This window comes from Pan troglodytes, chromosome 16 (assembly GCF_028858775.2).
Source record: "Pan troglodytes isolate AG18354 chromosome 16, NHGRI_mPanTro3-v2.0_pri, whole genome shotgun sequence".
In the NCBI taxonomy this organism is placed as follows: Eukaryota; Metazoa; Chordata; class Mammalia; order Primates; family Hominidae; genus Pan; species Pan troglodytes.
In genome coordinates this window covers 37,448,327-37,520,082 of record NC_072414.2, presented here as the reverse complement: position 1 = coordinate 37,520,082, position 71,756 = coordinate 37,448,327, and the positions used below count along the sequence as shown (strand labels likewise).

Genomic DNA, 71,756 nt, shown 5'->3' with positions numbered 1-71,756 from the left:
ACAGAATGGACCTCAATAATAAGAAGGGAGAAGGAGACTAATGTTAATCTAGTAGTGACTAGATCAGGCCATGTGCCAGGCACATTATCTCATTTAAGTCACCATAACCCGACACTAGTTATGTTATTACCTCCATTTTACACAGAAAGACACTGAGGCTCAAAGAGATCTTATAATTCATCTAAGTTCACTCTGCTAGTAAAGGGAGGGAACTCTCATAGGCATCAATGCCCCAGGCAGCAGGCTGTGGCCTACTGGGTTGCTTGCTGACCACCTAACTCTGTGCCAGGCACAGTGCCAGGTGCAGAAGATACAGTGGTGTGCAAAGATACAGTCCCTCACTCTCTTGGAGCTTAGAGTCTAATGAGAGTTAGTAGCAGCCATTAGTCAAATAATGCCACTAATGAAGATAACATTACAAAGTGAAACATGTAACAAATTGACTCATCTAGACTTGGGGCATGATGGGTGCCATGCAGGAGAGTGGCTCTAGAGAGCTTACCTAATTAACTAGCTAAAAGAATGATGAAGAAAGGTATTCCAAGTGAGGAAGCTGCACATGAAAAGGCCTGTGCTCAGAACCCCAGAAAACACAAGTTTACTGCAGCTACACTACAGCTCAGAGGAAAGAGGCAAGTGCCTGAGCTAAGCGTGGAGGCATGGAAGAGGTTGGAGCCACAGTCAGATTTCCATTTTGAAAGGTCCAGTGTATTTTCACAGGAGCCACTAAGATGCTTGAACAGCCACAAGCAAGCATTCTGGTGGGTTCCGGGGCCCCAGCTATACCCGGCCCAAATGAAGGCAGTTGGGTGGTATAAATACTGCTGCCTTAATAGTACATTTGAGGGCCGGGCACCGTGGCTTATGCCTGTAATCCCAGCACTTTGACAGGCTGAGGCGGGTCGATCACTTGAGGTTAGGAGTTCGAGACCAGCCTGGCCAACATGGTGAAACCTGTCTCTACTGAAAATACAAAAATTAGCCAAGGATGGTGGTGGGTGCCTGTAGTCCCAGCTACTTGGGAGGCTACTTGTGAGGGCAATAGGGTGAGAGTCTGTCTCAAAAAAATAAAAAATAAAAAATAAATAAAAGAAAATAGGCCAGGTGCTGTGGCTCACGCCTGTAATCCCAGCACTTTGGGAGGCTGAGGTGGGTGGATCACGAGGTCAGGAGTTCAAGATGAGTCTGGCCAATATAGTGAAACCCCGTCTCTACTAAAAATACAAAAATTAGCCAGGCATGATGGCTGTAATCCCATACCATGGGTGCCTGTAATCCCAGCTACTTGGGAGGCTGAGGTAGAAAACTGCTTGAACCCAGGAGGCGGAGGTTGCAGTGAGCCGAGGTAGCGCTACCTCGGCTCACTGCACTCCAGCCTGGGCAACAGAGTGAGACTCCGTCTCAAAATAAGTAAATAAATACATAAATAAATTTGTAAAAACAGTACATTGGGAAGTGAGGATTGATGAAACCAAGAGCCTAAGTCTCAGGCATCTATGCTAGGAAAGGACATACTAACATGTGTAAATGATCTGGAGGCCAGCCTATGCGATAAAACCTCTAACAACACTTCTACGCAGATAGGTCTAGATCAGGGGTCAGCAAGTGCTGGGCCAAATCGCGCCAGTGCCTGTTTTTGTACAGCCTGCAAACTAAGAGTGGTTTTTACATTTTTAAGTGGTTGAAAAAAATGCAAAGAAAACTAATATTTTGTGACACATTAAAATTATATGAAAGTCACATCCCAGTTTCCATAAATAAAGTTTTATTGGAACACGGCCATGCTCATTTGTTTATTCTCTTTGGCTGCTGCTACAACAGCAGAGTGACTGACTGACACCTGAGGATTGCTGCAAAGCTAAAATTATTATTATTATTATTATTATTTTTGAGACGGAGTCTTGCTCTGTCGCCCAGGCTGGAGTGCAGTGGAGCGACCTCAGCTCACTGCAAGCTCCGTCTCCCGGGTTCACGCCATTCTCCTGCCTCAGCCTCCCAAGTAGCTGGGACTACAGGCACCTGCCACCACGCCCGGCTAATTTTTTGTATTTTTAGTAGAGATAGGGTTTCACCGTGTTAGCCAGGATGGTCTCGATCTCCTGACCTCGAGATCTGCCCACCTCGGCCTCCCAAAGTGCTGGGATTACAGGCGTGAGCCACCGCGCCTGGCCTAAAATTATTATTTTTTAAAAAGAACAAGAAGCAGCATTATTCAAATACTGAATTATATTTTTTCCAAGTCTTCTTAATTTGTTTTGAAATGGATCATCTCCTGCCAAACAAAACTACAGAATACATCTTGTGTCTGTCACACATATGCCTACTCTCTGTTTTGCTAAGAAAGAGGTGTTTAATCCTCTTTTCTTTCCCACAGAGAAATGCAACAACTGCTACCATAAGAAGAGCTGCAGACCAATAGTGGTGGAAGTGAAATTATTTATTATCTGGCCTTTACAGAAAACGTTTGCCAATTCCTGAGCTAGATAATCAGAATAGCCTATAAATCTGACCATGTGATCTGACAATTGACAAATGAGCTCTCATGGGAGCAAGTGCAAAATAATGCACTTTGAGATAAAAATATCCAAACTATTTACAAAAGGAAGACAGGCCTATGAGCTTTGAGGTCACAACTCAGGACTAAACACAACTGGGAGCATTAAAGGCAGCTAGAGTAGTAGTACGTGAATGTCCTCCCCTAAATTATAACAATCAGTACACAGTAGAGGGGGTTGGTTATCTGTGGGCCTCACCTGATGTGGGCCTGGGGGAAAATTTCCAGGAAAACTAAACTAGGATTTTCCACTTTCACTTAAAAATTACACATAGGAAGAGGCAGAGGTTGCAGTGACCCCAAATGATGCCACTGCACTCCAGCCTGGGCAGCAGAGCAAGACCCTGTCTCCAACCAACCAAACTTTTTCTCCTTTCAAAACTTTTGTTCTAGGCTGGGTGCGGTGGCTCACGTCTGTAATCCCAGCACTTTGCAAGGCCGAGGCAGGCGGATCGCCTGAGGTCAGGAGTTCAAGACCAGCCTGGCCAACATGGTGAAACCCCGTCTCTACAAAAATACAAGAATTAGCCAGGCATGATGGTGAGTGCCTGTAATCCCAGCTACTTGGGAGCCTGGAGTGGAAGAATCACTTGAACCCGGGAGGCGGAAGTTGCAGTGAGCCAAGATCGTGCCATTGCACTCCAGCCTAGGTGACAGAGGGAGACTCTGTCTCAACAAACAAACAAACACACAAAAACCTTTGTTCTAGCTTTAAGGCAACTTGGCTTCTCATATCACTGGTCCTGTGAAGGGGGCCATGCAGGGAAATGGCAAAGGTATATCCCCCAGGATTATGAAGATAACCACAACAGTGATCTGCTGAGTCTCTTAACGGCAGTTGTTTAGCATGCATTAGCTTCCCCAGCCTGACCCACAGGTGTCATTTCCACACCTGCAAAGCTGCAGAACTGACCTGGGACCTTGATGGCTCTAGCAGGGTTCTGACCATGGGGGCCCTGCCTGGATGTGGCTGGCCTCCCTCTTGGACAACTCTGACCTCTTCCATTTTCATGTAACAGGAGTCACATCCGGAGTTCCCTGAGAAGACATAACCCAGACCAGTGTGCTGCAGGGCCCAAAAGGAACAAGGTGTCTTTCCCAAATAAGATTCTCTCCCCACCCAGAAAAGACTCCACCAATATCAGGGTCCCAGAACCTAGTCTAATGCCCAGGTAAATTAGTCCCAGTAAACTGAAAGTCCCATGTCCTGGGAACCCCCCTCACTCCCAAGCAAACCAAGTTGGTCACCTGCCAGACAGGTTCCTCATTTACAATAGGCCTCTTATCCTACTGTTCCCCAGGGCTCACCTGGGGCTGCTCCACAGTTTCTGCTGCCCCAAGCCCAGCACTCAGAATATTCAGAGCTGCTCCTTCTTGGGAAGGGTAGAGGACAGCATGGGCTGAGGGGGTCACTGGGGACAAGATTGGGATCAGAGAAGATCAGGAGACTAAGGAGAAGGGGTTCCCAAGGAGCCCCAGCTGTTAGAGAGTTGGATCTAAGACTCTGTCTTTAATGCCTGCTTGTGCTTCTGTTCATACAATGCGGATTAAACAGTTACCGGAATCAGGAAAGTTTTTCAGTATTTACATTGTTTAGGGATAAGGAAGAACTACTAAAGGGAAGGCTGCCTTAAATCCTATTGCAAATGAGCAGAATGTAAATTATTCAAATATAAATAACAAAAAGGAGGGTAAAACTGTTGGTCACTATAAAATAGCTGTAATAACTGCAGTAATTTATATTTAATTACCATGTGGCATAGGGATTATGAGACACTGCATCATGCATATCATACACCAAGCTCTTTGTGATAAGGGCAACAAATTCTGCTCCATTGTGTGTGCTCTTGGGGTCAGCTTAAAATCACTAAAGATAAAATTTGGCTTAGTCTTGGGATTTGCTTCAGGGAACACAGGCAGTTCAACAGCAGGTGAACTTGTTACATTTGATTCTGGGAGGACCAACATAAAGATACCTCAAAAAAAATTAATGTCATCTTTATTTGTAAGGGAATTCTGGAAAAAGTTCAAAGTACTTTGCAGATTTTAATCTAATTAATTCTCACAATGACCCCTCAAAGGAGTTTATACAATGGCCCTCATTGTTTGAAGCCACAAGTTACTAGAGGCCACAAAAGAGTCACTTTGTCTGCAGTTGCTTCTTTGTCCTGGCTTGATTCGTAAATGTTATAATGTTCTTTGAAATAGATATAGTATAAATATGAACTAAGAGTGTATTAATAATCACTGATCTTATAAGACACATTGATATCACCACTTAAAAAAATTCCTTAGAAATGGCCTTACACTCCAGCTTAAAGAAATAGAAATGTTTATGTTAAAGGAGAATTTAAGGTTATGGATAAACTCTCTATGATTAAAATATTTGCATATATTTGTCCATGAGTATTTACTGGGTTCCTGCTGCAAGTATGAGATCAGGTGCTATGGCTGCAAAAACAGCTTAGGATAGGAATGAAGTAAGAATGTGTGGTGGAGTTCTAAATAAGTTCGAAATAAGTCAGAATGCATCATTAATAAACCAAGGACTGGGTTTAGCAATCCTAAGAAGAGATGAATGTAAGTGGAAAATTCTTTCTTTTTTGAGACAGAGTCTTGTTCTATCGCCCAGGCTGGAGTGCAGTGGCATGATCTCGGCTCACTGCAACCTATGCCTTCCAGGTTCAAGTGATTCTCATGCCTCAGCCTTCCGAGTAGCTGGAATTACAGGCGTGCACCACCACACCCGGCTAATTTTTTTGTATTTTTAGTAGAGATGGGGTTTCACCACATTGGCCAGGCTGATCTTGAATTCCTGGCCTCAGGTGATCTGTCTGCCTTGGCCTCCCAAAGTGCTGGGATTACAGGGGTAAGCCACCACCCCCGACTGAGAATTCTTGATGATTAGCGTTTGTCCATACCCTTGCTTTGTAGTTTAGTTCAGGTGGCATGGTCTTTAATGTCTCTTTCTGGTAAAGCGGTAAAGGAAGATGCTTTCACATACGAAATCTCATTTGATTCTTACGGTGTCCCAATGAAATAGGTAAGACAAACATTATTTTCCACTTTTTACAGACAAGAAAATAAGCTGAACAATTATTAATATTACACTGCTAAGGGTCACAGTGAACGGATTACAAAATTAGATGCTGAATCAGTTTCTTTGAGTTCTCTTGTGGTGCTCCTGTCTATGATGAAACTCCCAATGTATTTCCAAGTTCAGCCTTCCACCCTCAACTTTAAGCTCCTCTAGCCCAGCCACCGCCTCAGACTCTGGGGCTGGTATCCTAACTCCCAAAACCCCTTCTCATCTTGGACCTCCTATTCCTGCTAATTTCAGCCAGATATGCTTAGAGAAATCCATAGGAACATTTACTTTAAAACTAAGGGTCTCAGTTTGGCCGGGCGCAGTGGATCATGCCTATAGTCCCAGCGCTTTGGGAGGCCAAGACGGGCAGATCACCTGAGGTCAGGCATTCGAGACCAGCCTAGCCAACATGGTGAAACCCCATCTCTACTAAAAATACAGAAATTAGCCAGCATGATGGCACATGCCTGTAGTCTCAGCTACTTGGGAGGCTGAGGCAGGAGAATCGCTTGAACCCGGAAGGTGGAGGTTGCAGTGAGCCGAGATTGCACCAATGCACTCCAGCCCAGGCAACAAGAGCAAAACTCCGTCTCAAAACAAAACAAAACAAAAAAAAGCTAAGGGAAAGCAAAAAACAAAGCTATGAAAACAATGAACTTGACTAAATTTCGGTTTTGGCTGGCAGGTTGGTTTGCCTTACGGGGTAGATGGGCTCTTGACCCTCTCCTTTATCTCCTCCCTGTCCAAAAGGGGGCCTTTGCCATCCTTGGGCAATTCTCGTATCTATTTTGGGTCCTTCTCCTTCTCTTTCTCCTCCCTGAGAGGAGGTATTAAATTGAAACTCCAGCCACTCTGTCAGAGGCATTTAAACCAGAGCAACTCCATCTTGAATAGGGGCTGGGTAAAATAAGGCTGAGACATACCGGGTTTCATTCCCAGACAGTTAAGGCATTCTGAGTCACAGAATGACATAGGAGGTCGGCACAAGATACAGGTCATAAAAGACCTTGCTGATAAAACAGGTTGCAGTAAAGAAGCCGGCCAAAACCCACCCAAAACCAATATGGGGATGACAGTGACCTCTGGTTGTCCTCACTGCTACTCTCCCACCAGCATCATGACAGTTTACAAATGCCATGGCAACATCAGGAAGTTACCCTATATGGTCTAAAATGGAGAGGCATTGCCCGACACGGCAGCTCATGCCTGTAATCCCAGCTCTTTGGGCGGCTGAGGCAGGTGGATCAAATGAGGCCAGGTGTTTGAGACCAGCCTGGCCAACATGGTGAAACCCCATCTCTACTAAAAATACAAAAATTAGCCATCCTGAATGACAGAATGAGACTCTGTCTAAAAAATAATCAATAATAAAAAGGGGAGGCATGAATAATCCACCCCTTGTTTAGCATATAATCAATAAATAACCATAAAAATGGGCAACCAGCAGCCCTCAGGGCTGCTCTGCCTATGGAGTCGCCATTCTTTATTCCTTTACTTTCTTAATAAACTTGCTTTCACTTTACTGTATGAACTCGTCTCAAATTCTTTCTTGTATGAGATCCAAGAACCCTCTCTTGGGGTCTGGATCAGGACTCCTTCCTGGTAACAACTCATAGAAGGAATAAACTATTACACTCACTGTAGTTGTGTATCACATCACTAACCCTTGTTCGACGCATTCAACAACTTTCATCCCCTCCTGAAGAAGATAAGGGGACACATTCTAAAACATCCTATAGGAATCTCCTACGGCCACATACTCCAATAGAGATGCATTCTTGGGATGGGGAATATGCAGAATTTGAACCTCAACCAAGTAGCATCTTCTTCCATATTTCACTTTTAAAAAACTTTTCCACTTTCTTTTTGTTCATTTTCAATGGGGATTTCACAGGATGATGCTGAAGTCTCAAGGTTCTGGCAAATCATTGATATATGAAACAGGGATCTCTCCTGACATGCTTCAGAGTCTAGATGCTTTTCTATAGAGCATTCCATTTTGGGGCAGAAAGAAACTGAGCCGATAGTGTGGGGTAATGGTTAAGAGATTGAGCTCAGAAACAAAGCTGATCCAAATTGAGTTCTTGCTCTGTTTGCTAACTGCATGATCCTGACCAAGATACTTAACCTCCCTGAGACTCTATGTCTTCACCTACATAAAAAATAACAGCTTGGGGCACATGTCCTCAGGACCTCCTGAGGCTGTGTCAAAAGTAAAAAAAAAAAAGGAAAATAAAAATAAAAATAATAATAGCTGGCATTGATTGAACGCATACTGTGTGCTAGGAATTATGTGTGCTAAGTTTTACATGCTTTACTGGCATTATCTTATTTAATCCTTAGTACAACCCTTGTGAAGTGGGTACTATTATTATATCCATTTTATATGTAAGAAAATTGAAGCATAAAGAGATTAAATAGTTTGCCAGAGACCATACAACTATAAGTGGTGAGGCCAGGACTCAAACACAATCTGTCTGACTCCAAGACCCATGCTTTCAATCACTACCTTCATCACAGTGATGTGGTAATGATTAAATGAGCTAATGTAAGTCAGGTGCCCTCATAGTGCCTGGCACACAAGCCTTAAGTATCCTAGCTATGATATTATTTTCAGTAGGTTTTTTGTTTGTTTTTTTTAATGAGATGGAGTCTTGCTCTGTCGCCTAGGCTGGAGTGCAATGGCACAATCTCTGCTCACTGCAACCTCCGCCTCCCAGGTTCAAGAGATTCTCCTGCCTCAGCCTCCCAAGCAGCTGGGATTACAGGCACCTGCCACCACAGCCAGCTAATTTTTGTTGTTGTTGTTTGAGACAGAGTCTCACTCTGTTGTCCAGGCCAGAATGTAGTGGCACGATCTTGGCTCACTGCAACCTCTGCCTTCCGGATTCAAGCGATTCTCCTGCCTCAGCCTCCTGAGTAGCTGGGATTACAGGCGCGCACCACCAAGACCTGATAATTTTTGTATTTTTAGTAGAGACGGCGTTTCACCATGTTGGTCAGGCTGTTCTCGAACTCCTGACCTCGTGATCCACCTGCCTCAGCTTTCCAAAGTGTTGGGATTACAGGCGTGAGCCACGAAACCCAGCCCTAATTTTTGTATTTTTAGTACAGACGGGGGTTTCGCTATGTTGGCCAGGCTGGTCTCAAACTCCTGACCTCAGGTGGTCTGCCCACCTCAGCCTCCCAAAGTGCTGGGATTACAGGCATAAGCCACAACACCCAGCCATTTTTTTCAAGAGATATCTGGACCAGAAAACAAATTTTGACGGGAAATTTTATGCTCATCCCTTTCAACTGCCCCAAGGTATGTGTCTTGCAATTCAGTTGACAGGCTTCTGCTATTGCCTAAATCTGCATATTACCAGTTGCCTGGTTGAGAGACTAGCTAAATGGTTGGCAGCCTTTTCCATCTGCCATGCAAGAAGTTATTCAGGCTGGGCTTGGTGGCTCCTGCCTGTAATCCCAGCACTTGGGAGGCTGAGACAGGAGGATCACTTCAGCCCAGGAGTTCAAGACCAGCCTGGGCAACATAGTGAGACCTGCCCCTCCACCCTGTCTCACTAAAATAAAAAATAAATAAATTCTTCAGACTAGAAAAACGTATGAAATCCTTAAAAAAGAATGGCATACTGAGCAATAGCTAGCAAACAGAATTGCAGGCAGTGTGCACTGTTTCAAAAGTTCATTTGTCTATTATTATAAACTCCGAGTGCGTAGAAATAAGGTTGCAAATTGTAGTTACATTCCAAGCCTATTTGCAGAAGTCTATGTATTTAGCCCATTTTGAAGCTCAATGATAGAAATCATGCCACTAGTCTGAGGGCAGGCTGAGGAATAAGAGCCCATGTGATAAAGGAATAAGAAAAGTGTCTTTCCTGGTACGCAGGAAAACTGATACATATTAGTTATCTATTGCTGTGTAACGAAGTATCCCAAAACTTGCCATGTTAAAACAAACATTTCTTATCTCATGTAGTCTCTGTGGGTCATCTGAGAATGGCTCAGCTGGGTGATTCTGGCTCTGGATTTCTCCAGGTTTTAGTTAGCACTGCCCAGTCTATAGTTATCTGAAGGCTTAGCTGGGACTAGAGGGTCCACTTCCAAAATCGTTCACTCACATGGCTGTTGGCAAGAGGCCTCAGTTCCTCATCACACACGCCTTTCCACAGGGCCACTTGAGTTCCTCATGACACAGTAGCTGGCTCCTCCTAGTGCAAGTGATCCAAGTGTGAGGATGAGGAGGCAGCTGCAATACCTTTTATGACCTAGTCTTATAAGTCACAGAGTCACTTCTGCCATATTCATTATAGGCCACATGCAACTCATTTAGTGCAGTCCACGCTCAATAGGAAGGAAATTAAGCTCCACCTCTTGATGAGTAGAGTATCACAGAACTTGTGGATATACTTTAAAATCACCATATAGAGTTTTTGTTGTCCTCCCATCACTTTCTCCAGGTACCCAGTGAGAAAAATAATAAAAACAAACTGGGATGCAGAACTGCAGCCCTATTCAACAAAGCTTGCTGTAAGTACCCAAAACAATTCACGCTCTTGCCTTAACTTTTCTTAAAAACATTTATCCAATTTCTTTAAATGGAATCTTGTTTGAAGGATTTATACTAAAGAGAAAATGATCACACTCCTAAAATATTTTCTTTATCCATTTGTATCTCTCATTAGTAGAATTTCAGACAGTATAACAAAGTGAAATTCAAAACAACTACAAAAAAACCTACTCCCAAACCCGGTGGATTAAAATATTTGGAGTTAGGAAAGCAACCCCCAGTAAGATCTCTCCTTTCAGCTGATCATTACCAGAGTGCCCTGGTTAACTAGGAAATAGTTTTCCCTTCCTGGTGTAGGGAACATGGAATCTCTGATCTAGGTTTCCTACCTTGATTCCCGTGGCTGCAGCTCTGTAGAAATATGATGGGCATTTAAATCCGAGGAGTCATATTTAAAGGAGTTGATTTCTTGCATCTGAGGCATACAAGATTCTAAAGTGCCATTTCAATCTTCAGAGGAAAATGATGTTTCATGTGACTTTTTATTGTATTTTTTGTAACTTGAAATTTGGTAATACATGGGGACTGTTATAAAAATACAACATTCATAAACGCTGGATAGGCCGGGCGCGGTGGCTCACGCCTGTAATCCCAGCACTTTGGGAGGCCGAGGTGGGCGGATCACGAGGTCAGGAAATCGAGACCATCCTGGCTAACACCGTGAAACCGCGTCTCTACTAAAAATACAAAAAATTAGCTGGGTGTGGCGGCGTGCGCCTGTAGTCCCAGCTGCTGGGGAGGCTGAGGCAGGAGAATGGCGTGAACCCAGGAGGTGGAGCTTGCAGTGAGCCGAGATCGCGCCACTGCACTCCAGCCTGGGCAACAGAGTGAGACTCGGTCTCAAAAAAAAAAAACGCTGGATAAATAGGAGTTTGCCCTACAATTCAACTCAAGTAGAAGCTAGGGGCTGGACCTTTAAGATGAGCTCTCCTGACAATGTTGTTGTTTTTAACCTAATTTGACTCAATCCAATTTGAGAATACGATGAAAGCTAAAAGACTTATCCCAGAAAATATACATGTCCTCAAAATTTTGCACATAAGTTTAAGGCCTCCCAAACTCCCTAAAACCCACTCAGAAAATCTAGATTAAGAATCTCTAAAACAGCCAGGTGTGGTAGCTCATGCCTGTAATCCCAGCACTTTGGGAGGCTGAAGTAGGTGGATCACTTGAGGCCAGGAGTTTGTGATCCGCCTGGCCAACATAGTGAAACCTCGTCTCTACTAAAAATAGAACAATTAGGCTGGGCGAGGTGGCTCACGCCTGTAATCCCAACACGTTGGGAGGCCGAGGCAGGTGGATCACCTGAGGTCAGGAGTTCGAGACCAGCCTGGCCAATATGATGAAACACAGTCTCTACTAACAATACAAAAAATTAACTGGGGGTGGTGGCAGGTGCCTGTAATCTCAGGTACCCAGGAGGCTGAGGCAGGAGAATTGCTTGAACCCTGGAGGCGGAGATTGCAGTGAGCAGAGATCGTACCACTGCACTCCAGACTGGGCAACAAGAGCAAAACTCCGTCTCAAAAAAAAAAATAATAATAAATAATAACAATAAAAATAGAAAAATTAGCCAGGCATGGTGGTGCTTGCGTGTAATCACAGTTACTCGGGTGGCTGAGGCATGAGAATTGTTTGAACCAGGTAGGCAGAGGTTGCAGTGAGCCAAGATCACACTACTGCACTCCAGCCTGAGTGACAGAGCAAGACCCTGTCTCAAAGAAAAAAAAAAAAAAAACTGTAAGATTTTGCTAGGGGTGCATATTGCCATTCCATTGTGATATTATAATTTAGGTTTAAATCAGAAGCTACTACAGAATTTAAATATTGGCTGGGCGTGGTGGCTCACACCTATATTCCCAGCACTTATGGGAGGTTGAGGCAGGAGGATCACTTAAGCCCAGGAGTTCAAGGCCTGCCTGGGCAACATGGCAAAAACCCATCTCTACAAGGAAAAAAATACAAAAATTAGCCGGGCATGATGACAAGCACCTATGGTCCCAGCTAGTCAAAAGGCTGAGGCAGGAGGATAGATTAAGCCCAGGAGGTCAAGGCTGCAGTGAGCCGAGATCGCACCGCTGCGCTCCAGCCTTGGCAACAGAACGAGACCCTGTCTCAAAAAAACAAAAAACAAAAAAGCCACAATTATTTCTTCTTCCTCTTTTTTTGGTTTTGTTTTGTTTTGGTTTTTAAAGATGGGGTCTCCTTCTATTACCCAGGCTGGAGTACACTGGCACAATCATAGCTCACTGCAACCGCCAATTCCTTGGAGGCTTTAAAAAATTTTTTTGGAGAGACAGGGTCTCAATATGTTGCCCATGCTGGTCTTAAACTTCTGACCTCAAGAGATCCTCTCCCCTTGGCTTCCCAAAGTGTTGAGATTACAGGTATGAGCTACTGCATCTGGCTGTTTTTTGTTTTTTTGTTAAACAGACCCAATAGCCAAAAGGACACCTCTATAGGCACACCTTGTTTTACTGTGCTTCACTTTCTCGCACTTCTTAGATATTGCCAGTTTTGCAAATTGAAGGTTTATGGCAACCCTGTGTCAATCAAATCTGTCGCCGTCATTTTTCCAATAGCCTGGGCTCACTTCATGTCTCTGTGTCACATTTTGGTAATTCTCTTAATATTTCAAACCTTGTCATTATTATTATATCTGATATGCTGATCTGTGATCAGTGATCTTTGATATTACTATTGTAATTATTTGGGGACATCACGAACCTTGTCCATATAAGATGACAAACTTAACTGATAAATGTTGTATATGTTTTGACTGCTCCATTGACCAGCCATCCCCCTTCACTCTCCCTCTCCTTGGCCCTCCCTATTACAAGACACAATATTAAAATTGGGCCAGTTAATAACCCTACAATGACCTCTAAGTGTTTAAGTGAAAGGAAGAGTTGTATATCTCTCACTTTAAATCAAAAGCTAGAAATTATTAACCGTAGTGAGAAAGGCATATGGAGAGCTGAGATAAGGATGGGCATGGTGGCTCACGCCTATAATCCTAACACTCTGGGAGGCTGAGGTGGGAGAATTGCCTGAGCCTGAGCAGTAGAGGCTTCAGTGAGCCACGATTGTGCCTGTGCACTCCAAAAAAAGGAAAGAAGGAAGGAAGGATGAAAAGAAGGAAGGAAGAAAGGAAGGAAAGAAGGAGGGAGGGAGGGAGGGAGGGAGGAAGGCAGGCAAGGAAGGAAGAAAGGAAGGGGAAAGGAGGGGGGAAGGGGAAGGAAGGAAGGGGAAAGGAGGGGGGAAGGGGAAGGAAGGAAGGGGAAAGGAGGGGGGAAGGGAAGGGAGGGAAGGGAGGGAAGGGAAGGAAGGAAAGAAAAAAGAAAGAAAGCTGAGATAGGCTGAAAGCTATGCCTCTTCTTTTTTTTTTTTTTTTTTTTTTGAGACGGAGTCTTGCTCTGTCGTCCAGGCTGGAGTGTAATGGTGCGAGGCTCACTGCAACCTCCGCTTCCCAGGTTCAAGCGATTCTCCTGCCTCAGTCTCCCAAGCAGCTGGGAGCTACTCGGCACATGCCACCACACCCAGCTAATTTTTGTATTTTTAGTAGAGACAGGGTTGTCTCTACTATGGTAGAGGTCCACCATGTTGACCAGGCTGGCGAACTCCTGACCTCAGGTGATCCGCCTGCCTCAGCCTTCCAAAGTGTTGGGATTACAGGCGTGAGCCACCATGCCCTGCACTATGCCTTTTCTTACCCAGGTTGTGAATGCAAATGAAAAGTTCTTTTTTATTGTTTGGGTTTGTTTGTTTGTTTGTTTGTATTAAACTTTTATCACTTGACTCTGGGAAATGGAAAAGTTCTTGAAGGAAATTAGAAATACCCAGACCAGCCTGGGCAACATAGTGAGACCCTGTCTCTATTTAAAAATAAATAAATAAAATAATTTTTTTAACAAAAAGAGAAAAGTTTGAAGCTAGCAGAGGTTGGTTCATGAGATTTAAGGAAAAAAGCAATCTCCATAACATAAAAGTGCAAGAAGCAGCAGCAGATGCTGATGGAGAAACAGCAACAAGTTGTCCACAAGGTGTAGTAGCTAAGATCATTAAAGGTGACTACAATAAACAACAGATTTTCAATACAGGGGAAACAGCCTTCTATTGGAAGATTCCACCTAGGGCTTTCATAGTTAGACAGAAGTTGATGCCTGGCCTCAAAGCTTCAAAGGACAATCTTACTCTCTTGTTAGAGGCTAATGCAGCCCGTTGCTTTAAGTTAAGGCCAATGCTCATTTACCATTCCGAAAATTCTAGGGCCCATAGGAATTATTCTAAATCTACTCTACCTGTGCTCTATAAATGGAACAAAACCTGAGTGACTGGCCGGGCGCGGTGGCTCACGCCTGTAATCCCAGCATTTTGTAAGGTCAACGCAGGTGGATCACCTGAGGTCGGGAGTTCGAGACTAGTCTGGCCAACATGGTGAAACCCCATCTCTACTAAAGATACGAAATTAGCCAGGCGTGGTGGCACATGCCTGTAATCCCAGCTACTTGGGAGGCTGAGGGAGGAGAATAGTTTGAAATCGGGAGGCAGAGGTTACGGTGAGCCGATATCGCGCCACTGCACTCCAGCCTGGACAAGAAGAGTGAAACACCATCTAAAAAAGAAAAAATTAATGAATAAAAAAGAAGAAATACCTTTCATAAGGCTATAGCTGCCATTGATTCCTCTGATGGACCTAGGTAAAGTAAACTGAAAAACTTCTGGAAAGGATTCAGCATTCCAGATGCCATTAAGAACATTCGTGATTCATGGGAGGTCAAAATATCAACATTAACAGGATTTTGGAAGAAGTGGATTCTAACCCTAATGGATGATTTTGAGGGATTCAAGACTTCAATGGAGGAAGTAACTGTAGATGTGGTGGAAATAGCAAGAGAACTAGAAGTGGAACCTGAAGATGTGACTGAATTGCTGCAATCTCATAAAATTTGAACAGATGAGGAGTTGCTTCTTATAGATAAGCAGAGAGAGTGGTTTCTTGAGATAGAATCTACTCCTTGTGAAGATGCTGTGAACACTGTTGAAATGGCAACAAAGGATTTGAATATTCCATAAACTTAGTTGATAAAGCAGAGGCAGGGTTTGAGAAAACTGGATTGACTCCAATTTTGAAAGGTCCACTGTGGGTAAAATATTATCAACCAGCATCACACGCCATCAAGAACTCTTTCATGAAAACAAGAGTCAATCAGTATAGCAAATGTCATTGTTGTTTTGTTTTAAGGAATTGCCACAGCCACCCCAACCTTCAGCAGCCACCATCCAGATCAGTCAGCAGCCATCAACACGGAGCAAAGACCCTCCAACTAGCAAAGAATATGACTTGCTAAAGGCCTAGATGATTGATAGCTTTTTTTTTTTTTTTTGAGACCGAGTTTTGCTCTTCTTGCCCAGGCTGGAGTGTAATGGCGTGATCTCGGCTCACCACAAACTTCGCCACCCGGGTTCAAGCGATTCTCCTGCCTCAGCCTCCCTAGTAGCTGGGATTACAGGCATGCGCCACCATGCCCGGCTAATTTTGTATTTTTAGTAGAGACAGGGTTTCTCCATTTTGGTCAGGCTGGTCTTGAACTCCCAACCTCAGGTGATCCGCCCGCCTCGGCCTCCCAAAGGGTCGGGATTACAGGCGTGAGCCACCACGCCCAGCTGATTGTTAGCATTTTTTTAGCAGTCATGTATTTTATTTACTTGTTTATTTTTAGAGACAAGGTCTCACTCTGTCGCCAGGCAGGGGTGTGGAGGCACAATCATAGCTCACTGTAATCTCGAACTTCTGGGCTCAAGTGACCCTCCTTCCTCAGAGCAATTAACAAATGTATATATACTTTTTCCTTCCTCTCTCCCAATATTTTAAATTAAGGTATGCACATTGTTTTAGACATAACGCTATTACACGCTTAATAGACTACATTATAAACATGATTGTATTTGCACTGGGACATGAAACATTTGTGAGACCTCACTTTGTCATATTGCGGTGGTCTGGAACCAAATTCGCAGTATCTCCAAGGTATGCCTGTACTAGATTTTCTATGCTTGAGTTTAGTCCATATCATAAATACCTTGGAGGCAAAAGGAACACGGCAGAGAGCACAAAGAGGACAATACCTATTTGCTGAAAAACAGTAGGACACAGAACTGCTGACGACGACAGCCTTGCCCTCTCCAGTTGACTGCAGCAAATGTTGCCAGTTTGCCAGAGACAAGCAATTCGAGGAGAGAAAAGCTGCTTGCCTTTTCAGTTAGCAAGAAAAGTGCTGGGTTTGTCTTCTGCCGAGCACCCGCAACCCAGATCCCGACCCGAGATTCCTGAGACACACTTTCGGTGGAGGGAACTCCTAGCAGCAACGCCCAGCCCCCGGCGTGACCCTCCGACCGCACTTGCCTCCCAGCCTGGGAAGGTGGAAGAGGCCGCCCAGAGTCCCCTCAGTTGGCCAGTGAGTGACCCCTGGGCGGAGGCGGCGCAGGGGCCCCCAAGCCAGCCTCGGGCCGAGAGGCGGGGCGCGCCGCGCGCCCCCGCCCATCGCGGGCGCCCCAGCCCTGCGCTCCAGGCCTGCGTGTCCTCGCGCCGACCCCTCCCTCGCGCGCCTCGCCCGGCGCACGCGCGTGGCCTCGCGCAGGGCGGGGAGAGGCGGCGGCTGCGGGCGTCCGGCCCCGAACCTGTCAGACCTGGGGAGCCGGCCTCCAGCGGCGGGCGCGGCGGACGCGAGCACGACCCCGCTCTCCTGCGGCCGCGGGTGGAGCAGCGCGAGCCGGCCTCGCTGAGCCGGCCGGGGGCGGGGAGATGAGCTGCGGCCCCGCGGCAGCGCCCCAGGTATTAAATAGATGTGCCGCCCCCTCGCGGAGCCCCGGCGGAGCCTCGGGGTCGGCCCTGCGACCCGCCGCTAGCGGCTTCGGAACTTGAGGACAGGGTTGGGCGCCTTTAATTTATAACGTGTTTCGTTTTCCACAGGATGGGGAGGGACGCGCGGCACTGCCCTCGAGAACTGGCGCTCCGGTGAAGTAGGCGCCGCCGGCCGTCCGCCCCCCCCAAGCCGTTCCGCACCGCGGCCGCTCAGCCTCTGCCATGGCCGGCTCTGGCGCGTGGAAGCGCCTCAAATCTATGCTAAGGAAGGATGATGCGCCGCTGTTTTTAAATGACACCAGCGCCTTTGACTTCTCGGATGAGGCGGGGGACGAGGGGCTTTCTCGGTTCAACAAACTTCGAGTTGTGGTGGCCGATGACGGTTCCGAAGCCCCGGAAATGCCTGTTAACGGGGCGCACCCGACCCTCCAGGCCGACGATGATTCCTTACTGGACCAAGACTTACCTTTGACCAACAGTCAGCTGAGTTTGAAGGTGGACTCCTGTGACAACTGCAGCAAACAGAGAGAGATACTGAAGCAGAGAAAGGTGAAAACCAGGTTGACCATTGCTGCCGTTCTGTACTTGCTTTTCATGATTGGAGAACTTGTAGGTGAGTTGTGTTGCCAACTCACTTTCCGTTTACCTTTCCTCGAGAGTCTTTGTCAAGCTGTAGTTACACAGGCTTTGAGGTTTAACCCATCTTTTCAGGAAGTTTGTATTTATCAAGACACTGATCTCATGTGAAAAGGCCACACGGTTCCAAAGTGCAGCTCAATCTAAGTACAATATAAACTCCCCGAGATAACTTTGACTTTCTCTTCTAGTTGTTCAACCACTGTCATCTACCGTAAAGTTAAGGACGTTATCTTCATTGTGTGTCATGTAACTTCCTCTTTTTACAAAGGTCTGGTAAAATACCAGGTCAATTTTCGCAACGTTTAAAATAGTAAATGATCGTAAATAACTTAAGATCATAGAATTTTATAGTATGAAGGGACCTTACTGAACACCTGCTCCACCTCCTTTTTTTTTTTTTTACATGTAAGGATTTCCAGGGCACAAACCAGTGGAATAAGTCGTGAGGGCCACTTAGGGAGTTAATGGAAGAGCCACATCTACAGTCCCAGCATTTTTTTCCTCTACATTTGACCTAAGTGGTTTCTTTTATACGATTTCCTTTTGTATTTATAGCCAAGAGATTTGCAAAATTAATTACCAACTAACATGAAATTTTTGCCTTGTAAGAAGGGCCTGAAATGAACCAGAGGACTCCGCCAAAGTTCTATGAGCATGGTTTTCTTGTTCATTTTTTAATTATACGAACAATCCGTTCTCAATATAAGATACATTCTTAGTTTAGAGGTTATTTTCAATCACGTCAGTATAACTACTAACTTCTCAGTGACAGTTTACAAAGTGACATAAAAGCAGGGAGATGATTCTTACATGTCATCTCTTAAATGATGAACCATGACAAAAACAGGTGGCAGTCCAGATTTAAGATGCTTGACTGGAGGGTTCTATGTGGGAAAAATTATATACATTTCCTACCTTCTTTCATAACACTCCTCCCCAGGGCTCGCTTCAGCCATGCTGGTCTTCTTTTTCCTCTTACAACTCACAAAGCTCTTTTTGCCTCTAAGGCGTTCAAAGTGGCTGGTCCTTCTATCTCAGTGGCTTTCAAACATTTTTTGACCTCACTATAGTAAGAAATACACTTCACATTGTGACTCATTTAGGCATGCATGCATACATATGTATGAGAATATACACAGGTCACATGTGTATAAATATATGTATAACTGAAACAAAAGTTTTCCTTCATGTGATGTATCCTAATAGTTTCTTCAATTGTGGTCCCAGCTCACTAAATGGATTTCGTGTGTCCACTGCAGTAGGTCAGGGCCTTAGCTTGAAAAACACTGCTTTACATAGACTGCCTTTCCCAAATCTTTTCTTGGCCAGTTTCTTGTCATTCGTGTCTTATTTAAAAAGACACCCCGGCCGGGTGCAGTGGCTCACGCCTTTAATCCCAGCACTTTGGGAGGCCGAGGTGGGTGGATCACCTGAGGTCAGGAGTTTGAGACCACCCTGGCCAACATGGTGAAACCTTGTCTCTACTAAAAACAAAATACAAAAATTAGCCGGACGTTGTGGTGGGCGCCTGTAATCCCAGCTACTTGGGAGGCTAAAGCAGGAGAATCGCTTGAACCCGGGAGGCGGAAGTTGTGGTGAGCCGAGATTGCGCCACTGCACTCCAGCCTGGGCAACAGAGTGAGAATCCGTCTCAAAAAAAAATAAGTAAATAAAATAATAAATAAATAAATAATAAAAATTAAAAAAAACCACACCTTTGAGAGACCTTTTCTGACTGACTAAAGTAAATCTCTTTTGTTCCCTGTTCCCTCTCCAACTTTCAAAGTCCTCAGCATCTGAGATATCTTATTTATTTACTCATTTAATATTACCTGTTTCCACTGAAATACAGGCTGAATTCCTAGCACCTAGAACAGTGACTGGCACAAAGTAGATACTCAATAAACTTGTTGAATTAATTCATTTTTATTCTGTTAGATAATTATAAATGCTTGAGCTGTAAAGAAATTAAAAGACAGGAGACAACCTGTGCCCCAGATAAAGCACCATGGTCTCAGCAGACTGAGATTCGGTGACTTGCCCAAACTAACACAACTAGAATATTGAGTCATTCAGGTTTAATGATTTTTGAAGTTAACGTTGAATATTTGAAGTTAAAATAACAATCACAGCATCCCTCCTTAAAATGATTAATAATTCAGAGTTTATTTCACCTAAGTACAAATCATTAAGATATAATTGTCTTGACTTCTCACTTCTGAAATCTGTTATTTAGTAAATGTTGTTTTATGAAAGCCACAATAAGTATTTCCTTTCAAATACTGACTTTATTGTCAAATGTGGAAATATTTTGTTAAACAATACAGAGATGATAGTAGTACTTAGGGTAAGCATTAACAATATTATTCAAAATGTTATATAGAGTTCAACTGTATACAATAGAGCATTTATTAAAGTGTGTCCAAAGTGCTTATAAATAAAGCATCTTCGAGGCAGGCGGCTCACTTGAGGTTAGGAGGAAAGCAGACTGGCCAACATGGTGAAACCCCGTCTCTACTGAAAATACAAAAAAATTAGCCAGGCGTCATGGCGCACCTGTAGTCCCAGCTACTGGGGAGGCTGAGACACGAGAATCGCTTGAACCTGGGAGGTGGAGGTTGCAGTGAGCCAAGATTGCACCACTGCACTCCAGCCTGGGTGACAGAGTGGGACTCTGTCTCAAAAAAAGAAAGAAAGAAAGAGAAATAAAGCATCTTATGTAGGAAGTATGGAGAAATAAAAAATGAAGCAATTTGGCCAGGCATGGTGGCTCACACCTGTAATCCTAGCACTTCTGGGAGGCCAAGGCGGGTGGATCACTTGAGGTCAGGAGTTTGAGAGCAGCCTGGCCAACATGGTGAAACCCCATCTCTACTAAAAATACAAAAATTAGCCAGAAATCGCTTTAACCCAGGAGGCAGAGGTTGCAGTGAGCTGAGATCATGCCACTGCACTCCAGCCAGGGCAACAGAGTGAGACTACATTAAATAAAATATATTTTTTAAAAATGAAGCAATTTGGCCAGGTGTAGGAAGTATCTTATGTAGGAAGTATGGAGTAATAAAAAATGAAGCAATTTGGCTGGGTGCAGTGGCTCATGCCTATAATCCCAGCACGTTGGGAGCCTGAGGATCGCTTGAGCTCAGGAGTTCAAGACCAGCCTGGCAACATGATGAAACCCCCTCTCTACCAAAAAAAACCAAAAACTTAGCCTGACTTGGTAGTGCGTGTCTGTGGTCCTAGCTCCTCTGGAGGCTGAAGTGGCAGGATCGGTTGAGCCCAGGGGGTGGAGGTTGCAGTGAGCTGAGATCCGGCTGCTGTACTCCACCCCAGGTGACAGAGTGAGACTCTGTCTCAAAAAGAAGGGAAAAAAAATGAAGTAATTAAATGAGCTGAGATAGACTTGGTTGGCTTTACCACTTACCTTGCTCTGAGACCTTCGTAAAGGTCCATTCTTTTCTCTTCTCTTTGGAAGTGTATTTTGAGTACTTACACTATGTGCCAGGCACTGTGCTACATGTTCTGAATGTACAATGGAGAACGAAACTATTATGATCCCTACTATCTGGAGAATTTAATGGAAGAGACAATCATTAAACACGTAAGTAAATTTAAAATTTAGATGGTCCTAAGTACTAGGAAGAAAAAGAACAAGGTACTATAAGACATAGTAACCAGTAGGACATAGTTTATGCATGGACCAGGTACATTTAAGCCAAAAAAAAAGAATAGTAGGAGTTACCCAAACAGAGTGAGGGAGTTTTCCAAGAGAAGAGAACAGCATGTACCAAGGTCCTAAAGCCTTCAATTCTTCGAAAGGAATTAGAAAGAAGGCCAGTTTGGCTTCAATGTGTAACCATGAGGGAAAGAGGCAGGAGGAAGAGATCAGGCAGGCCCTGGTAGGCCATGTTAGATGAGTGTAGTTTTTATTTTAAGTGCAATGGAAAGCCAGATAAGGGTTTTTTTTGTTTTTGTTTTTGTTTTTGTTTTTATTTTGAGATGGAGTCTCGCTCTTTCGCCCAGGCTGGAGTGCAGTGGTGCGATCTCGGCTCACTGCAAGCTCTGCCTCCCGGGTTCGTGCCATTCTCCTGCCTCAGCCTCCTGAGTAGCTGGGACTACAGGCGCCCCCCCACCGCGCCTGGCTAATATTTTGTATTTTTAGTAGAGACGGGGTTTCACCGTGTTAGCCAGGATGGTCTCAATCTCCTGACCTCGTGATCTGTCCGCCTCGGCCTCCCAAAGTGCTGGGATTACAGGCGTGAGCCACCGCGCCTGGCCAACCAGATAAAGTTTTAAGCAGGAGAGTAACAAGATGGGATTTACCTTTTTGAAAGATTACTCTGCTGTTATGTGAAGAATGGATCGGGAGTTCGAGACCAGCCTGACCAATATGGCGAAACCCCGTCTCTACTGAAAATACAAAATTAGCCAGGCATGGTGGCACATGCCTGTAATCCCAGCTACTCGGGAGGCCGAGGCAAAAGAATCACTTGAACCTGGGAGGCGGAGGTTGTGGTGAGCCGAGATCACGCTGTTGCACTCCAGCCTGGGCAACAAGAGCAAAACTCCATCTCAAAAAAAAAAAAAAAAAAGAATGGATTGGAGGGTATATTCTTTGAAGCAAGAATATGAGTCTGTGGTTAGAAGAGAGGTCAAGGTAGAGAGAGATGAGTATATAATGCCGTAGGAATAGGTAAAATTACCTAGAGAGCCCAAGTCTCTAGGAACTCCAACTTTAGAAGTCAGGCAGAGGGAAAAAGGTGTTCCAAATTTTTTTTTTTTAAAAAAAGAGAGTATTTCAAAGTGGAAATAAATAGGTTGAAACTGTTGAGAGGTCTAATTAGATGAGAACTAAAACATCCTTTGGATTTGGTAACAGAGTTACAACTGCATTTTTATTGAAAATGAAAATGCTTAATTGAGAGTGTATATAAACTTCTAGGTAAAGATGGCAAATTGAACTCATGCATCTAATTTTGCTTGTTCCTGATGCCTCTCTTATACAATAAACGGATTTTTTTTAATGGAGTCTCGCTCTGTCACCCAGGCTGGAGTGCACCATCTCAGCTCACTGCAGCCTCCGCCTCCTGGGTTCAAGTGATTCTCCTGCCTCAGCCTCCTGAGTAGCAGCCTCCACCTCCCGGATTCAAGTGATTCTCCTGCCTCAGCCTCCCAAGTAGCTGGGACTACAGGTGCACACCATCACGCCCAGCTACTTTTTAGTATTTTTAGTAGAGACGGAGTTTCAACATGTTGGCCAGGCTGGTCTTGAACTCCTGACCTCAAGTGATCCGCCCACCTCGGCCTCCCAAAGTGCTGGGATTACAGGCGTGAGCCACCATACCTGGCCTCTTATACAATAAAGAGATTTTTTTTAAAAAGATATAAATTCACACATATGAGGAAAACTGGAGAGGAAAAGATAGCAACAAAAATTTTGGAAACTGGAAAGGAAACAGATAAAGAAGTAACTGACTTAGTAGACCCAAGAAAGCAAACACCTAAGCCAGCAGTGGGGAAGGCTGAGAACCATCACAGTTTATACTACAGCAGTGATTCTGAAGCTTTAGTGTGCATCAGAATCATATAGAGAACTTGTTAAAACACAAAATCCCAGGGGATGCTAACACTACTGATCCAGGGACCATATTTTAGAACTACTGCACTAGAAAATCCTAAGTAAGCTCCAGATTGGTTGTACCAGGTACCTCTGGAAGTGTGGGTGAAGAAGGCAGCTAAAATAAGGAAAGCTAGTTAAACCTATTTAAAAGCCAGTCAGATATAATAGTAAAATTGTATAATTAGTATACTCAGAGATAAAAAATCACGTATCCATGAAGCAAGAACAGACTACTTTAAAATAGAAATTCAGGGTGGGCGCAGTAGCTCATGCCTGTAGTCCTAGCACTTTGGGAGGCTGAGGCAGGAGGAACAAACACTTCAGCTCAGAAGTTCAAGACCAGCCTGGTCAAGGTGGCAAGACCCTGTCTCTACAAAAAAAAAGAAACAAAGAAAGAAAAATAGTAGGGCATGGTGGTGCTTACCTGTGGTCCCAGCTACTTAGGAGGCTAAGGTGGGAGGATCACTTGAGGACAAGAAGTTGAGGCTGCAATGAGCCAAGTGTTTGTGCAATTGCTCTCCAGCCTGGGTGACAGAGTGAGACTCTATCTCAAAGAAAAAAAAAAAAGAAAAGAAATTCAGGGTAACGAAAAAAGCTTCTGCACAATAAAAACATAGTTGAAATTTCTATTATTTATTTATTATGTATTTATTTATTTATTTATTTATTTATTTTTGAGATGGAGTCTTGCACTGTCGCCCAGGCTGGAGTGCAGTGGCGCCATCTCGGCTCACTGCAAGCTCCACCTCCCAGGTTCATGCCATTTTCCTGCCTCAGTCTCCCAAGTAGCTGGGACTACAGGCACCCACCACCACGCCTGCTATTTTTTTGTATTTTTAGTAGAGACGGGCTTTCACCGTGTTAACCAGGACGGTCTCCATCTCCTGACCTCGTGATCCACCCGCCTCGGCCTCCCAAAGTGCTGGGATTACAGGTGTGAGCCACCACGCCCGGCCGAAATTTCTTTTAAGCTCCATAGAAAAGTTAGAAGATAAATTAAGGGCTGGGTGCAGTGGCTCATGCCTGAAATCACAGCACTTTGGGAGGCTGAGGTGGGAAGATCACATGAGCCCAGGAATTCAAGATCAGCCTGGGCAGTATAGTGAGAGCTTATCTTCACTAAAAATTGAAGAAAAAAAAAAAAGCCAAGCATGGTGTCATGCTCCCGTAGTCCCAGCAACTTAGGAGGCTAAGGCAGGAGGATTGCCTGAGTCCAAGAATTCAAGACCAGCCTGGACAACATAGTGACACCTTGTCTCTAATAAAAATTAAAAAAAAAAAATTAGCAAGGTGTGGTGGCACATGCCTGTAGTCCCAGCTACAAAGGAGGCTGAGGTGGAAGGATTGCTTAAGACCAGGAGGTCCAGGCCACAGTGAGCCACAGTTGTGCCACTGCACTGCAGCCTGGACAACAGAGCAAGACCCTACCTCAAAAAAAGATGAATTAAGGTGCTCTCTCACAGAGTTGAGCAAAAAGATGTATAATTGGAGAGAAAGGGCAAAAACAATTTAGAGGCCAGGCATGGTGGCTCATGCCTGTAATCCTAGCACTTTGGGACGCCAAGGTGGGCAGATCACCTGAGGTTAGGGGTTCGAGACCAGCCTGGCCAACATGATGATACACCATCTCTACTAAAAATATAAAAATTAGCCGGGCGCGGTGGCGCATGCCTGCAATCCCAGCTACTCGGGAGGCTGAGGCAGGAGAATTGCTTGAACCCAGAAGGCAGAGGTTGCAGTGAGCTGAGATTGCACCACTGTACTCCAACCTGGGTGACAGAGTGAGACTCTGTCTCAAAAAAAAAAAAAAAAAATTGGAATATCAATCTAAACTCCAAATAATAGGAAGGAGTTTGAGAAAGAAAGCAAAGGCTACGAAATCATCAACACTATAGTTTATGGTTTAGGAAGTTTTCCCATAGCTGGAGGATACACATTTCTATAATTTTTTTTTTTTTTTTTGAGACAGAGTTCCACTCTTGTTGCCCAGGCTGGAGTACAATGGCGCAATCTCAGCTCACCACAACCTCCACCTCCCCGTAACCTCCGCCTCCTGGGTTCAAGTAATTCTTCTGCCTCGGCACCCGAGTAGCTGGGATTACAGGCATGTGCCACCATGCCCAACTAATTTTGTATTTTTAGTAGAGACAGGGTTTTTCCATATTGGTCAGGCTGGTCTCGAACTCCCGACCTCAGGTGATCTGCCTGCCTCAGCCTCCCAAAATGCTGGGATTACAGGTGTGAGCCACTGTGCCTGGCCACACATTTCTAGATTGAAAGAGCAAATTGGGGGAAAAGAGATCCATTCCAGGGTAGACATTGTGAAATTTTCTGAACACAGAGAACACATCATTACCTACCTCAGGAAGCTGCAGTGTTAGTTGCCTCTGATTTTTGACAAGCATGGGAAGATGGGGGCTGTTCATACAGGGCAAGCTTCAAGTGTCCAGTCAAATAAAAACATCCTTGCACGTCCTTTAGGGAACTACCAGCAGGTCAAATAATGACAGTTCTCTGGGAATGGGGCATTGAAGGAGCTCCAAACTCATTTTGTATCCTCCAGTGGCTGCCAACCTGAGGTTTTCACTGTGATTGTGGCCTGTTGGTTTTCAAGGCTACCATACAGCTGGAGGACAACAAATGGGTACAGTGCAAATTAAAACACCATGAAGATAACTGTTCTTGCTGATATTCAGCCATTTTTCTTGAATAAGTGCTATGTGTATAAGCTTTTGGCTAATTTCCAAAGTTCTGAAAAAGCTGATTTTGACTATTTTTGTCCATGTTTTCATTCTTTTTGTGAAGATGATTTTCAGAGGTCCTTACTTTTTTTTTGGCTGATGTCACCAACATGTAGCTTTTTAAGTTTAGGTTAATTAAAAGTAAATAATTAAGCCTAGGCAACATAGCAAGACCTCATCTCCTGAAAAAAAAAAAAAAAGATAAAAAGATTAGCTGAGCATGGTGGTACATGCCTGTAGTCCCAGCTACTCAGGAGGCTGAGATGGGAGGATTACATGAACACAGGAGGTTGAGGCTGCAGTGAGTTATGATCACATCACTGCATTCCTTCCTGGGTGGCAGAGCAAGACGCTGACTCTCTAAAAAAAAAAAAAAAAGTTTAATTAATTAAATTCCTTAGTTTCACTAACCATTTTTCTTTTTCTTTCTTATTTATTTTTTGGTAGAGATGGGGTTTCACCATGTTGCCCAGCCTGGTCTCAAACTCCTGAGCTCAGGTGATCCGCCTGCCTCAGCCTCCCAAAGTGTTGGGATTACAGGCGTGAGCCACTGCACCTGGCCCCATTTTTCTTTTTTTTTTTAGTCAATGTCTCACTCTTGTCACCCAAGTTGGAGTGAACTGGTGCCATTATATAAAGCTTACTGCAGCCTCAGACTCTTACGCTCAAGCAGTCCTCCCACCTCGGCCTCCCAAACAGCTGGGATTACAGGCATAAGCCACTGTGCCCCAACCTTACTAGCCATTTTTCAAATGCTGAAAAGCCACATGTGACTAGTGGCTACACCATTGGACAGCTCAGATACAGAACATTTCTATCATCTCAAAGTTCTATTGGACAGAGTTGCTTTAAGGAATTATCCTCATTATAAAATGATAAGTATGCTAAAGCTCAAAAAAATTAACTCTTTCAGACTTTCTGAGATTCCAAAACTTCATGTTGTTTAACACCAACCTTCTCTTGGTGCTTTCCAGCTTTTTCATGCCGGGGAATACATAAAAATGCTATTTGTATAGAGCACTCTGGGGTAAATGGATGTGACTAAAAGATCATCAGCCCCTAGTCTCCTGCTCTTGTCTCTACACACCCAGCTCAGGAATGAGGAGGATCAACAGCTCAGCACACTTACCTGATCATGCAGTTCTGCTGTACATTATAACAGTGATTCTCGAAGTGTGGTTCCAAGACTTGAAGCATCAGCGTTACCTGGGAGCATGTTAGCAATATACATTCTCAGGTCCCATCCCCATCACCATCCCAGACCTACCGAATCAGAAATTCTGGGAGTAGAGTTAAGCAGTTTGTAGTTTAACAACCCCTCCAGGTGATTCTGATACACATAAAAGCTTATTCAGTGAATAGTGCTAGGAAAATTGGTTGTCCATTATGGGACAATACAGACACACAATGAAACAATGTATAATATATATATTAAATGCCTGGAAAATCGATAACAAAAATTGTATCCTAAATACTACCTTTTGTACCCCTCTTCAGAGATGTTGCTAAGTGAATCAGTTAATTTTTACATATTTTATATCGAACTAATGTACATTTTGTAGGTTTCCTCAGTTTAATTTTATGTTCCAACACCCCTCAACAAGTGAACACCCTTCTTTTCTTCAGCTTTGTTGTAATATTTAGATATGGTTATTAATTCACTAATAGTAGAATTAGTAAGTTAAGCAAAAGCTTCAGTACCAAGACACAAAATCACTATATATTTGCCTTGTGGTTCTTAACTTTCTAAAGGTCATTGACTCCTTGCAGCATGTGTTACTAGAAATGAATATTCTGGCTGGACACATTGGCTTACGCCTATAATGCCAACACTTGCAAGGCCGAGGCGAGTGGATCACTTGAGGTCAGGAGTTTGAGACCAGCCTGGCCAACATGGTGAAACCCTGTCTCTACTAAAAATACAAAAATTAGCCGGGCGTGGTGGCACGTGCCTGTAGTCCCAGCTACTCGGGAGGCTGAGGCAGAAGAATCACTTGAACCCAGAAGGCAGAGGTTGCAGTGAGCTGAGATTGCACCACTGCACTCCAGCCTGGGCAACAGAGTGAGACTCTGTCTCAAAAAAAAAAAAAAAGAAAAAAAGAAATGGATATTCTCACCAGAAAAATGAACCTATATCTAATATTTTGAATAAAATTTCTGAATACCTTGATTTAATTGTAATGGGATAAAGATTTAGTTAGAAGTTCATGTTTTGTAGGATATTGCATATTTCTAGTTTGATTGCTTGCTTTTTTAAAAAATTAACTTGTTCTTTTTTTCCTCTACTTGTAACTCTAAGGTGGATACATTGCAAATAGCCTAGCAATCATGACAGATGCACTTCATATGTTAACTGACCTAAGCGCCATCATACTCACCCTGCTTGCTTTGTGGCTATCATCAAAATCACCAACCAAAAGATTCACCTTTGGATTTCATCGCTTAGGTAGGTAGTTGGTGTTTCTTTTGCTTTATAATATTTTATAGTAAAACCACAATGAACTATAGCCCTGATTAACTGAACTCGTTCCAGTGATATCTTGTTTGAACAAAGCAAATGAAAATAGATAAACAAAATTTATTCAGAAACATCTTTTCCAGGGTACATTTAGCCTAGTCAGCTAAACAGTTTACACATATAAAATTATATGATGATCATTAATCTTCAAAGGTTGCTCCCTATGTCCTGAAGATATCATCAGAAAAAAGTTTACTTTCAGTTTATTGAACAAAGCAAAACCACATGGGTTTAACCCATTAATGAGCATTAGCTTCTCTCTTTTACTTCAGGTATTTCAGCCAAAGCTACCATAGCTTAGATTTTAAGCAGAGCTATCACAGGTATAATGTATGCTGTGTGGCTGAACTTGACTGCAGCCATCGTATCAACATAATTCTGCAAATGCACACATTTTTATTTGCCTGTTTTGAACAAATTTTAATGTTTAATTATAAAGAGTTAAAATCATACATTGCTATCTACACAGCTCTGCTTCTTACTGTATTACTGTTTTTAAATTTTTTGCTTATTTTGAAAATATGTATAAAATAATTACCTGAACTATTATATGAAGTAACATTTACCCAGATGTCAGACTCAAAAGTAGAACCCAAAAGTTGACATTTAAGTAGCTTCAGCAAAACTTGCCTCAAAGAACTAGAGTTAACATCTGATAATTTCATTTTGTAGGAACACTGATGCTCCTGGCTAATATATCAATCAATTCCTCATCATCTTTTTTATTTTTTAGCCTAAAAAAACTTAGACTGTAGATTTTTTGTTTGTTTCTTTACCTATATTTTCTTTGTATTTGTTTTTTGTTTTTTGCTTTTAAGACAGAGTCTTGCTCTGTTGCCCAGGCTGGAGTGCAGTAAACTTTTTGTTTCTTTACGTACATTTTCTTTGAATTTATTTCTCGTTTTTGCTTTTAAGATAGAGTCTTACTCTGTTGCCCAGGCTGGAGTGCAGTGGTGTGATCTTCTTGCACTGTTGCCCAGGCTGGAGTGCAGTGGTGTGATCTTCTTGCGCTGTTGCCCAGGCTGGAGTGCAGTGGTGTGATCTCAGCTCACTACAACCTCCACCTTCCAGGCTCAAGTGATCCTTCCACCTCAGCCTCCCGAGTAGCTGGGACTATAGGCGTGCACTAGCATGCTCAGCTAATTTTTGTGATTTTTGTAGAGACAGGGCCTACCTACAAGTGGGTCATCCTTTGCCCAGGCTGATGTCAAACTCCTGTGCTCAAGCCATCCTCCTACCTTGGCCTCCCAGAGTGCTGGGATTACAGGTGTGAGCTGCCATGACTGGCCCACAGCATCCAGGACCTCTTACTTAGTGACTGGGTCTTCTGGTGCAAAACTTGACACTGTACCTAAATGATGATATTCCAAGTAGCTATCCAGGTCATCAGGTTGGAAAATTATCTAGCATCCCCACCCCTCCGTACTCTCAGCTACTGTACAAAAGAGCTAAAGCCCCAAGTGAAGTTTTTCTTTTGTTAAGCTACTGCATAATGCATGTGAATGTGTTCCTGGCCAGGCACAGTGGCTCACGTCTGTAATCCCAGCACTTTGGGAGGCCGAGGTGGGCGGATCACCTGAGATCAGGAGTTCAAGACCAGCCTAGCCAACATGGTGAAACCCCATATCTACTAAAAATACAGAAATTAGCTGGGCTTGGTGGTGCACACCTGTAATCCCAGCTACTCAGGAAGCTGAGGCAGAAGAACTGCTTGAACCCGGGAGGCGGAGGTTGTAGTGAGCCTAGATCATGCCGCTGCACTCCATTCTGGGCGGCAGAGTAAGCCTCTTGTCTCTCTCAAAAAAAAAAAAAAAAAAAAAAAAAAGAATGTGTTCCTAAAGGAAACTCCACTGCTTCTCAACCTATTATATAGTCATTTGTTTACTGGTTGCCTTAGGATTTTTAAACAGCTTCAAAATTATTTTTAAACATTAATTTTTTTGAGATTTAAACACCTGCAGTTAAGATCTAAGATGTAAACATATCATCATGGAATGGGAATTTTTTAACACTGCTTGAGAGAGTACATTTATATAGTCCTGTGGTTCTTAAACTCTTTTAGGTTATAAACCCTTTGGAATTCTGATGAAAGCAGTGAAACACTCCCGCAGAAACATGCAATAACAGAACACAGAAGATGCTACACATATAAGTTAAGAACCCATAATAATGAAACTTCTATTAAATATTAAAGAAGTACTTAGTGTTTGTTCTACATAGTCACTTTGCTTCTTCGTAAATAAATACTATGTAAAAATAAGAGACAATAGAACTGACCGGTCCTATTGTGTCTCTGGAATTTTCTATAGAAAGTCAAATCTTTCCCTTTCCTTAAAAGTACTAAGTTCCAAGAAGGTAGACCAGACAGCACCATTTGATTCCTGTCTCTCTGAGAGTCCATTAAGATAAAAACATAGAGGTACCAAAACACCAAAGAGAATTACATGATTGGGTTACCAGTAAACACATTTCCAGAAATTTTTGGAAGTTGTAAAGTACATATGAGTGGGTTGAAGGAGAAAACAAGCCAAGAAGCAACGTGTAGAACATACTCTGAACTAGGAACTGGACCAGCCCAACAGATCTTAAGGCTTAGGGACAGAGATGAGCAGAAATGAGAATTGGGGCTGAAAACGGAAGATTAATTGAATAAGTGGGAAGCCGTTCCCAGTGGTCACTATGCCCCTACCTCCCTTCTTACTCCTACCTCTACTCAGGCAGCCTACACTTTCCGCCAAGTAAAACACCACATAGTTCTTCTAGAAAGAAACTGAACAAAATGTTCAGGGAAAACTAAGAATTAGTGTGGAAGTTGATGCTCCAAAATAAGTCTTACTTTTACCAGAATTCAGATTTCTACCACCTCATATCCTGATTCTCCACCTACTCATCCTAAAGGAATATAGTTATCCTCTGCCCTGCCCTACACCCCATATTAATAACCATTTTAGGCTGGGCATGGTGGTTTATGCCTGCAATCCTAGCATTGTGGGAGGCTGAGGCAGAAGGATCCCTTGAACCCAGAAGTTCGAGACCAGCCTGGGCAACATAGGAAGACCCTGTCTCTACCAAAAAATATTATTTCAATTCATTTCTGGCTTATCCTTCCAGCATTTCCTTTTTACAAAGGATAGTTTCCCTATCCTTCTGCCCTAAGTATGAATAGACAACCAAGAATCTTCCAGCATGTGGGAAAAACCAGCAGAATGAATTAAAATGACCAAAACTAAACTAACAGAAAAATTAACCCTAAAGGAAAGAGAAGTAACTTAAAGAACCAGGAGAAGCTGGGCATGGTGGCTCATGCCTGTAATCCTATCACTTTGGGAGGCCAAGGTGGGCGGATCACTTGAAGCCAGGACTTTGAGACCAGCCTAGCCAACATGGTGAAACCCTGTTTCTACTAAAAATACAAAACCTAGCTGGGCATGGTGGTGCCCACCTGTAATACCAGCTGCATGGGAGGCTGAGACATGAGAATCACTTGAACTTGGGAGGTGGAGGTTGCAGTGAGCCAAGATCAAGCCACTGCACTCCAGCCTGGGCAACAGAGTGAGACAAAAAAAAAAAAAAAAGGAAAAAGAAAAGAACAGAACCAGGAGAAAAGTTTTTAAATTATCTTATTAATATGCTCAGAATAATAAAACAGTAAACTGTTTTGGAAAAATAAATACAAGAAATAGCTCTTTGAAATTAAAATTATTCCTGAAATTTATTATTTATTTATTTATTTATTTATTTATTTTTGAGACAGAGTCTCACTGTGTCACCCAGGCTGGAGTGCAATGGCGCGGTCTCGGCTCACTGCAACCTCCACTTCCCGGGTTCAAGTGATTCTCCTGCCTCAGCCTCCAGAGTAGCTGGGATTACAGGGGCCCGCCGCCACTCATGGCTAATTTTTGTATTTTTAGTAGAGACGGGATTTCACCATGTTGGCCAGCATGATCTGGATCTCCCGTCCTCGTGATCCACCCGCCTCAGCCTCCCAAAGTGCTGGGATTATAGGCATGAGCCGCCGCCCCCAGCCAAGCCTTACTATTAAGAACCTCAGAAAAATAGAACTTAAAAAATAAAAAGAAGTAACCACTTAATGCATATGGTATTTCTTTTTGAGGTGTTGAACATGTTCTGGAATTAGTAGTGATGATGGCTGCACAACCTTGTACATGTACTGAAAACCACTGAATTGTACACTTTAAAATGGTGAATTTTGTTACATGAATTTTATGTCAATTTTTAAAAGTCATCTAAAAAAATGAAAGGGAGGGAATTGTTAAAGATATAGATAGATAGGTATTTCCAGAGCTAAGAAGGTACTCAAGCTTCACACTGAAACTTTTGGGATCTTCTTTTTTTTGTTGTTTTGTATTCTGAAATATTATGAGGGGATATCTAGATATAGACCTTATTTCACTTATTCTGCTCTATGAAATAATGGTGGAAATTTGGAAGAAAAAACTTAGTTTGCTTGAGGAAGATTCAAAGATACATAGAATTTGATGAATAAAGCTGTAAACCAAAGCAGTTGGTGTCCCTGAGTTCCACAGTACCATTGCTTCAGAGTAATCTCTTGAAGTTCTATGGGGAGAGATATATTTACATTTGGACACACTTAAGTAGGGTAGCTCTTGTGATCTCTAATTCCAGACTTGGAGATTCAGGTCCTGAAAACTTCACAGAGGGAATCCCCACAAGAAGCTTGGTTTGTTACCATTCTTGTTGAATTTTGTTTTGTTTTGATGACATGGTGGGGTGGGACAGGGATGGGTTTTTTCTCTGTTGATTTATTTTGTAAATATGCAAAACATGTTGCAAAAGTCAAATTTTATTTTATTATTTTATTTATTTGAGAGTGGGTCTCACTCCGTTGTCCAGGCTGGAGTGCAGTGGCGTGATCTCAGCCCCCTGCATCCTTGACCTCCTAGGCTCAAGCAATCCTCCCACCTCAGCCTCTCGAGTAGCTGGGACTGGGACTGGGACCACAGGCATGCACCACCATGCCTGGCTAACTTTTGTATTTTTTGTAGAGACGAGGCTTTGTTTCCCAGGCTGGTTGCAAACTCTGCAGCCTGTTTCCCAGGCTGGTTTTGAACTCCTGAGATCAAGTGATCCACCCGCCTCGGCCTCCCAAAGTGCTGGGATTACAGAGATAAGCCATCATGCCTGGCCAAAAATTATTTTTTAAAAGAAAACACAGAGAAGTCTTGCTTTCATTCCCCTCCACTCCATCTCCCCATACCATTCCATAAGAGTAGACCCTTTTAATTGGTTTCTAGCCTATCCTTCCAGCACTTCCTTTTGAAAACATAAGCAAATACATATATATGTTCATATCCTGCTTCTCACCACCCTTTTTTATGCAATAGGCGGTATACTGTATACTCAACTCTAGACCTGGAGGCAGTGATTCTATATAGAGTTCCACCTCCAGATCACTTTATAACAGTACATAGAAGCTTCTGGTTTGAAAATGTCAGAGCTTAAAGGAGGAGAACAACCACTTAACTATTCAGATAGAAGTAATATTCCCTTGCTCCTTTTGAATAAAAATTGAAAACAGGATATTGTCTTGGGATTCTGCATGAGGAAGCAGAAAATTAGATTTCCTGGGAATTTCTTCTACACTGAAGAATGAAATTTTACACTCTATCTGACAATAGTAAATATCAAACCATAGCTTAGCTGTAATTGCCATTTTAGTTGTTATATGGATGTGTTTCTGCTTTAAAAGATCACATTCTCTGTAGGCTTTAGATTGGTTTATATTTATTTATGGACTATTGATTGTAGACTTTTTTTTTTTCTTCTCTTTCTTTTTTTTTTTTTTTAATTTTTGAGATGGAGTTTTGCTCTTGTTGCCCAGGCTGGAGTGCAATGGCGCAATCTTGGCTCATTGCAACCTCCACCTCCCGGATTCAAGCGATTCTTCTGCCTTAGCTTCCCAAGTAGCTGGGATTATAGACGTGTGCCACCATTCCCAGCTGATTTTTGTATTTTTAGTAGAGATGGGGTTTCATCACGTTGGCCAGGCTAGTCTCGAACTCCCGACCTCATGTGATCCGCCCGCCGCAGCCTCCCAAAGTGCTGGGATTACAGGCGTGAGCCACCATACCCGGTTGATTGTAGACTTTTGATTGGTATTTACAAGGACCCATGAGAGGCAACAAAGAGAAGTCGTCAAGAGAACAGACCCTGAGACCAATAGTTTGGCTCAAGTTCTGGCTCCCTAACTTCCTACCAGTTTGACCTTGGGCAAGTTACCTAACATCTTTGTGCCTCCATTTTCTATTTGTAAAAGGAAACTAATAGTAGTGCCTACTTTATAATAGAGTTATTACAAATATTAAATGAGTTAATATTTGTAAAGTAATTAGAAAAATGCCTGGCACTTCAAAAGCAGCCTTCATTTATTCTTTGGAAATAATTTTAAATGAATTCAAAGTTTATATGTAGCTTTTAGGCATATATACATAAATGTCACTGTAAACTGCAGAATATCCGATCTTTAAAATTTTTTGGTTAAATTTTATCATAATATGGTAACAAATCACATTTATTGCTTTTAGGTGTTAGCGATAAAACAGAGTTTGTCGGTTTTAGTCTCTTATGTAACGGAACAGAAATACGATGAGCCCAGTGGGAGAAAGCAGGAGGAGTTCTTGTCCGTCTCTACTTATACTTTTTGTTTTTTTTTAAGTTACTAAATATTTTTGACACTGATTTTTGCTTATGAATAGTTTTGAAGTACCAATGAAAATGGGTTCTCACCCAAGTGAGAATAGTTTTGCTAAAAAGGTAGAAATAAAAGAAATTGAAGGAGCAATTCTACTTGATGGTAAAACAGTGATGTTGTTATATGCTATTCACATTTTAGTTTTCTCCTCTTCCCATTAGTTCTTTCTGTACAGTTTAAACTGAATCTGGAATTTTCTTATAGAGAATTAGCTTTACATGATCAAGTACTGTCTATTTAGTTACTCTGGAGGCTATTACTTCCCCTCTCAATTCCTCCAAATGGTCTGGAGTGAAGAAGGAATCATTTTTGTTTCTTCTGTAACCCAAAGATTAGCTATTTTTTCTTGTTTTTAAATTTTTATTTATTTATTTATTTATTTTTTTTTTTTTTGGAGACTGAGTTCCACTCTTGTTGCCCAGGCTGGAGTGCAATGGCACGATCTCAGCTCACCACAACCTCTGCCTCCTGGGTTCAAGCGATTCTCCTGTCTGAGCCTCCCAAGTAGCTGGGATTACAGGCATGTGCCACCACACCCGGTTAATTTTGTCTTTTTAGTTGAGATGGGATTTCTCCATGTTGGTCGGGCTGGTCTTGAACTCCCGACCTCAGGTGATCTGCCCACCTCGGCCTCCCACCTCCCAAAGTGTTGAGATTACAGGCGCGAGCCACCATGCACAGCCTGTTTGTTTTTTTTTTTGTTTTGAGTTCATGACCTTTTTTTTTTTTGAAATGGAGTCTCCCTCTGTCACCCAGGCTGGAGTGCAGTGGCTCGATCTTGGCTCACTGCAACCTGCCCCTCCCAGATTGAAGCGATTCTCCTGCCTCAGCCTCTCGAGTAGCTGGGACTACAGGCGCCCACCACCATGCCCAGCTAATTTTTGTATTTTGGTAGAGACGGGGTTTCACCATATTGGCCATGCTGGTCTCGAACTCCTGACCTTGTGATCCGCCCGCCTCAGCCTCCCAAAGTGCTGGGATTATAGGTGTGAGCCACAATGCCCAGTGAGTCCATGACCTTCTAAAAGGATTAGCTTTTATTGAATAAAATATTAAATGAGGAAATGAAAATTAATTTCAGATCTTCTTTTGTCCTGTTGATCTAGGGTAAATAGTTTTACTGTGCCTTTGCTTCTCCTTCTGTAATAAAGAGTTTTTAATATTTACTTATATTGTGGTTAATGTCAAATTACAGCTGATACATGTATCTAATTTGGATTATCTAGTATTCAATAAAAGTATATTACACATGTGAAGGTATATAGAAACTGATAATAGACAAACAGGCAGATGTATTTCTGAAATTCGTGTGTAAATTATCTTTAGATGAATGGAGTCTTTTTTTTTTTTCGAGACACGGTCTTTTTCTGTTTTCCAGGCTGGAATACAATGACACCATCATAGCTCACTGCACCGTCGAACTCCTGAGCTCTAGAAATGTTACCCTCGCAGCCTCCAGAGTAGCTAGGACTGCATGCATATACCACCATACCCAGCTAATTTTTTAATTTTTTGTACAGACATGGTCTTGCTTTGTTGCCAGGCTGGTCCTGAACTCCTAGCTTCAAGCTATCCTTCCACCTCAGTCTCCCAAAGTGCTGGGATTACAACCATAAGCCACTGCACCAGGCCTGATGAATGGAACCTTTTAAAGTCACTAATAGTCCAGGCACTGTGGCTCATACCTCTAATTGCAGCACTTTGGGAGGCCAAGACAGGAGGATCACTTGAGCCCAGGAGTTGGAGACCAGCCTGGGCAACACAGGGAGATCCCGTCTCTATAAAAAGAAAAATTAGCAGATGTGGTGGCACACACCTGTGGTCCCAGCTACTTGGGAGGCTAAGATAGGAAGATTGCTTGGGTCCAGGAGGTTGAGGCTGCAGTGAGCCATGTTCAGGCCACTGCACTCTAGCCTGGGTGATGGAGCAAGACTCTGTCTCAAAAAAATAAAAAAATATAGGCTGGGTGCAGTGGCTCATGCCTGTAATCCCAGCACTTTGGGAGACCAAGGCTAGTGGATCACCTGAGGTTGGATTTTGAGACCAGCCTGACCAACATGGAGAAACCCCATCTCAACTAAAAATACATGTGGCACATGCTTATAATCCCAGCTACTCAGGAGGCTGAGGCAGGAGAATCACTTGAACCCGGGAGGTGGAGGTTGCGGTGAGCTGAGATCGTGCCATTGCACTCCAGCCTGGGCAACAAGAGCGAGACTCTGTCTCAAAACAAACAAAAAAAAAAGTAAAAAGTCACTAATATATAATATGTAATAAACAATTGTTTTTACAATGAAATCACCCGTGTTTGATTTATTTATGAGTTTGGATTTTTTAAAAAAAGGATTCGTGTCTGTGAATGATAGTTAGATATTAGTAGTATCATCCTCTATTTCATGTTCTCATAATAATTTATATGTGGTTAGCAGCATTTATCACATCTTTTATAGCTATTTTTATGAAACTCTGTCTCCTAGATGATGAGTTAAATAGGGACAGGAACAGGTAATATTAAACTCTCTGTGTCTGGCACTAATTGTTGGATAGGCATGGTGGCTCACTCCTATAATCACAGCATTTTGGGAGGCCATAGTAGGAAGTTTGCTTGAGCCCTTGAGTTTGAGACCAGCCTGGGCAACAAAGCGAGACCCCTATCTTTACAAAAACTTTTTAAAAAATTAGCCAGCCATGGTGGCATGCACCTATAGTCTCAGCTACTCAGGAGGCTGAGGCAGGAGGATCACTTGAGCCCAGGAGGTCAGGGCTGCAGTGAGCTATGTGCACGCCACTGCCCTCCAGCTTAGGGGACAGAGCAAGACTCTGTCTAAAACAAGACAAAAACATAAATTTGCGTATTCAGGCTGAATAAATAAGGGCATGAAAGCTGTGGAACAGACAATTTAGAACAATGCATAATCCTTAAATCATTTGTTTGGGGAGTAAATGAAACCAGTTACCAAACTCAGAGTAGTGGTGTTTTTGTAATTTGGGACTAAATATTTGGAACTTGAAAACATTTTTCCATAATTTTTTTTTTTTTTTTGAGACGGAGTTTCGCTCTGTTGCCCAGGCTGGAGTGCAGTGGCACGATCTTGGCTCCCTACAAGCTCCGCCTCCCAGGTTCACGCCATTCTCCTGCCTCAGCCTCCTGAGTAGCTGGGACTACAGGCGCCTGCCACCACGCCCAGCTAATTTTTTTGTATTTTTAGTAGAGATGGGGTTTCACCATGTTAGCCAGGATGGTCTCGATCTCCGGACCTCGTGATCCGCCCGCCTCGGCCTCCCAAAGTGCTGGGATTACAGGCGTGAGCCACCGCACCTGGCCACATTTTTCTATAATTCTAAAACTGTGGTCATGTTCACAGAATAGACTATAAAAATACTCACGCCTGTAATCCCAGCACTTTGGGAGGCCGAGGAGGGTGGATCACCTGAGGTCGAAAGTTCAAGACTAGCCTGGCCAACATGGTGAAACCCCATCTCTACTAAAAATACAAAACATTACCTGGGCATGTTGGCGGCCGCCTATAATCCCAGCTACTTGGGAGGCTGAGGCAGGAAAATCACTTGAACCTGAGAGGCAGAGGTTGTGGTGAGCCAAGATGGTGCCATTGCATTCCAGCCTGGGCAACAAGAGCGAAACTCCATCTCAAAAAAAATAAAAAAATAAAAATAAAACAAAAACATATAGATAGATAGATAGATAGATAGATAGATAGATAGATAGATAGACAGATCCTTAACATAGCTGGATAGTACTGTTGTACTGGTTGTACACCTGACTTAAAGGTCCATTTTGGGCATAGAAAGAAATTTGTCAGAAGGGAATTTTTTCTTCCTTATCTCAGTGAGGGGCTGATCCTATTTGTTTGCTTTAGTTCTTACCACTTAGAACTTCGTGGCTAAATCATCTTTTGTTCAAATCTGAGATCCATCTATATGACCTTTTGGAGAGTAAGTTACTCTCTTGAACTAGAAGTTTCTTCTTCTGTAAACTAGGAATAATATTTGTATTGCAGAATTGTGAAAAGTAAATAATGTGGTAAGGAAAATAAAGTACCTAACATGGTTCTGGCATAGAGTAAATTCCCAATAAAAGTTAGTTTCAGCCTTCTGTTTTTCCTTCCCTCTTCTACCTGCCTGTATATCATCTTACCCAGATTTTTCATATCTCTCAAGATGCTCCATGCTCCAAAATGGCCTACCGTTCTTCTCCCCCAGTCAGAATTCTTAGCTAAATTGTAGGAAAAAAGATGATTCACTCTGATGATTAAATAACAGTTTTTCAAGACATGCTCTTTAAACTCATAAGTCTTTGGTAATTTATTTGCAATGTAACAGTTCATTTTAGCAAAAATCAGTCAAGGTGAAAGAAGGGTAGTCTTAGATTTGTGGGATACAGTGGCTATTCCAGGAGTCAGTTCTGTTCTGTTGCTACTTTTCCTTCATGTGAGACCATAGATTGTATAAAATCATTCAGGTTTTTATTTTTCATCTGTTTTCTTTCATTATTGTTTTATAATGAACTACAGTCAGCTTTTTGTAGGAAGATGGAGAGCAGGGTAGGGGCCATATGCGGGTTATTTTTAAATGCCTGGATTTATTTGATTGTGGGCATGCTATCTTATTCTGGAAGGTAATACAATTTTGAATGTAATGAAACCACACTGTAGGAGAAATCCCACAAGTTCTCAGGAGGAATAGCATTCTCTTCCAGACAAAGAGGAAATGCCATTCTAAAGAGAACAGGCTCCACCCGCTTGCTTGCTTTCTGCCTCTATCCTTCTATCCTTCTGTCCTTCTGGTGAAAGTAATTGACTATATTTATATGGTTTTTCTTCCAGACGGTGGGCTGAAGAGGTTGTGCGAATTAGATAAAGATAATGCTCATGTGAAAGGACTGTAGTAAGCAGAGTTGTTTGTATTTGAAGTAAAAAGCAAGATTTGCACTATGGTAATAAAAATCATCAGCCTGGGCCGGACACAGTGGTTCACTCCTGTAATCCCAGCACTCTGAGAGGCCAAGGCGGGCAGATCACGAGGTCAGGAGATTGAGACCATCCTGGCTAACATGGTGAAACCCCGTCTCTACTAAAAATACAAAAAAATTAGCCAAGCATGGTGGCGGGTACCTGTAGTCCCAGCTACTCGGGAGGCTGAGGCAGGAGAATCGCTTGAACTCAGGAAGCAGAGCTGAGATGGTGCCACTGCACTACAGCCTGAGTGACAGAGTGAGACTCCATCTCAAAAAAAATAATAATAATAAAATAAAAATCAGCCTAGGCTCATGGCTAAGTGACAGTATAGGATAGATGTCTTTCCTAATGATACATAGTTTTACTGAGCAGAAACCCTGGCAGAGCTGGCTAGATGATGGATTGTCCTGGGTTAGGTACCTGGTTACAATGCTAATTCCATGTAGTTGGGATTTTTTTATCCCCTCTTGCTCTATGGATAGAAAACTATTTAGCTAGGAAGTCTTCCCGCAAACACACAGCCAAAAATAACCTATAATCTCCTAGTTAGTGATTCATTTTGACAACTTCCTCCCACCACTGACAAAAGTTATGCCTATTAATTATTCACATCTTAGAATTTAATCACATCAAATAAACATCTATAGGAAAAGAATAAATTCCTAGAACTTCCTAGGGATGGGAGTTTTTATTGAGGCCGAAAGAAGACATGAGTGAGGTAGTCCACGCTGGATAGCTAGACGTCAGCTTGAGAGTAGTAGGCATCTTGGGTGTGTTGTAGGGGGAGCAATAAGCAGAAGTAGGAGATTATTTATAATGGAAGGGGAGATCGAAAGACAAACTTTGGAGTTTAGCTTGCCATTCTGGTGGTGACAGTGGGCCACTGAAAATCCTCTATGATGTCTTTAGCCTGAGTTGAAATACAAATACAGGTTGAGCATCCTTAATCCAAAATCTGAAATGCCCCTTTGAGCATCATATTGGTGCTCAAAAAGTTTCAAATTTTGGAGCATTTCGAATTTTGAATTTTCTCATTAGGGGTGTTCAACGTGTACTAGTTTAGAAGTCCTAGGCAAATCCAATATAGCCCACTCTTTTTCCTTCTGTTTCCTTCCTATCCTCTATTGGAAGAAGGTAGAAAAGAAAAATAGCACAAAAGGAATTAGAAGAGAGGATATAGCTCCACTCTCCTTCCCTATTCATTTTTATAGACCTCTGAAACCTGTCTTCAGATATTTGCTATATATAGTTTTTTTAAGCAATGGAAAGACAAGTGTTACATAGTTTAAGTGAAACTGTAACTGAGTTTTGTTAAGTGAACAATACTCATTATTGGCATCATAGCATTAGCAAAGTTAACAGTTATGGTAGGCCAGTACATTTATACGACACCCATGAAAATAAATATGCTTGGGTTGTGGGTGGTTTACATAGTTGAAGCAAATATTGTTATAGTGCCTCATAGTTACTTGTTGAATGAATGAATAATAGTATAGGTGGGGAAATAGGTAGTACATATGTATACAAACATAAAAATAATAATAAATTGTAATAAATCCTAGGAAGAGAAAGAATAAGGTACTTGATGGAAAATAACAGAGGATGACAGAGAAGGAATCCAGTGTTTTTCATGTGAACCTTGAAAACTCCTAGTTTTGGCAATTTATTGATGTTTTAAAATATGCAGTAAACAATTTTCATATAGTACTATTAAAACTTGATAATCATCTATGTTTTCTCCTATTTATTTTTTTCTTTTAGCATTTATTAGCCATTCAAACTGTTTATTCTCTATATATGAAATTCAGGGCGTATTTTAGTTTTTATTAGATCATTGACTATAAACATTTGTTTGTATTTCAGCTGAATGAAAAGACCTGTGATCTTGTAGCAAATACACATATTAACTCATCTTACTCCCTCCTCTCATGCTCCAGTTCAGCCAAGTGGAGTGATTTAATTATGTATGTGTAGACTTAGCTGGCAAAATATGTTTTAAAAACTATATTAGGCCGGGTGCGGTGGCTCATGCCTGTAATCCCAGCAGTTTGGGAGGCTGATACTGGCATATCACCTGAGGTCAGGAATTTGAAACTACCCTGGCCAACATGGTGAAACCCCGTCTCTACTAAAAATACCAGAAAGTTAGCCGAGCATGGTGACATGTGCCTGTAATTCCAGCTACTCGGGAGGCTGAGGCAGGAGAATTGCTTGAACCTGGGAGGTGGAGGTTGCAGTGAGCCGAGATTGCACCACTGCACTTCAGCCTGGGTGACAGAGAGAAACAAAACAAAATAAAACAAAACTATATTAATGGTTTTGTAGTATTTTCATAAAAATCTTTTTTTTTTCTGAGACAGGGACTTGCTCTGTTGCCCAGGCTGAAGTGCAGTGGCATGATCAAGGCTCACTACAGTCTTGACCTCCTGTGCTCAAGCTATCCTTCCACCTCAGCCTCCCGAGTAGCTAGAACTGTAGGCATGTGCTACCACACCTATTTATTTATTTATTTATTTATTTATTTATATTTTCAGAGATGGGATTTCACCATGTTTCCCAGGCTGGTCTCAAACTCCTGAGCTCAAGCAATCTGTCCTCCTCAGCTTCCCAAAGTGCAGGGATTGTAGGCATGAGCTACCATATCCGGCCATTTTTCAAGACTTTTAAATGCTAAATTTCTATTTTGATTGAAAGATGACCATTCAAGTTCACTTAAAGTGGCTGAGGTGAGAGGACTGCTTGAGGCAAGGAGTTTAAGACCAACCTGGCCAACATAGTGATACCCTGTCTCTATTTAAAAAAACGAATTTACCTAAAGCTAATGGGGTGGTAGCTTTCACAGAAATCCAGAATTTTAATTGTGAAAGTTCCTGAGTCTCTTTTAAGAAAATGAAATAGTAATCCAAAATTTACTCCTTTTGTCTTGGAAAACTTTATTGTAAGTTATGTGACCGAAGACCAACCCAGAACAAGAATGAGAAAATTGGAGCAGGTCATAATTTGGTTGTTGATTGAAAGCTTCCCTCTCTCTTAAATGGGGGAGTGGGAGGGGGAATCTTGCCTGTTTTTATCTGCATTCCATCATGTTAAGAATATTATGAAGGAAAAATTTTTAAACCCTAAGTTAGTCCTATTTATGGTATTTCACCAAAGCTTAATGTATTCAAATGAAAGAGCTTTTTGTTTCATCAGAATAAATGATTATATTTCTGCTCTTAGAATTTTTAGTTAGATAGTATTGTCTTTGCTTTATACTTCCAATTATAAATCTTAGCCCTAACAATCTACTTAAAAGTTTACTTTTTTTCCCTTTTGCATTTATTACTACTCTATCCCAGAAGACATTTTGGGATATATGTCTATATCCCAGAAGACATATAACTGTTATAAAAGATAACAGACTAGTGTCTTTGCTTTTCACCAAGGGAACAACATTCCTTATTAATGAGGCACATTCCTTATTAATGACTAGAAAAGGGATATCATTGATAGCAGTATCTTAATATGCCATTTTGGGAGTTTCTAGAAATCAGCTGAATTCCATTACTGTTAACTGTAGGCAGGTATTAGAATCTCTTATCCTTCTCATGTGAGTGAAAACTGTGGCATAGAGAACTGACTTTTCAGCTGCAGGCTGCCAGAATATAGTGGGCCTTGTAAGGGTGGGAGTCCTTCTGCCAAGGAGCTCTGTTCATGCGCTGTGTTTGACTTTCATTTCACTTTATCTTGAATGTAGGTTTGCCTTATCTGAGAATTCACAAAAAGGCGATTTTTAAGTGGTTTAGTAAAATCACTGGAGTGTGGGATTTGCCGGATTTCGCATACTCATAGGATGCCTAATATATCTGAAATACTGCGTAGGACATACTTACACTAAAAAATTATTTGTTGTCTGAAATACAAATTTAACTGGGCATCCAATATTATATCTGACAGACCTACTAGGGTAACTATAATTTATCATCCAAACCAGAACAGTTTTGAGAGTGAAACGGGGCGCTATTCATAATTATGCCAGAACAGCAAACATAAACTAGGACTATCCCAGAAAAATTGGAAAGTATAGACAACCTAATTATATAAGGGGTTTTGAAGTAATTTTTAATTATGAATTTTAAATTTTCATAACCAAGCATATCTCTATGTCATTAACTTATGTGGCTGTGAATCTTTATAAGTGTAAAGTGTATTGCTTTGTAATTTTTTTTTTTTTGAGAGACAGGGGTCTCACTCTCACCCTGGCTGGAGTGTAGTGGCACTGTCGCAGCTCACTGCAGCCTCAAACTCCAAGTGATCCTCCCACCTCAACCTCCCAAGTAGCTGGGACAGCAGGCATACACCCCCACACTTGGCCAATTTTGGGGGGGAGAGACAGGGTCTCACTGTGTTGCTCAGGCTGGTCTTGAACTCTTGACCTCAAGTGATCCTCCCCCCTCAGCTTCCCAAGTAGCAGGGATTACAGGTGTGAGCCACCACATGCTTTATAATTTTTATATTAAAATTTTGATTAGGGCACCTTAAAAACTATGGTGAGCTAACTGCTAGCTTCAGCCTTGGTACTTGGTTAAAGTTCTCCTGGTGGTAGGAGGCTACCACAAGCACATGAGATTCTACAGTTTCAAATTTTTAAAATTATTTCTTCTTTACAGTTTTTGTTTTGTTTTGTTTTGTTTTGAGACAGAGTCTCGCTCTGCCACCCGGGCTGGAGTGGTGCAGTGGTGTGATCTCAGCTCACTGCAACCTCCACCTCCCAGGTTTAAGCAATTCTTGTGCCTTAGCCTCCTGAGTAGCTGGGATTACAGGCAGCTGCCACCATGCCCAGCTAATTTTTGTACTTTTAGTAGAGATGGGGTTTTGCCATGTTGGCCAGGCTGGTCTCGAACTCCTGACCTCAGGTGATCCGCCCACCTGGGCCTCCCAAAGTGCTGGGATTACAGGTATGAGCTACCGCACCCGCCCTCTTTACAGTGTTTTTATATGTGTACTTCACCATCAGCAGTTATAACTTTGACAAGAAATCCCTTGTGTTTTTTTTTATTTGGCTTACACCTTCTCTTTTAACTTATTTACTTTTTGTTTTTTGGGGGATTAAGTAATAACCTATTATTCATATTTAGCTTCATTTTCTTAATTGTATAGCCTTTTATCATCTTCCCTTGCTTAACCCTTGACTAATTTCATTCTAAAAAATCATCCATAAATATTTGAATACCTGCTATCAATGTGAACTACTCTCCTAAGTACTACAGTAAATATGACATGTAATAAGACTTGGACCATATCCTCAAAGAGTGTATAGTCTGTACTTAATATAGAGGTCTCTCCATAGCTTTGTATATTTCATTTGGTCTTTTCTCTTTTTCAGCTTATATCTCTTTTAAAAATATATTAATCTCTTTCAAAGTATGATTATCTGTATGTTAGAAATAGGTGTTCCATGGTTTTTGAATAGAAATGGTATGTTTTTGTTTTATTCTTATATCTGTTCTGTTGATGCATAGGTTTTTATAGGAGTGTTTTTTTTGTTTTTGTTTTTGAGACAGAGTCTCACTCTGTCAGCCAGGCTGGGTTGCAGTGGCATAATCTCAGCTCACTGCAATCTCCACCCTCCCAGGTTCAAGCAATTCTCCTGCCTCAGCCTCCTGAGTAGCTGGGGCTACAGGGGCCCGCCACCACGCCCAGCTAATTTTTGTACTTTTAGTAGAGATAGTGTTTCACCATATTGGCCAGGCTGGTCTCGAACTCCTGACCTTGTGATCCACCCACCTCAGCCTCCCAAAGTGCTGGGACTACAGGCGTGAGCCACCATGCCCAGCGGTTTTTATAGGAGTTTTAACTACATTAGGTGTCTTCAGGAAATAGCCTATAATTGCTAGATAATTTTTTTGTGTTATAATTTGAAATGAAAATGTGTCAGAGTCCAATATACTTAACCAACTTTTGAGCAATGAGTTGTTCCACGTAACAGTTTTCCAGATTATTTTACCTATTAACACTTACAGGATTAGTGTCAGGTTTCTCTAAAGGAAAAATATTCCTTAAATTATTTTCTTCCTTTTATTGTTTGAGGGTTAACGCTTGTTTCATATAATAATGTTAATTTTCACCCAGGCTGAAGTGCAGTGGTGTGATCTTGGCTCACTGCAACCTCCTCCTCCTGAGTTCAAGCGATTCTTCTGCCTCAGCCTCCCAAGGAGTTGGGATTACAGGCACCCACCACCATGCCCAGCTAATTTTTGTATTTTTAGTAGAGACGGGCTTTTGCCATGTTGGTCAGGCTGGTCTTGAAATCCTGACCTCAGGTGATCCGCCCGCCTTGGTCTCCCAAAGTGCTGGGATTACAGGCATAAGCCACCGCGTCTGGCCTTACTGTTTTTAAATGTACTTCACATTGCTCTTTCTGTTATTTTGAAAAGATACAAAATTATTTTGCTTCATATTTACATAGTAGAAAATTCAAATGGTACAAAAGCATATATAGGGCAAGGTCATCCCTGTCTCCCAGCCACCAGTTCTCCTCACCCAAGATAACCAGTTTTTTATGAGTATTTTGTATAATCCTTCTGGAGATTGCATTTACAGGTGATTATTTATATATTCTCTTTTTTCTTTTTTTTATACAAATGGTAATGTATCATACACAGTTGTGTACTTTGCTTTTTTTCACATAACACTATGTTTTGGGCATTATTCCTTACCAGAATAAGCTCTTTTCTTCTTTATACATGCATAGTATTCCACCTTACAAGGTCCCTACTAATCACTTTTTTGGTTGTTTCCAATAATTTGCTATTATATACAACGTTTAACTAATAGCCTTCATGAAGGCATGAATATTTGCATGCCTTAAGAAAATTTTTTTAGTCTAAAGGTAATATGCATTTATGGTAAAAACTTAAAACACTTTAAATATTACCAAAAATAATGCGGTGAAAAATAAATCCCCTAAACTTCTAGTACCACTTCCCAAATGTAATACTTTCTTGTGATTATCAATTTGTTTGATTTTTTTTCTTCTTTTCCTTTTTTAAAAAATAAATGGTTGTGTGGTATCCCCACTATATATGTATAAATCATAACTTATGAAGTTCCTCTTTGGTGGACATTTAGGATGTCTCCAGAGTTTTTTTTTTTTTTTTTTTGGATGCTACAGACAATGCTACAGTGAAAGCCTTGTAGATATCTTTGCACACATGCAGGTGTTTCTATCAAGTGGAGTCCTAAAAGTACAATTGTTAGATCAAGTAATGTACACATTTTAAGTTTTGATTAGTTTTACCAATTGGCTCTCTAAAAAGGTAATACTATTTGATACTTCCACCGGTAGATCCTTGCTAAGTCTGGCTATTATCAAACTTTTGATTTTTAAAAAAAGTTTGCCAATTTAATAGGAGGAAATAAATCTTATTCCTATTTGAATTTCATTTATTATGACTGATTTTGAGAATTTGGCCATTTCTGTTTATTATGAATTTTCTTATTGATTTTTTTTTTTTGAGACAGCTCTGGAGACCAGGCTGGAGTCCAGTAGCATACGGTTCACTGCAGCCTCGACCTCCTGGGTTTAAACAATCCTCCCACCTCAGCCTCCTGAGTAGCTGGGACCATAGGTGCTCACCACCATGTCCAGCTAATTTTTAATGTGTTTTTTAGAGATAGAGTCTTGATCCTCTTGTAGTTCATGAGCTTGATAATTAGGTGTTCACATACATGTGTGAGACGTGCCACCCTGGAACCTTGTTACAACGTTGGCACATTACCCATTTGACATGAAGGGAAGGGAAAAACCAAGAGAGATGGAGTCTCACTATGTTGCCTAGGCTGATCTCAAACTCATGGGCTCAAGTGATCCTTCCGTCTCAGCCTCCCAAAGTGTTGGAGGATTACAGGCATGAGCCACCACACCTTACCTGTTACTGACTTTTGAGTGTACTTTTTTATATCAAAAATTAGTCTGTGATCACATACATGACAAATATTTTTTCTCATTTTGTCATTTTCTACCTTATGCATGGTCTGTAAATATACATAATTTGACCCTGGAGAGAGAGGAGTGGAGGGTAGGGAGAGGTAAGGGTAAATTAGTGGAGGATCCAGATCAGTCAAGCTGCTAACCACTTTTTTTTTCTGTAAGTGCTAAACACATTTTAAATAAGAAAAATGATTAGCCAGGTGTGGTGGCATGTGCCTATAGTACCAGCTACTTGGAGGCTGAGATGGGAGGATCACTTGAGCCTGGGAGATCAAGGCTGCAGTGAACCATGCATGATCAGGCCACTACATTCCAGCCTGGGTGACAGAGTGAGACCCTGTCTCAAAAAAATAAATAAGAAAAATGACGTGACAGAAACAATAGAGGGCTTTTATCTCCTTAGAGGAAAGAATATAAAAAAGACTATGTAATATTTAGTTGGTATGAAGTGTAGTAACCATGCTGAAAATGTATTTGTTATATGTGTTTTTCCCTCTAGAGGTTTTGTCAGCTATGATTAGTGTGCTGTTGGTGTATATACTTATGGGATTCCTCTTATATGAAGCTGTGCAAAGAACTATCCATATGAACTATGAAATAAATGGAGATATAATGCTCATCACCGCAGCTGTTGGAGTTGCAGTTAATGTAATGTAAGCTCTATTTTTTTCACATTAATATTTTCAAGTACTGTGAACTCAGAGACTATTGCATATGCATTCAGTAATATTCAGTGATATTTTGATATTTTAAAAATGATATAACTCATTAACTTTTCTGACAAATGAAACACTATGGACGTTATAAATTCCTCATTAGTTTGCCCAGGTATATTGGAGATTGAGTCAAAATCATGAATTTAAGTAGGACAAAGTTTTTTGTTGTTGTTTAACTTTTAGAATACTTTTGTGTTAACTAGATTTTTTTTCTTAAGCTATCAATTTTTTTCCCTTAAAACTTTTTAGGGAAGAAAGTTTTGAAAGTTTAAGTTAGGCCACATACAGTGGTTCACACCTATAGTCCCAACAATTTGGGAGGCCAAGGTGGGAAGATCACTTGCGCTCTAGAGTTCAAGACAGCCTGGCCAACATAGTGAGACCTCATCTCTTCTAAAAATAAAAATTAGCCAGGCACGGTGGCTCGTGCCTATGGTCCCAGCCACTTGGGAGGCTAAAGTGGGAAGGTCACTTGAGCACAGGCAATCAAGACTGCATTGAGCTATGATTGGGCCACTGCACTCCAGCCTGAGCAACAGAGCAAAACCCTGTCTTAAAAACAAACAAACAAAAAATAATAAAGTTGAAGTTAACAGATTTAATCATTTAGACCAGAGTCAGCAATTTTTTTTCTGTAAAAGGCTAGATAGTAAATATTTTAAGCTTTGAGATCTATATATTCTCTTTCAAAGCTACTCAACACTTGTTATAAAACAAAAGCAGCCACACTTAGCATGTAAACAAATGAACATGGCTGTGTTCCAATAAAACTTTATGTACAAAAAAAAAATCAGTGAGCCAAATATGATCTACCAGCCACAGTTTACCAATCCCTGCCCTAGTGGCTTCTATTTGTACTTAGAATGAAATCAATTTTTTTCTAAATTTTATTATTATTATACTTTAAGTTTTAGGGTACATGTGCACAATGTGCAGGTTTGTTACATATGTATACATGTGCCATGTTGGTGTGCTGTACCCATTAACTCGTCATTTAGCATTAGGTATATCTCCTAATGCTATCCCTCCCCCCTCCCCCCACCCCACAACAGTCCCTGAATGTAATCAAATTTTTACTGCAGCCTTGTTAGTAAGACTCTGTGTACCTCTACAACTCATCTCCTAGCACTTTTGCTCACTTTATTCTGGCCCACAGTGGCTGTCTTTCTTTTTTCAAGTACACAGAGCACATTTTCATGTTAGGGCCTTTGCTCTGCTATTCTTCCGCCTAGAACACTCTTCCACCACTTGCTCTCTGACCTCCTTCAGGTATCTGCTTAGAGAAAATCTGAGAGGCCTTCCCTTACCACTCTGCCCATCATCCTCCATCCCCTTACAATGCTTTATGTTTCTCCAAAGCATTTCACATTGCCTGGCTATACATTATGTATTTATTTGTTGGCTTCTCTGCCTTCTCTACTAGAACATAAGCTCCATGGCGGTAGGGATATGTCTATCTTACCACTGTTTTGACCCAAGTACCTAGAACAGTACTGATAAATAATAGTTGCTCCAAATTTATTAAATAAATGAGTTCCATGTTACCTCATTAGTGTCTGACTAGTGACAAATGTTTTTGTCAATATTGGGAAAAATAATAATGTTTTCTTTTATTTTTAACAGAATGGGGTTTCTGTTGAACCAGTCTGGTCACCGTCACTCCCATTCCCACTCCCTGCCTTCAAATTCCCCTACCAGAGGTTCTGGGTGTGAACGTAACCATGGGCAGGATAGCCTGGCAGTGAGAGCTGCATTTGTACATGCTTTGGGAGATTTGGTACAGAGTGTTGGTGTGCTAATAGCTGCATACATCATACGATTCAAGGTAATATGATTGGTAATTTTTCTATTTTAAAATATACTTAATTTCAACATGAAAACTAAGGCTGATTGTCATATCAGTATACTGGACACCAATGCCAGTTCTATTCATTTTACATTGATGTAAGTTTACTTGACAATCATTATAGTTCTTTTGTTAGCAGTAAACAAAATGATATCACGTCACAGGGTAACTTATCTGTATTTGGCTTTTGTAGTGCCTTCACTGGATAAATCAATTTTCTTATTTATTTATTTATTTATTTATTTTTGAGACAGAGTCTCACTTTCTCGCCCAGGCTGGAGTGCAGTGGCACAATCTTGGCTTACTGCAGCCTCCGCCTCCCAGGCTCAAGTGATTGTCATGCCCTAGCCTCCCAAGTAGCTGGGATTACAGGTACACACCACCATGCCCAGCTAATTTTTGTATTTTTAGTAGAGACAAGGTTTCGCCATGTTGGCCAGGCTGGTCTCGAATTCCTGGCCTCAAGTGATCCACCCACCTCAGCCTCCCATAGTGCTGAGATTACAGGCATGGGCCACCATGATTGCCCAGATAACTCAATTTTAAAACTCGTGATTGAATTACTAGGTAGTAAAATGTGCACTGGACTGAAAATCCAGAGATCTGAGTGGGTTCTAGTCTTGGCTCTGCCATTAATGCTTTGACCTTGAAAGCAAATACCTGAACTCTAAACTTGAGTTCCCTCTTCTTTATTACAAGGGGCTTAAACTAGTGGCTGCTAAAACTTTTTCCAGAGCTGAGTACAGTGGCTGTGCCTATAATCCCAGCTGAGGCTGGAGGATCAGTTGAGCCCAGGAGTTCAAGAGCAACCTGGGCAACACACACACACACACACACACACACACACACTTCTTTCCAGCTCTGATATTCTAGAACATTTAGAGATGGCACAAGGAACAATAGAACAAGTGATTACATTTCTGGAAATAGGTCCCATGAGGCAAGTAACGTAAACTGTCTAGGATAGAGTGAAGATGCTTTTCAATTACAATATCCAAGTTTTAAAGGTATTCTGTAATTCTGCTAAAGAAAATCAAGCAAGAAGGGACATATTCCTTGCTTTGCTTTGCAGTCTGTTTTATATTTGTCTATTTAATCATAAATTTTGATCTATTACCCTTTAGCCAGAATACAAGATTGCTGATCCCATCTGTACATACGTATTTTCATTACTTGTGGCTTTTACAACATTTCGAATCATATGGGATACAGTAGTTATAATACTAGAAGGTAAGATCTCACTATATCCTCAATATGAGTTTATTACTTCCCTAAAGCAGATTGGGAGTCAGGGGACATTCTGAATAGGAATTACATCTTTTGCTTTTTACTAATACCTTTTAGGCTATATAACAGTACCTTACATGTATGTAACATGTAAGAATTAATGAACTCTCCCATCTTTTACCCATTTGACACTTATAATAGCTAAGCAAAGTAGGTAAGGCAGATAATGTGGTAAATTATCCCCATTTACAAATAAGAAAATTGAGGTTCAGAGGGATAACATACTTTGGTTAAGGTCATGTTGCTAATAAACTGTGGCACTAGGACAAAAATGCAATTCTAGATTATGTATTAATTCCTTAATTCCCACTTAACTTGTGACTTTGTTGTATTTACTGCATTCTTCCCTTACTGATATTATGTGTAAGCATGAAAATAAAAGTTCTTAACAATAGGCTTATTATCATTATATGTTCTTTTCTTCTTTTTTCCTTTTTTTTTTTTCTTAGTTTATCTGTTAATGAAGTATTCTGGTTTGATTGGCATTCCTTTTTAGTGAGAATGAATATGTTTTTAAAGTATGTATTACCCTCTTGTATATATCTTACATTTTTAATAAAAATATATGTGTACATGGTTTATCTTGAAGTATTAATATTTTAAAGTATTTGTTTAAAGTGGATTTAGCAAAGCCATTTGTTTTCTTTGATAAATGTCATCGGTAATGTAAAAGTTCCTTTATTTCCAAAATAAATTTTACTTAGAAATTATATATTCCTAATAGGTGTGCCAAGCCATTTGAATGTAGACTATATCAAAGAAGCCTTGATGAAAATAGAAGATGTATATTCAGTCGAAGATTTAAATATCTGGTCTCTCACTTCAGGAAAATCTACTGCCATAGTTCACATACAGCTAAGTATGTTGCTGGTAGTAAATGTGGGCCTGGGGTTGGTGGACTTCTGCCTTTGAAACTAAACATCCCTGCTTATAATTATGTAGGAAGACTTTTCTGCTGAAAAGATTTGTTTTAAGACAAAAGCCTTTGTCTTTAAAAAACAAAGGCTTTTGTTAACAGCCTTAAACAAAAGGCTCTTTAAAGGGTAAGTTGCAGGTCAGTATTGATACCAGAACAATAATTTTCTATCTCTTTGAGATATTACAAACTGATTTTAACCTTCAGATTAAAGGTATTAAGAATATTTCCTGACTGGCATGGTGGCTCGCGCCTGTAATCCTAGCACTTTGGAAGGCTGAGGCGGGTGGATCACCTGAGGTCAGGAGTTTGAGACCAGCCTGGCCAACATGGTGAAACCCCGTCTCTACTAAAAATACAAAAATTAGCTAGGCGTGGTGCATGCCTGTAATCCCAGCTACTTGGGAGGCTGAGGCAGGAGAATTGCCTGAACTCATGAAGCGGAGGTTGCAGTGAGCCGAGATTGCGCCACTGCAGTCCAGTCTGGGTGACAGAGCAAGACTCCATCTCGGAACAAAAAAGAATATTTCCCGGCCTGGCGCGTTGACTCACGCCTGTAATCCCAACACTTTGGGAGGCCAAGGTGGGTGGATCACCTGAGGTCAGGAGTTCAAGAACAGCCTGGCCAACATGATGAAACCCCATCTCTACTAAAAAATACAAAAATTAGCCGGTCGTGGTGACACGTGCCTGTAATCCCAGCTACTCGGGAGGCTGAGGCAGGAGAATTGCTTGCACTCAGGACACAGAGGCTACAGTAAGCCAAGATGGCGCCATTGTACTCCAGCCTGGGCAACAAGAGCGAAACTCCATCTTAAAAAAAAAAAAAAAAGAAAGAATATTTCCCATGCTCTTTTCTACATAGGAAAAGCTAGATTCTTACATTTTTATTTCTTCAAGTCATTTCACAGATTGATGCTATTGATGCTTTTTAAATCAAAATAATACATGCATGAGGTTTAATGTGCATAAGATATTTTAATGACAGGTTTGTAACTGATGTCTGGTATTCTTTCTCTACCTGAGAGTAGACTGGAGAGGTTAGAATAATGAGAAGCCATTAAGGATGTGTAAATTGGCCTACTTATCTAACAGAATAGCTTAGAGAGGGTAGAAATCAGACTAATAAAAATATATTCCCAGTATATTTCAGTTGTTTTTTTCCCTGTATCTTATTCAAGATGTAACTGTACAATGGATAGTAATGATATTTTCTTGACATTGCAGTTCCTGGAAGTTCATCTAAATGGGAGGAAGTACAGTCCAAAGCAAACCATTTATTATTGAGCACATTTGGCATGTATAGATGTACTATTCAGCTTCAGAGTTACAGGCAAGAAGTGGACAGAACTTGTGCAAATTGTCAGAGTTCTAGTCCCTAATTTTATATATTTTGGGGACTCCTGCCTTATTTATCCTGCAGTCACAGACTTCAGAGCAATAAATGCAAACCTAAATGAGAAAATGGAATCCCTGACAGCTGTGTCCGTATCAAGCATCAGTCTCTCAAACAGTTGCCCCAGCCTGACAGTGCTAGTCTCTGTTTAATGGTAAAAGGAGACTTTGCCATAATTTTCAGATGAAGATGTTTCCCAAACACTGTTTACAGAATGAGACGTGACTCTACAGATACCTCATAGAAGACAATCCAACATCATACTTCATTAATTTGACAGAGTACGTGTCTTAAAGGAAGCATCAAGAATTCAATATTTGCATTTAAAAATACTTTTTAAGGCCACTTTATATTAAGCCAGTGCTGGAAAACTGAATTTTTTTTATTATGTATAATAATCTCGACACCCAGCTTCTGGAATTGCTGCTTTCTTTTTACAGAAATTACTACCCAACAGATTTCAGGAAGTACTAGTAGTTATCCCAAAAGTGGAATAAGCATGTATTCCTAAGTGTTTCAGAAATGTTTTATTTCACAAATAAGTCTTAATGTTATTGTTATGATTATACTTTATAAACAACCTTTTCCAGATGCTACAGGGTTTTGAATCTCAAAGTTAACATTTTTCATTATTTGTAATCTTAGAACCAAATCTTTATTTATTGTGGTCACTGTTATTAAATGATTTAGGAAATACTTTCAATATTATTCTGAATGGCTGAAGTTAGTCTTAAACTCAAATTACTATATGATGATTTAAAACAAAATAAAAGAGCGAGGATGGGGGTTGGAGTTTCAGGTTTATGTCTTCCCGACATCACTTTTATCATTCATGAAATTGTCTTAAAAAAGCAAGAGACTGCAAAATGTAAACAGTAATCTTCTGTCCCTTTAAGAACTGCCAACAATTTGTACAAAAAATGTGGTACGTTGGTTCCTGCCTCCACTCCAGGTCATCTGTGTGTTTAGCCTTTCAGGGTAAACTCTAGAAGGTTCAGTTTATAATTCCCACCTTTCACATATAGTTCAACAACATTAATCCAGAGAGAATTTTATGTTTTATGATATGGGTTATGTTTTATTATATATTTTATGTTTTATGATATGGGTTAGGGATTCTCCATGGACTCCAGAAACCCTAAAATACAATTTTGAGGTTTTCCAATAATACCATAGCAGAAATGTCCAAGGGGTTGGGGGAAGATATTACTTTGAGAAAACAGAAATGTAAAGGATTTTTGACCTTATGTATGTGTGTGGTTTTGTTTTTGTTTTTGTTCTTGAGAGAGTCCCACTCTGTCACCCAGGCTGGAGTGCAGTGGCGTGACCTCTGCTCACTGTAACCTCTGCCTCCTGGGTTCAAGTGATTCTTCTGCCTCAGCCTCCCAACTGGCTGGGACTACAGGTACACCACACCCAGCTCATTTTTTTGTATTTTTAGTAGAGACAGGATTTTGCCACATTGGCCTGTCTGGTCTTGAACTCCTGACCTCAGGTGATCCGCCTGCGTCGGTCTTCCAGCGTGCTGGGATTACAGCATGAGCCACCATGCCTGGCCTGTATGTGTGTGTTTTAAAGCACTAGATAGGGATGGACATTAAATCTGTGTTGCAGGGAAACTAAACATAGGTTTCCAAACTGAAGGCAACCTAATTGTAAATGCCTGTGTTAAAGAGGCAGCTTGACTGTTCATGTTTCATTTTGCAACCATTGGTTTTGAGATTATCTTTTATGCACATTTGGAGTCCCTTTTCAACAGTGACAGTTTCTTACACGAAGAATGGATATGGTTATTGGGCTCCTCTAAGAATCAGAGTAGGGTAACAATGTACCAGGCAAATTGTAAGTTGAAATTCTAGATAAGCATGCAGATGACTTACAATATAAATGAAGAATAGGAAACATTTTATCTTCTTACCAAGTACCTTACTATAAGTAAACCTAAGATAAGAAAACCCAGATTTACCTATAAGATTGTTGGGAGTTAATGGTGTCAATAAAAGGATTGATGGTCCCTCTAATGAAACCCAGTAGATGTTTGTTGAATTGAACTGAAAATTTATGTGGCCAGACACAGTGGCTCATGCCTGTAATCTCAGCATTTGGGGAGGCAAAGGTGGAAGTATCCCTCGAGGCCAAGAGTTCATGACCAGCCTGGTCTTTTGTAGAGACCCTGTCTCTACAAAAATATAAAAATCAGCCAGGCGTCGTGCACACCTGTAGTATCAGCTACTTGTAAGGCTGTGGCAGAAGTGCTTTAGCCCAGGAGGTTGAGGCTGCAGTGAGCCATGTCCACACCATTGCACTGCAGCCTGAGTAACAAAATGAGACCCTATCTCAAAAACAAAAAGGAAAAGAAAATATACATGATGGGATTCCTATTGTGAAGTCATTTAAAATAATGACTTGAATTTCTCAGAAATTTCAGGAGCATATAAACTATTTAAATCAAAATATTCTTACATATAGAAACCAAGTAAGAATAAATGAGAGATATTTCAGTGGACATCTGGACATATTTATGGACTTTGAGTATCTAGCAAGTAGAAAGGAAAAAAATATTCATCATACTCTAATCATTTTTTATATCTATTGAGCTTGTTTCTTGTAAACTTTTCTTTATCTTATAAAGGCATATCTCGCTTTTATATCGACCTGTTCCTTAAAAAATGTATTTGATAAAACAGGCTAAAATTCATTTGAGTATTGAAAAGAATTCTTTTTTTTTTTTTAAGATGGTGTCTCACTGTCACCCAGGCTGGAGTGCAGTGGCACAGTTCGGCTCACTGCAGCCTCTGCCTCCCAGGCTCAAGTGGTCCTCCCATCTCAGCCTCCCAAGTAGCTGGTACCACAGGCATGCACCACCACACCCAGCTAATTTTTTGTATTTTTGGTAGACACAGTGTTTCACCATGTTGCCCAGGCTGGTCTTGAACTCCTGAGCTCAAGTGATCTGCCCACCTCGGCCTCCCAAAGTGCTGGGCTTATGGGCATGAACCACTGTGGCCAGCCAAAAAGAATCCTTTTGTAAAATACAGAAACACTGCAAACCTTTGTAAATCTTTTTTTTTTTTTTTTTTTTTTTTTAATGAGATGGGGTCTCCCTATGTTGCCCAGGCTGGTCTTGAGCTCCTGGGCTCAAGAAATCCTTCCACCTCGGGCTCCCAAAGTGCTGAGATTACAGGGTGTGAGCCACCGCACCCAGCCATGAAAACTTCTTAACTATCTTGTTCTTAACTATCGTGTTCTGCTTAAAGTGAGGTACACATAAAGTTTCCTGTGCTTTGTTTTTGTAGGAAAAAGTACATAGTTTGTATCTTTACCTTACGGAGTCTATGAGATTTGAGAATTTGATTTCACTTTTTGTAACTTAACCCACAGAAAAGGACATTAACTTAGCAGATAGGACCAAGGACTGAATGACTTCTGACAAAAAGCGTTTGGTCTATCCTTCACTTGTTGAGCTACAACCATGCATTACACTTCTCAGCTGAGCTCTCAAAGAGCTCTATGCCCTGTGAAAAGCAGTGGCTGAGTTGGATGAACACATAGCATTATTAATTTTGCACTGGGAAAACAGATTATGACAGGACCACAGACCACAATATAAAAACTTGGCAGTTCTTTGGTGTGATATATTTTAATTAGTATTTGCAAATAATCAGAGTTACTTGTGTACATAAACCTGTGTTTCACAACTATGGCCAGATGCAACCTTTTGGTCTGTTTCAGGAAAAGACCTATTATTCCACTAACAATTATGCTGCCTTAGAAACATAATGGGAGTGTAATTGAAGAAAGCATGTCTCAGAAGGTTTTGATATGCAGAACTGGAAGCTATTGTAATTCCTACATACATTTCCATTAGCTATGCCTTATGTAATGTGAGTGCAGATTTTTACAACTTAGAGTTCCCATCAGTGTTTTTTTGCCACATCACCGGGTTTCTTATTTTACTGTTTTCTTTTCAACTTTGGGTGCTTTATTTCCATTCTCTAAAACTAAGTTTCTTGCTCTTACGAGACTTAGTGTTCCTTTTGAACCCAGGTGTCCCACCTGACAGTGTTTGTCTTTCGTAGACTTTCCAGAATAGACATAGTCAAGATCAGACACGTGAGCTTCTCTCTCATTTTAATGTGAGGAAAATCATCTTTCAGAGACAAGGCACTGCTTAGAAATGTATGTCCAGGTATGAAAGAACCTTTTTAAAATTGCTGGTTGTTCCTGATCCAGATTTCTCTGCACACTGGACTTCGTAGAGTAAGTGTGGTAGACAAAGAGACTACACTGCACAACCACCAGTGAATATCATTGCTAAGAAGACTTTGGGTCGTGTTTCTCAGCCACTCTCACAGCTTTTGTAGAATTAATCATTTGATTTTGAAGCAAGCAGTTAGCTAAATCTATTTTCCTTTTATGCATATATGTTAATTGGCTCAACTTAATATGGTGTTCTTACAGAATATGAGCCCATTTGAAATAAGGTTTTAGGCAATTTTGCTGTTGGCTCTGATTTGTATATAGCAAATTTAAAGTTACAGAGTGTTTCCTAGATAGAAGATTAGTTCATTTGGTTCATTTTGTCTTTGAACCAAGCCAAGCTCATGAGCCAGTTGGTTATTAGTCATAAATGAACACCCATCACTATATGCTATGTTGAGGGGAGACAAGTCTGATCTTCGAATAATTGATAAAGTTTAATATCTTTGTAGCCAAAATACAATTTGCAAACCCTAACTCCAGATGTGTCGTGTGAATCTTGACAACCAGGGCTTGAGATTTGTTTTACTGATTGCCAATCAGGTATATTATTTGTGATGTTCGTGGGAGCATGCAAATTAGAAGACAGTGTTGTGGGAGTTCCTCAGTATTGAATTACATGTGTGCACTCAGGCCTGCCAGTCATTGAATTCTGACTTGTAAAGGGTTTAACCTGCTGTTCCAATCATTGAGGACCAATTTGATTTTTGATAAGATTGGAAAACATTTATGGAGACTTTCCCAGTTAAATCTATGACAGTGTCCACTTAAATAGTGCAATTTAGTATATTCTCAGATAACTGCAACACAAAATTGAAATGTGCCAGTATGTCATCTTTCTACCTGGAAGATACTGTATATTTGGAAAGTTTATGCTTCTCTCAATAAATACATGTTATTAAATAAGCCATATCACAGTTTAAGAAATTGTATATACTTTATCATATGCCCTTTCAGAAACCAGGTATTTTGCATATGATTGATTTTAGAAAGATTTTGAAGCTGGGGTTTGTCCATGTTAATTAAGATCAAAGTATATATATATATATATATATATGTGCTGTATTTGCAACTTTCACATTGTAATTTCCTATACACTTATTAAAGTATTGTTTTGCCATGTGGTTTATTAAATAAAAATGTACAGTCTCTTAAATATCTGCTCTTTTTATTAAGTAATATTAGTGGGCCTAAAAACATTGTTCTTAAAAGAAAATCTTTTATAATTATAATGTCATTTTATAATGCCCTCTTATATGTTTAAGAAATAAAACTGAAAAAAATCTTCTGGATAATATGGAAAGATTAATTAAAAGAACCTTTCTCTTTTGGTATCAGTCACATGCAGTGACGCTACAGTCCCATCAACAGTGGCAGAAAGGAAAGAAAGAAGCCACTGTAAAATAGACTGGTGAGGACCACCAGGAAGTCTGAGAGTAAGAGCCTGCTGACTCTCCAATCGTGTGGACCAGTCCACACTATACCTCCCAGGCCAAATCTGGCCTGCAAACCTGTTTTATTTGCCCCAAGAACTAAGAATGATTTTTACATCTATTAAATCACTGGGTGCAGTGGCTTACGCCTGTAATCCTAACGTTTCGGGAGGCCAAGGCAGGTGGATTGCTTGAACCCAGGAGTTCAAGACCAGCCTTGGCAACATGGTGAAACCTCATCTCTACAAAAAATACAAAAATTAACTGGGCATAGTGGCACATGCCTGTGATCCCAGCTACTCAGGAGGCTGAGAGATAGGAGGATCGCTTGAGCTCAGGAGGTCTAGGCTACACTGAGCCGTGATGGTGCCACTGCTCTCTAGCCTGAGTGACAATGAGACCCTGTCCCCATCCCCCCCCCCAAAAAACAGTAAATATTTCATGGCATGTGAAAATTATATGGACTTTAAGTGAATTTCTGTGTCTATAAAGCGTTACTGGAACACACCACACTCATTCAGTTACGTATTGTCTATGGCTGCTTCCATGCTACCGTGGAGAGTTGCGTAGTGACATAAAATATTTACTATCTGGCCCTTTATAGGAAACGTTTACTAACCCCTGGTGTAGAGTGTTTTAAGACTATAACAAGCCGGGTGCGGTGGCTCATGCCTGTAATCCCAGCACTTTGGGAGGATGGAGTGGGCACTTGAGGTCAGGAGTTTGAGACCAGCCTGGCCAACATGGTGAAACCCCGTCTCTACTAAAAATACAAAAATTAGCTTGGCATGGTGGCAGGTGCCTATAGTCCCAGCTACTCGTAAGGCTGAAGTGGAAGAATTACTTGAACCCAGGAGGTGGAGGTTGCAGCGAGCCGAGCCGAGATCACACCACTGCACTCTAGCCTGGGCAACAGAGTGAGACTCCGTCTCAAAAAAAAAAAAAAAAAAAAACACTATAACAGCATATATGGATGCAGTGAAGTCTCCTAGAACCTGCTTGCAAGTTTTTGTGACTGGTAAGTCTGAAGCCACCTGAGTCACCAAAGGTTCTTTCATACCTTTACCTTTTTTCTCATTTTAAACTTCCTTTGGGTTTGGGGCAGAATATAAGAAAAGAGTAGCAAGATTTCAAATATTATTCATGTGCCGTACGCTGTCACGTCACTAGCAAAGCATTTTTCTTACTAGAACACCATGATCACCAGAATCATTTAAGTATACTTTTCAACATAAAAGCTTATTCAGTTGATTTTTAGATTTTTCACTTGTTATAACAAAAAGTTAAGAAAATAAAAATATGTGTAGAGTACCTTATGTAATTTGTGCCAATTGGGAGCTCACAAATGATGTTCTTTAAGGTTTTTAAGTTTCCTAGCAAAAGACAACAATATTTAATAAATATTGTAATAAAATATAGTTGTAAATATACTAGTATAGACTGAGCCTGTAATTCCAGCACTTTGGGAGGCTGAGGCAGATGGATCACTTTGAGCTCAGGAGTTGAGCCCAGCCTGGGCAACAATGGTGAAACCCCATCTCTACAAAAAATAAAAAAATAAGCCAGGCATGGTGGCACGTCTGTGGTCCCAGCTACTCGGGAGGCTGAAGCTGGATAATTGCTTGATTCTGGAAGGCAGATGTTGCAGGAAGCCAAGACTGCACCACTGCACTCCAGTGACACTGCAACAGAGTGAGATCCTGTTTAAAAAAAATACATATATATATGTATTATATATATATTATATATATGTATTATATATACTAGTAAAGATTGAGATGTTACTTATTATTTGATTGTCTACCTAGCTATTCTATTTTGATGTGTCATTTTTTTTGATCCATGTCAGATGTTAAATACTAATTTGGGGTAACAGTCTTACAAGCTCTTGTTTATGCTAAACTTTAGTATATTCATAAATAATATTTTTTGGATATATTTCGACTTCAACTGTGGTCCCATAATAATTGCTATAAGCTATGAAATAGACTAGGCACAAATAGAAAGTATGAAGCCTTATAACAAAATATAATCTCTACATGAGTCATGTGTTTAAGATAGGAGGTTTTAAAATCCAATGTTATCACCAAAAATAACATTTTCAAGCAGCATTCTGGTTTAACAGGCTCTCATGTAACTTTTACAGAGCACTACAAATTAAAGTTTGGCCCATGGGTCTTACCCTATAAACATGAAGAGGATACTGTGTGAGTTATCAAATTGCTTCCATGTCTCCTGGACTTAAATTTTTTTTTTCTGGTTTGATTTTCAAATTCCTGTTGTCTGTGTTTCACTTGCCAGTTTCTGCACATTGGTTTGTGGTTGGTGTTTGTTTGTTTGTTTTAACACTTTTGTCACTTCAACAAAAAGCTGATGCTATGGGAAAAATAGCCCAAAATATACTGGGCTATTTCTTGGTAAGAGAGTAGGATTTTTTACAGTAGGAAAATTTCAGAGACCTCATGAAAGCAAGGCTAGCCCTGAAGCAAGACAGACCATCTCTGCTCCCTTGACTCTCCTAGCATTTGAAGATTTGACCCCACATCCTTTCGAGAGGAAACGTGCTAACAGCTTAAATGGTTACTGCAGTATTTACCTTTGAACAGTGATCACAGTGAATGTTTGACTTCAGTCAGGGCATGAAGGACTGAAGTGAAGGTAAGAAATGTTTCCTGGACTTCCATTCATTAATCTATCATACTCACCTGTGAAGGCTATGGGGCAATTCCTTGTTTCAACACGTTCTTTTTCAGTTTACAACTTGACTGGAGTTTCAGTGTTAGCACAAGTCTATTCCATCCTCTTTTTGCTTCTTTATATAAGAATATTTTCCAAAGTCCAGGATATTTTTTAAACCTTGAAACAAAGTGTTATATAATTTAGTGTATTAGTCATTGACGTGTATTTGGTTTTAGAAGTGTTTCTGATCTAGGTGTGGTGGCTCATACCTGTAATCCCAGCACTTTAGGAGGCTCAGGAGGGAGGATCACTTGAACTCAGAAGTTCAAGACCAGCCTGGGCAGCATGGTAAAACCCCATCCCTACAAAAAATTAGCCAGGCATGATGGTGTGCAGCTGTAGTCCCAGCTACTTGGGAGATCCCTTGAACCCAGCAAGTCGAGGTTGCAGTGAGCTGAAATTCTGCTGCTGCACTCCAGCCTTGGTGACAGAGTGAGATCCTGTCTCAAAAAAAGAAAAAGAAATGTTTCTCATCTTTAAGATACCATGATATTGAAATTTTGACATCTCAGAAAGTTGGTTCAGGCTGAGTGCGGTGGCTCACACCTGTAATCTCAGCACTTTGAGAGGCCGAGGCAGGCGGATCACCTGAGGTCAGGAGTTTGAGACCAGCCTGGCCAACATGGCATGGCAAAACCCCGTCTGTATTAAAAATACAAAAAAATAATCTGGGCATGGTGGCATGCACCTGTAATCCCAGCTACTCAGGAGGCTGAGGCAGGAGAATCGCTTGAACCCAGGCGGGTGGAGGTTGTAGTGAGCCGAGATCACACCACTACATTCCAGCCCTGGGTGACAGGGTGACAGTGAGACTCTGTCTCAAAAAAAAAAAAAAAAAAAAAAGGTGGTTCAAGTGGTTGGAAATGTTTTTTCTTTTTCTTTTCTTTTTTTTTTTTCTTAGTTTTCTTTAGGCAAGGTGTCACTCTGTCACCTAGGCTGCAGTGGTGTGATCTTGGCTCACTACAGCCTCATCCTCCCAGGTTCAAGAGATTCTTGTGCCTCAGCCTCCTGAGTAGCTGGGATTATAGGCATGCACCATCATGCCCAACTAATGTTTGTATTTTTAGTAGAAATAGGGTTTCACCACGTTGGCCAAGCTGGTCTTGAACTTCTGGGCTCAAGCAATCCACTCGTCTTGGCCTCCCAAAGTGCTTAGGATTACAAGCATAAGCCACCGCACCCGGTGGAAATGGTTTTTTCTGAAGTAGATTGAGACTATTCCAAATGTCATCCATTTTACAATTATTCAACCAAGGATTGACCTATGAAGACCATCTGCCTGCCACTGAACATGCTATGAAATAGAACACACAATAGCAGTGGGTTTTTTTTTTTTAAGTTAAACAGGAAATAAAACAATGTTATGTTTTTGGAGGGCTTCTTGGGCCATAGCCTCACTCCTGTAGATAGAAGATCACACTTGTCTCCCATTAGGAATGGCTTCAGAAATTGTGACCCGGAGGATTAAAGTCCATCCTCTTGGTAATGACATGCAAAGTCCTGATCTGGTCACTGCTTACCTAGTCACCCTGCAGTTCCAGCCTTTCCCACCACCACTAGCCTACCTCCCATGTGTCAGCCATACCAAACTATAGGCAGCTTTTGGTTAACCAGGGAAATAATTGCTAACACTTATTGATCCCTGACTGCGTTCCAGACACTGCTGCGCACTTTGTTTGTTTGTTTTTTGAGACGGAGTCTCGCACTGTCGCCCAGGCTGGAGTGCAGTGGTGGGATCTCGGCTCACTGCAAGCTCCGCCTCCTAGGTTCACGCCATTCTCCTGCCTCAGCCTCCTGAGTAGCTGGGACTACAGGCGCCCGCCACCGCGCCCGGCTAATTTATTTTTGTATTTTTAGTAGAGACGGGGTTTCACCATGTTAGCCAGGATGCTCTCGATCTCCTGACCTCGTGATCCACCCACCTCAGCCTCCCAAAGTGCTGGGATTACAGGCGTGAGCTACCGCGCCCGGCCTGTTTTATCTCTTTAAGTTTACAACAAAAATTAGATACATTTCTGAAACACTCCAGACAATAATATAATTACAACTAAATGTGTTAATGGCCAGCAGTTATTATCACTTACAGAATATGATAATCTCCCTGTCAGCCCAGTGGTAGCACTGAGCTGGTTCACAACAATTCTAGCCTTGCTAATGACAGCTTGTTTTTTTAATAACAGACTATTTTTTAAATGAATTAATAAGGCGACTATTTTCAGCTTGAAACTGTGGGAGAGCTCACTTACTACTTTTTTTTTTTTTAAAGAGACAAGGTCTCACCGTCACCCAGGCTGGAGTGAAATGGTGGGATCATGGTTCACTGCAGCCTCGACCTCCCAGGCTCAAGCAATCCTCCTACCTCAGCCCCCCAAGTAGCTGGGACTGTAGGCATGTGCCACCATGCCCCCACTAATTTTTTGATTTTTTTTTTTTTTTTTTTTTGGTAGAGATGAGGTCTCCCTATGTTGCCCAGGCTGGTCTTGAACTTCTGGGCTCAAGTGATCCTCCTGCGTTAGCTTCCCAAAGTGCTGGAATTACAGGTATGAGCCAACATGAAAGTGGCTGACACTACTTTCAAAGTATTAATGGATTTAAAATCAATAATCTTTATCTTCGTTGTTAAAATATTTAACTAAGTATATACACATACATTGGATTAAGAGACAGCCAGGCACAGTGGTTCACCCCTGTAATCCCAGCACTTTGGGAGGCCAAGGCAGGAGGATCACATGAGCCCAGCGGTTCAAGACTAGCCTGAACAATATAGTAAGACCCTGTATCTAAAAATAAAATAAAATGAAATAACAGACAGAAGAACTGGTTCTGGTCCCAGCTTTGCTAAATGTGTCTCTCTGGACAAGTTACTCTGTTTTGCTAGGCCTCAGTCTAGCTGTCTGTATAATGATAATAAATGTTGATTGAGTGTTCCACACTGTACTTGCCAAGCACTGTTCTAAAAGCTTTTTCAGTGTTAGCGAATTGTTAGCAACAAATCTATGAATTATTATTACCCCGATGTACAAATGAGGAAACTGAGGCAGAGAAAGGTTAGGTAACTTCCCAAGGTTAGCTAATTAGTAGCAGAGCTGGGATTCCAATACAAATTGGTCTGGGTCAGCATTCCCACTCTTAGCCTTTATGGTGAGATTCTCCAGCTGGGACCAACACTGTCAATTATTCAGTGCAGAATTGCATGACACTCTCATAAGCCTCCTAAGGAGGCTGGGTGGCTGCCCCAGGCCATAGAGAGAACCTGCCTGCAGGGGAAGCTGTGTGGGTAGGGCGGATGTGAGTGAGGAGGGCCCGGTGGGAAGGAGCCTGCTCTATCAATAATGGCCCAACTGTATGTACAATTACTTTCACTCTGTCTCCATCTCTCCTAGAACTACCAGAGGCTTTCTGACTTTTTTTGCAAATAAAGACCCTGAGGGGGCTATGCTCTTACTGTCTCTTCTCTTGTCCACTTTGTTAGTGAGCCAGCATGGTAGGATATTAAGGAGAGGATTTGGATCCAGGCTACAGTGGGTTCAGTTTCAGCTGTATGAACTTAATAGATGTGTGATCTTGGGAAGGGTGGAAACCTCTCTAAGCCTTTTTCTTCAGCTATACAACAGAATAACACCTTGTGTTATAACCACAGGAGTTAGAGAAAACTCCACACTTTGAGACAAATTAAGAGTCCTTTATTAAGCCAGCGGCCAAAGAGACTGCTAACGCTCAAAATTCTCTCGGCCCCGAGGAAGGGGCTTGATTAACTTTTATACCTAGGTTTAGGAAGGGGAGGGGAACTCAAATGCAATAATTCTACAGAAGTAAAAAGATGCAAGAATAAAAAAACAAATGGTTACAAAGAGATAAACTATTTAAAAGACAAATGGTTACAAAAACAGCAACGGTACCAGGTGCAGGGCTCTAAATCCTTCATTTATAATTAGATATAGGGGCTATGCCGGACACGAACTCAAGGCTTTATGTTATCTCCTTGAGAAAAATCCTGGGAACTTCATACATTGTTGGTGCTAGTACCTTATCAGTTAATTGGGCTCCTTTGAAATGCTGAGGATCTGTTTACACAGGTCAACTCCTTACGGAAGAGGGTTGGGTAAGGAGCCCTTAGTGTCTTGTAAATTAAGGGGTCAATTGGAGTTTGTCCGGCTTTCCCAGCTAGAGAGAGTCTTATTTACATGAGAAGCAAGGCTAGGTGACTAAAGAGACAAACAGGGAAGATTCAAAGTAGCAAGTTAGAGTAAAAACAAGGTTAGGCATTTCACTTGAACTTCATTCACAAGGTTGCTTTAGGGATTAACTAAAATAAAGCACATACAACATCTAGCATTAGCTGGGCGTCGTGGCTCACGCCTGTAATCCCAGCACTTTGGGAGGCTGACGCGGATGGATCACCTGAGGTCGGAGTTTGAGACCAGCCTGGCTAATATGGTGAAAACTCGTCTTTACTAAAAATACAAAAAATTAGCTGGGCATGGTGGCAGATGCCTGTGATCCCAGCTACTCAGTAGGCTGAGGCAGGAGAATCGCTTGAACCTGGGAGGCTGAGGCTGCAGTGAGCTGAGATCGTGCCATCGCACTCCAGCCTGGGCAACAAGAGCAAAACTCCATCTCAAAAACAAACAAACAAACAAAAACAAAACAAAACCACATCTAGCATAGTTCTTGATACATTGTTTCTTTTTCTCCCACTCCTCACTCTGTGATGGAGGAAATTGAGACCCTCCCTACTGGACACATCTAGTTAATTTAGTCTAATTCAGGTAGATTCTCTCCTCAGGGACTAATCTAAGGATGATGTAAACCAAAAATAAAATTCTAAGGCCAACCATCTGAATGTGTTATAGGACTTTTCCCTAGTTAAGCTACAGGCAGGGTCCTTGTCACACGACCATGAAAAATGAGGCTCGCAGATAATTTGAAGGGTGAGAAAAATGGGATTTATTGGGCAAAAAGGAAAAAAAGGGAAACAGGGACTCTCTGCAAAGCCAGGGTCCTGCTAGTGTGTGTCCTGCCTCGCAGACTGAATCCCAGGTACCATACCCCGGAACAAGAGAGAAAGACCAGGCTCCTTCCCTGCCAAGGGCGCTAACTTCCTACGGCTCCACCCCAGTGCGCATTTCTCCCAGTGTGCGGGCTGTCAGAGGTTCTGCCAGGGAGCCCTTCCCACCCAGCTGTCTCAAAGGGACTTCATTCTTGGCCAAGGGACTCATAATTTTTTTTTTCTTTTTTTTTTGAGACAGGGTCTCTGTTGCCCAGGCTGGAATGCAGTGACACAATCTTGACTCACTGCAACCTCCACCTCGCAGGTTGAAGCGACTGTTCTACCTCAGCCTCCCAAGTAGCTGGGATCACAGGCATGCACCACCACACCCAGCTAATTTTTGTATTTTTAGTAGAGATGGGATTTCACCATGTTGGCCAGGCTGGTTTCAAACTGCTGGCCTCAAGTCATCCACCGGCCTTGGCCTCAAAAAGTGCTGGGATTACAGGCGTGAGCCACTGCACCTGGCCAGGACCCATAAAATTTAACCTGAGAGACTGGTTTAGGTGAAGACTGGAAGTGGGGGTCCTACACCCCTCATTATACTTGTCAGCATTTAACATTAACACATACCTTAAGTCTGATCAAAAGCATTTACAGCCTATTCTTTCTGAAGCCTGATAACTGAAGGCTTCATCTGAATGACAAAACTTTGGTCTCCACAACCTCTTACTGCAACCCAGACATTTCCTTTCTGTTGCTCCCAGGTCCTTAGATAAACTCAACCAATATTCAACCATAAAAATTTTAAATCTACCTATAAACTGGAACCACCACCCACCCCTTCGAGTTGGCCCACCTTTCTGGACTGAACCAATGTATTTCTTTTCTTTTTTTTTTTTTTTTTTGAGATGGAGTCTCATTCTGTCTCTCACCCAGGCTGGAGTGCAGTGGCATGATCTCGGCTCACTGCAACCTCTGCCGCCCGGGTTCAAGCGATTCTCCTGCCTCAGCTTCCCAAGTAGCTGGGATTACAGGTGCCTGCCACCACCCCCAGCTAATTTTTGTATTTTTAGTAGAGATGGGGTTTCGCCATGTTGGCCAGGCTGGTCTTGAACTCCTGACCTCAGATGATCCACCCACCTCAGCCTCCCAAAGTGCTGGGATTACAGGCATGAGTCACCGTGCCCAGCCTGAACCAATGTATTTCTTAAATGTTTTAGATTGAAGTCTCATGTCTCCCTAAAATGTATAAAACCAAGCTGTCCCCCAAGCACCTTGGGCACCTGTTCTCAGAATTTCCTGAAGGCTGTGTCATGGGCCATGGTCACTCATATTTGGCTCAGAATAAATCTCTTCAAATATTTTACAGAGTTTGACTTTTCGTCGACAATGGAAAGAAACTAACTGTTATCAGGGGGTTTATGCCAGGTCATTTCATATATATAGCCTCCCAATGGGGAAGAACTGACCCTGAGTTTGAATTTAGATTGAGTCAGTGTGACCTTAGATAAATTATTTGACCTCTTCGGGCTCAGTTTTTTCATTGGTAAAGTGGGTGTAACTGAAATGCAGGTTGGTTGCTCGTCGCATGTACAGTCCAACAAGAGCAAGGCCAGATATTTAAAAAGTGAATTTATTGCAAAGCTGGTGTGAACTCTGAAAATCTGAGACAGGTCTGAGTTAATTTAGAAAGTTTATTTCGCCAGAGTTGAGGATGTGCACCGGTGACACAGCCTCAGGAAGTCCTGACGACATGTGCCCAAGGTGGTCAGAGCAAAGTTTTCCCTTTTATACGTGCTAGGGAGACATGCGACGTCAGTCAGCATATGCAAGATGAACACTGGTTCGGTCTGGAAAGGTGGGAAGACTCAAAGTGGGGAGGGGGCTTACAGGTCATAGGTAGATAAGAGACAAACAGCATTCTTTTGAGTTTCTGATTAGCCTCTCCAAAGGAAGCAATCAGATATGCACTTATTTCAGTGAACAAAGGTCCCTAAGCAGTTCCCAGCTTGACTTTTTCCTTTAGCTTCATGATTTGAGGGCCCCAAGATTTATTTTCCTTTCACACTAGCTTGGGGAGGGGCACAAAGTGTCCTGCCTTCAAATGTGCTACTTCCCCTCTGGAGCAGAAAGGAGACACTTTGATAAAGTAAGAGGGGAATGAATAAGGGCAGGGGGTCCCACTGCTAGTTTGGTGCCTTATTTACCATCCAGTTGAGTTGGCACCTTCCTGGGCAGAAGTTGTAAAAGTGGCCAAGAGGGAAAAGGGTGTGCTTTTGCTGTGCCCTCCTAGTGGATGAATGTCCCAAGGCAACCCTCTGGAGGTGAAAGTTCCGTGGTGGGCATGACTTGGTCTGCAAATCTGCCAACTCTCAAGAGAGATCTGTCTTGGAGCACACAGAAGAACTTGTCTGCAGGGAGTGTCTGGTGAGGGGGAGGTGAAAGGTTGTATTTGCATTTCTGAAGGGCTAAGTAGAAAATAGGGAACAGTGGGAAAGGGGAGAGAAGACAACTCATTTCGGGGCAGTCAGTTACATGGGGACTCATAATATTAGCTGACTTCATAGGACTGTTGTGAGAATTAAATGAAATAATGCATGCAAAATGCCTGGCATATGTTAGTATTCAATAAATGGTGGCTATGGTTGTCATTATTCCTATTTAGGGTTCCTGAGCTTCCCTAGCCTCACTAGAAGCTTCCCTGGCCTCACCAGCTTTCCAAGCACCCTACTAACAGGTTCAAAACCACGAACTTAAATATACCAGTAGGATGCAGGGTCTGCTTCACAAGCCATCACTCATAATCATCCCAGCTCAGAACATGTCATCAGCTCAGGAGTGACATCCTATCACAGCCCCTTCCCTCATCCTTCCACCAGAAGCCTATGGTTGGAGCTGCTTCTGCAGAATTAGGAGCAGAACCTGATGAGTCATGAGCAGAAGGACCTAAAAATTCTTAGGAAGCCTCTTGGTTCAATGCATCCACACCCACTCAATCATGGCCTAAAAATAGTTTTTCTCTAGGGAGAGACCTAACGAGAGATGTGTGTATGTCGTGTCACAGTGACAGAATGAGAGCTCGGATTGCTAGGGGTTTCTCAGGAGCTGAATCTTCCCCAACTGTTCCCCCACATCCCCAGGACAGGCACAGTACGCCCTCCTCCCCCGCTTCCTTCACAATAAGCACCCCACACACACCTGAAACACCAGGTTCACCAACAACTACACCCCATCCTCCAAACTCACCTCCCTCATCCCTGTACCTGCTTCTCATTTTACAGGTTATCTCAGTAGGAGTGGGAAAGCCTCGATCCTTCACCAAACCCCACACCTCTCCTGGGGACATCTCAATGCCTTAACAGAAACCACTCCACTTTATAACTTTGCTTTGGATTCATCCTCCGATTTCTCAGCAGACTTCAATGTTGAACACACCCATGGCCCAACCAAACTGAGTCCATTAGACTACAAGAACCTTGAGGACAGGGCCCATGTCCATCTTGCCCCATCCCATCCTTAGTGACCACCACAATGCAGGGCACAAAGTGAACCTCAATAAATCTTTGCTCAGTGAATGATGAGCAAATAAATTCAGATTTTACAGAAGGAGGGGAAGTCTTTCCCTGTTACAGAATCACTGGATTAAAGAATATACTTCGGAACTGTGCTGTCCAATATGGTAATCACTAGCCACATTTGGCCATTTAATGTTAGTTAGAATTAATCAAAATTAAATTCTACTATATGATCTAGCCATTCCGTTCTTTGGTATTTACCCATGAAAAATTAAAGCATATGTCCAAAGACTCATATAATGATGTTCATAGCAGCTTTATTCACAATGGCTAAAAACTGGGGAAAATATATTTATCCACAGATGAATGGATAAACAAA

General features: G+C 41.6%; 1 protein-coding gene and 3 non-coding genes across 7 annotated transcripts; 2 read left to right on the top strand and 2 right to left on the bottom strand.

The window, feature by feature from the left end:
* Window positions 1-2,299: 2,299 nt before the first annotated feature.
* LOC112205761 (small nucleolar RNA SNORA41) lies at window positions 2,300-2,427 on the bottom strand. The gene has a single exon (XR_002939848.1). It is a non-coding gene; the product is annotated as a small nucleolar RNA SNORA41 (small nucleolar RNA).
* Window positions 2,428-16,828: 14,401 nt separating this feature from the next.
* On the top strand, window positions 16,829-59,853 carry SLC30A4 (solute carrier family 30 member 4). 4 transcript variants are annotated; one of them, XM_016928153.4, is made up of 8 exons: window positions 16,829-17,047; window positions 17,186-17,690; window positions 28,377-28,523; window positions 48,776-48,929; window positions 50,616-50,817; window positions 51,963-52,068; window positions 52,850-52,984; window positions 54,269-59,853. In XM_016928153.4, the coding sequence occupies exons 2-8, from the start codon at window positions 17,300-17,302 to the stop codon at window positions 54,421-54,423; spliced, it is 1,290 nt and encodes a 429-aa protein (XP_016783642.2). In that variant the 5' UTR covers window positions 16,829-17,047; window positions 17,186-17,299; the 3' UTR covers window positions 54,424-59,853. The 4 variants fall into 4 exon arrangements, with proteins under 4 accessions (XP_016783642.2, XP_016783643.2, XP_016783644.2 ...); XM_016928154.4 differs by lacking the exon at window positions 28,377-28,523 and having other exon boundaries at window positions 16,858-17,047; window positions 54,269-56,075; XM_016928155.4 differs by lacking the exons at window positions 51,963-52,068; window positions 54,269-59,853 and having other exon boundaries at window positions 16,858-17,047; window positions 52,850-52,968.
* LOC112205780 (small nucleolar RNA U13) lies at window positions 47,971-48,074 on the top strand. The gene has a single exon (XR_002939865.1). It is a non-coding gene; the product is annotated as a small nucleolar RNA U13 (small nucleolar RNA).
* Window positions 59,854-61,497: 1,644 nt separating the features above from the next.
* LOC129137213 (uncharacterized) lies at window positions 61,498-63,313 on the bottom strand. The gene is made up of 3 exons (XR_008539574.2): window positions 63,079-63,313; window positions 62,836-62,986; window positions 61,498-61,830 (listed from the first exon to the last, which is right to left on the bottom strand). It is a non-coding gene; the product is annotated as an uncharacterized LOC129137213 (transcript).
* Window positions 63,314-71,756: the final 8,443 nt, after the last annotated feature.

Bases quoted from the DNA above. Each gene is read 5' to 3' on its own strand.
- SLC30A4 (XM_016928153.4), top strand. From the start codon at position 17,300: ATGGCCGGCTCTGGCGCGTGGAAGCGCCTCAAATCTATGCTAAGGAAG. The intron at 17,691-28,376 runs GTGAGTTGTGTT...TGTAACTCTAAG, and splicing joins CATGATTGGAGAACTTGTAG to GTGGATACATTGCAAATAGC. The intron at 52,069-52,849 runs GTAAGATCTCAC...TATTCCTAATAG, and splicing joins AGTAGTTATAATACTAGAAG to GTGTGCCAAGCCATTTGAAT.